Below are 72,089 nucleotides of genomic sequence, written 5' to 3'. Positions count from 1 at the left end.
ATCTTGGCAGAAGCCTGGCAGGCAGTGCCCGCCCCATATGCCCGTCTAAAGCCAGGCCTGGATTGGTCTAGACTGGTCTGCCTAGATGGGGAGGATTGGCCTGGCCTGGACAACACTGGTCCAGGTGGATGTGGGCCATTTCTCTCCTCCGTCCAATGGACAAAAGCCACTAGGGGATCCTTTATGCAATAATGATTCACTGGATGACATTGATATATGTGTAATTACTGGGAATGGCTCACAGAAAGAAGACACATCATATCGCGCATGGCAGCCGCTGGTAATTAGCTGTAATTAGGTGTTGGCTGGCATGCAGAGAAATGTACGCCATTGATTGTTGTTATTATGCTGCTCCAAATGAAAAGGAAACAAATCTATACTTCATTAATGCTACTTTGTTACTTGCTCACTGTATCTAGTGTCTGCCCTCAGTGTTCTACCTGTGTCACTACAACATGCTCCTCTACCAGACAGTCTTTGTCTATGAAAGAGAGGCCAAGATCAAGTCCAGACTTTACTGGTGCATGGGATTTTTATTACATTTATATACTGAATTGCTTTGCCAAATACAATTTGGAAGAACCATAAACACTGCCTGGAATACATTAAAGTTTTTTTTTCCAACCATGGAACTGTGTCACTATTTTATTGTTATTGTTGGAGCAAGCCAGAGTATCAGCGCTGGACTGTGAAGTGATTTTGGCATAGTGGAACTTAACCATATCAGTATGTGTATGGTATGTATGTGGGTCTGGAACCAGCAGGATGTCAAGAAGCTTTTATTGAAAAACTTTTTGAGCAAGGTGAACACAGGTGTAACTAATATCATTAAGGCTCAGTTCCAACACCTGTTGCGATGCAATGCAGCAATTAATAATGTTACACACTCTGTTTGACAAGTCAAAATGTTTGCTGTAAATAAAAGATTTATTTTTCAAACTTTTAAACTTTTAAACTTCATTTCACTTTTTTTTCCATGGTCATTCGGCCATGTAGATATATTTAGTATAAAAAATGTCCATAACAAATTTGCTAATGCAAATCAGTTGTATACGAACATAATTTCTTGGAGACAAAGTTGGGTATTGTCATGACAACTTTTAGTTGGTTATTTGTTTTGCCTGGCCTGGCTCGCTACCCCAGGCCATGTACCATAGAACTAGAATATGATTAGAATAGACATTCTTTTATCGTTGCCATTGTGACCATTGTAACGGGTTAACTTCCGTATAAACTAAGACAACTTACAGCATTTGCGAACACACTCAGGAGGTTTTGCAGTAAAGACTTAAACAAGCAGTGGAGTAGCAACAGTATAAAGCATAGAGAGCCCATTTTACAACTTAATGCTTCATCTACACATTGTTGTCACAGCGAAGGAAAGGGCACTGCTATTGCCAGATGAGTGACAACTGTGTTTGGCTCATTTTCTGTAACCAGTATAGCATGAAGCATGGTGGAATTAGCAAATTAGCAAATTAGCTAGCTAGCGGACAGCTGACTAGTTAGCTAGCTTGCTAATTCCGCCATGCTTCAATGCTAGGGTCAAAAGATGATGAAAAACTAGCAGGAGTGCACTAGATTTTATAATTATCCAACCGAAGTGTTGCCGACTCTTTTCCATTGAAAGTAGCTCCACAAGTCTCTAAATCTAGCAAAAAGTTGCAAGTCGGCGACACTGACAGCCCCTCCCTCAAACGCCACTCCCCCTCCCTCAAACGCCACTCCCTCATAAGACACTCCCCCAAATGATTTCAAATGAAACATAAACAACAAACATGGCTATTGTTAGTACTCACAGCTGTCAAGCTAGCAGCTGGTTTAAGACACCCGTGACGCGCAATGAGTGCATTGACAGAGTGTAGGTAGAACCTCGGCCAACTTTCCTTAAGTAGGAGCAGTGGGCTGCTGTGAAGGATGGAGCAGCTTGGGGGTCAGCGTCTTGCTCAAGGACACTTCGACATGGAGACAGTAGGAACCGAGGATTGAACCATCGACCTGAACTACAGCCACCCCCGGTAAAATGACTATTCCTTTCCTGTGGATTATACATGTACTATATGCTACGTCTGTTCAAAGGTAACATTACTATGTAAGTAACATTACATTGGTGTCACAGTCTTCACACACTCATTGTATATAGTCACAGTTACAACGAGGAACATCAACGTCCGACAGTCTGCCCCACGCCATCCTGGTTCTGGTTCCCACGTGCCTCCCTTCTCTCCAGCGGGCCCAGCAGTAAGGCTTGGGTCTCCAGCAGGAAGGTGTCAGTGTTGGCTCCCAGCGGAGACCAGCAGAGCAGCGAGTCGAAGCTCTGCTCCTGGCCGGAGGAGGAGCCGCTGCTGCCGAGCACTGAGGCCCTCCATCTCCCGCCCGGAGTTCTGACTGGTTGCTGAGGCCCTGCTGGAGTTCTGACTGGTTGCTGAGGCCCTGCAGGAGTCTGACCGGTTGCTGAGGCCCTGCTGGAGTTCTGACTGGTTGCTGAGGCCCTGCTGGAGTTCTGACTGGTGCTGAGGCCCTGCTAGAGTTCTGACTGGTTACTGAGCCCCTGCTGGAGTTCTGAGCTGAAGGAGTTCTGAGAATCTGCATGATTTCATCTGATTTTGTTATTATCTCTGTTTCATGCCGCCCTGAAGTTTGTTGAAGTAGATTATTTTTATCAAGCTTGTCTGACCTAGCAACAGTAACTAAGGGGCGGGATTTAGGATTGGTCAATTGGACAGCTTATTACTGTCCTGCGACAGCCACAGATAATGTTTTTTTCCCCTTTTTTTTGTAAGAGCATTTGATTTATTGATTACTGTCTGGATGTAATTAGAATTTCAACAAATATAACAAAAAATTGAACAGCACTACTAACCCTACCTTTAATGCTACACTGGGTCAAGGTTTTCTATAATCCGCACCTCTAACCTGACCCGTCATGAGAGCCAATCCGCACCGCTCGACCCACAAAAATATGCGTCAATCAGCCACCCAAACCCGACCCGCAAACCGCCAACCTTTATGCATTATGGTAGCACAATTGTCAGGACTGACAAACAGTTTGCAACCTATGACATTGTAAGAATTGATGAGACAGAGTTCCTTGATCTTTTGAACATTTCACACAGAGGTGTGATGTATCATTGAATATTTTTTTTTGTAATCTAGTGGGAGAGATGTGCATTGTATCAAAGTCTGCCTTGCATTTATTGAACTGTTATGAATATTTTCAGTACAGATTTTTCCACAATTCATCTGTAATTGCAATACCCAATTCTTCTGCTTTTGTAAAGCAGGTCATGAGCCCTCAAAAATGTTACAATTGTAGAAAACAGAAGAAATGCAAATTAGGTAGGTTAAATGTCTGCTGCAGTGTCTGGAAGAGGCCAGGTGGTCATTAATATAGAGATCTGCCAAGAATACCATGCCCCTTTCCTTCCAAGCTCTGAAGACGGAGTCTCTCAAACCTGATTTAATTGCTTGATTGGAGCATATGGGGTGTTTAGGTATATTTTACACCCGAGGAGTTTTGAATTATGGGGTTGTTCCCGTATATGTCTTTTTTAACCTTTGTTGTACTATTAAGGAGTGCTGGGAGACCTGAACTCCAGCAAGAAAGGTGCTCGATCTGTCATACAGGCAACTCCAGTTTACTGCCAGGAGGGCAGCCACAATAGAAAGTGAGAATATTTAAATGGACAGCCAGATAGTCTCTGGCTCACTCTGGCCTAGTGGGAACCGGCCTTCACTCTGGCCTGCTAGCAACCAGCCTTGACTCTGTTCTGCTAGGAACCAACCTTCACTCTGGCCTGCTAGGAGCCAACCTTTAATCTGGCCTGCTAGCAGCCGACCTTCACTCTGGCCTGTTAGGAACCAACCTTTAATCTGGCTTGCTAGGAACCAACCTTTAATCTGGCCTGCCAGGAACCAACCTTTAATCTGGCCTGCTAGCAGCCAACCTTCACTCTGGCCTGCTAGGAACCAACCTTTAATCTGGCCTGCTAGCAGCCAACCTTCACTCTGGCCTGCTAGCAGCCAACCTTCACTCTGGCCTGCTAGGAACCAACCTTTAATCTGGCCTGCTAGCAGCCAACCTTCACTCTGCCTGCTAAGAACCAACCTTTAATCTGGCCTGCTAGCAGCCAACCTTCACTCTGGCCTGTTAGGAACCAACCTTTAATCTGGCCTGCTAGGAACCAACCTTTAATCTGGCCTGCTAGCAACCAGCCATCAGTCTGGCCTGCTAGGAACCAACCTTAAATCCAGGTTGCTAGGAACCAACCTTTAATCTGGCCTGCTAGCAGCCAACCTTCACTCTGGCCTGCTAAGAAACCAACCTTTTAATCTGGCCTGCTAGCAGCCAACCTTCACTCTGGCCTGTTAGGAACCAACCTTTAATCTGGCCTGCTAGGAACCAACCTTAAATCCAGGTTGCTAGGAACCCTGCCTTCACTCTGGCCTGCTAGCAACCGGCCTTCACTCTGGCTTGCTAGGAACCAACTTAATCTGACCTGCTAGCAGTCAACCTTCACTTTGGCCTGCTAGGAGCCAACCTTTAATCTGGCCTGCTAGGAGCCAACCTTTAATCTGGCCTGCTAGCAGCCAACCTTCACTCTGGCCTGTTAGGAACCAACCTTTAATCTGGCCTGCTAGGAACCAACCTTTAATCTGGCCTGCTAGCAGCAACCTTCACTCTGGCCTGCTAGCAGCCAACCTTCACTCTGGCCTGCTAGGAACCAACCTTTAATCTGGCCTGCTAGCAGCCAACTTCACTCTGGCCTGTTAGGAACCAACCTTTAATCTGGCCTGCTAGGAACCAACCTTTAATCTGGCCTGCTAGCAACCAGCCATCACTCTGGCCTGCTAGGAACCAACCTTAAATCCAGCTTGCTAGGAACCTGCCTTCACTCTGGCCTGCTAGCAACCGGCCTTCACTCTGGCTTGCTAGGAACCAACCTTTAATCTGACCTGCTAGCAGTCAACCTTCACTTTGGCCTGTTAGGAACCAACCTTTAATCCAGCCTGCTAGCAGCTGACCTTCACTCTGGCCTGCTAGCAGCCAGCCAGCGCCACAGAGAATCAGCCACAAAATCCCAGTCGGCTGCTCCCACCAAGTATTTGCTTCAGGCTCCAGGACACCAAACTCGTCACATCTTTAAAATTCTTCTTTAAGGCTTTTCTAGAGGAAATATATTGTGTGTGTGTGTGTGTGTGTGTGTGCGCGTGTGTGTGTGTGTGTGTGAGAGTATGTTTCTACAGTGATAGGAACCAGAGGGAAAGGTGATGAAAGGTCACCCCCATCTGGGCTCTCCACTGTTGTATATGTGCCGATGTGTGCTTGAGAAAACAAAGGAGGCCAGGCAGCAAAGTGGACAGATAATCAATAGTGGACTTACTGCCTCATAACTGGCCTGGTTAGGAACTCTGTCTCCATCTCCTAGCACATGTCATCACCACTCCCTCATCAGAGAGAGAAATAGGCAGAAGATGGCTGGAGGGAGGGAGAGCCAGACTGATCGGTTATTCAGCAGGAAAAATGCACACAAGCATAAAAGTCACTTGGAAGTAAAGTAGTTGTAATGGCCTGTTTTTTGTGATGCACTTCTCTTAATCCCAAAGATAACTGCCCAAACGTGGACAACGTTATATCATACTTCAACCACCTCAATGATTCAACCATCTCGGCAGACCAGCTAAGAGATTACAAACTTTCACATAGTGTGAGTAAGTAACCGAGAATCAACTCGTCTTTCAGTGCGAGACGCAGGCTACACAATATTTAATGCAAGATTATCACAAATCAGACTAGATCTCTTACTTACTATGCTTTTTCATCATCAAAGAGAACACACAGCTGAAACTCATTACCATGGAATAATGGTGAAAAAGTGATGGGATAAGGAATGGGAGGCCCATAGTCGAAAGGATAACGAAGCAAGGGCGGCGCAGTTTGTGTAAAGATTTTACATTTCAAAACCCTTGTTATCGCTTCCAAATAAGTAACCTGGGGATTTATTTCTAACCTGTCCGTTTGTCTGACCACTTTTTTGCCCCATCAAACAACATCATTAATGATGTCACTGTGTTCCCAGATCTTCCAATTAGCTTGGCAAGTACAGTGCTGTTTATTACAGATAGGAACGATGGCCCAAACAATAAAAAATAAGATCCAAAGTTGTAATAAACCAGCACACACAACACTTGGTTAATGTCATGGAAAGATCACGGCTGGCAGCCGTAGTCCTGTGCGCAACGTGCGTACATTTTTCCTTTTTTTTCTGCTGTTGCATATTGTTGTTACTGCCAAACTGTTCTCATGATGATGCTGCTAAACAGGCCCGGTTCTATGAGGATGCAAAAGCATGCATTGCACCCTGAGTTTAATATTTTGCACCTTCAGTTGAAATTTGAATAATAAATGCCCAGCACAAAGTGGTAGGTCTGGACGCACTGAATTTGTGGGCTTCTCTACGGACCTTCTATATTGGTTCATGTATGTGCAGCAGCGCAATGTGGGTGGCTGGGTGAAGGCCGCCGCTGTCAAATTTTACCCTGCCTCCAGCTCTCAACAAAACAAAATAACGGGTGTCTTCATGAAAAACACTATTTTATAATGACTAGTTCACACTACACGACCTTAGCATTGATGTTCTGCTCCCCGACAAAAGCCCCAGATCTGAGGCAAATTGGCGTTAGCTCGCAGCTCGCACATCATCGCTCGAGCGTCTTGTGACCACAATGACTTAAAGACTCCTCATTACAAGACAGCAAGTTGCGTAGTGTGAACAGTACAGAGATCTGAAAACGTAGAAAGTCGTGTAGTGTGAACTTAGCTTAACAAGCGTTGCACTTTGTGGACTTCTGTCATTTGTAACTGAACTTACAGCATTATGCCATTGTGTTGGTGCTGTATCGTAATGTTATAGCTAGTGAAGCTCATCTTGCAAAACAGGAATGTGACCGTTGGGGAAAAAATAGTGTTGTGGGAGTGGCATAGGTTATTTTGGAGAATAACAGATCCTGTGCGAGAGAGAGAGAGGCAGCTAGCGTGTGAGAGAAGAGAGTTAGTTTAGCTTTGAAAACATCAAGTGAATGTTCAGTGGAAGTTGCAGTTGGTGCAGAAATAAATGGCGCAGCTCCTCCAGACCAACAGAGGTTTCCCGTGTCTTGTTCCCTGCTGCTGACTGAAGTGACGGGGGATAACTCTAGAGTGAGTAACGTTATCGACTACGACCGAGGAGACCAAAACTCCGGTGTCTCCCCTGTTCCTTCTGAACACGGTCGGGAGGCTGGAGCAGGAAATGTTAACACTAGGATCAACATCGGCCAGGCCTTCCATTCATGGAGGGACCTAGTATGGTGAGCTAACATTACTGCCGAGCATGTGAAATATATAGTGATATTGTGGTTTTAGCTACTAATGTTGCTAACGCTCATCAACATGATGCCTGTCAATCACATTCAGTCTCGTGTGTGTCGCCTCACTGTTTTGACCGATGCTCACTCGTGTCTACGTAGTGCGAGCATGAGTGCGAGCAACAGGATGCTGACTGTTGTTGACTTAATGGCCAAAGGAGTCACTGTTAAGCAATTTCTGATTCTTCCATAGAGTCCCTTTAAAGGAATTTGTTGGTCATTTTCCATTAAGATGCATGCATGTCAGAAGTTATTTTTCTCAGTGAGGTACTGCCAGGGTTTTGAGCACAGGATGTAGGACATGAGGGGAAATTCTCCCATAGGCCAACTGCTGTTTTCCCATTTATCCCCAGCTGGGAGCCTCCCACCTGCCCAACACACTCAGATCCATGTCCGGCCGAGTTATGCAACGTAATTGACTTAATTAATTAAGAGACAGACTTCGTGCGTCTGCTGGGTATTGAGATGTGTGATGGGAGTCTTTGGTTATACTTTTGTTTTCTTTCACTTCTGCATTATATTCTCTGTCCCTTTTCAGTTCGGTCTAAGAATTGGAAAAGCAGTAGACAAAATATTAATTTTCAAAAACTGAATTTTATATATTCAAACCTAAAGAGATTTGGATTCGTTGGCCTTAAAACATAAGAACAGAGTTTACGGTATTATAACCCTAGTTCTATAAGCACAGGCGGAGCCCTCTACTCGACTCTATGGGTAATGCTCTCCTCCAATCACACAGACGTGTTCGCCTACTGAGTTTTGCATAAACGTAGCCGGCAAATCAGGATGTGCCTACCGAATACGTGCATCCCCACAGTATATGGAGCGACCCCTGCGAGCTAGATCAGGCAGTCAACTCGAGCTGCACATACACATGTGACATGCCTCACTCTCTATACCATAAACCAAACTCACCCTCCCAAATGGGGGGTCTATTTAAGCTGCAAAATGTCCTGTCTCTCCCTCTGCCTCTTCAATGCTGCTGCTGCCCTGCACCAGTACTGCTGCTGCCTGCTCTTTCAGCCCCACCACCACCCCAGCATCCACCTGCAGGCTCCGACGGGGGGAAATATGTTTAATCATCACTCCCAATATCTCATGTAATCATATCTGCAGGGAGTGATGAGGGTGGAGTCTGGACCCCAAACTCTAACAATGTTCTGCTGTTGAAATAAACATTTCAAACGTGACTTGTCTGACTGAAATAAGGCGGTGTCCGGCGCTGCCTGGTATCCCAAGCCCACTTCAGCGAGTGGCACAGGAGTGGCAGGGCCCCCTTGATAGAGGGCTCCGCCTGTGACCGCAGACACCACAAGGCTGCATGTAGAGTGTGCGTGGAACACAGTGGAAGGGTCTCTTCCCGCCTGCCTATAGGCTTGGGAGATATACTCACAAAGCCAGCCCGCTAGGCGTTACTTGGAAAGGGCTTTTCCGGCCACACCATCCCAGAAGCACACAAACAGCTGTACAGTGTGCCTGAGGGGGGCCTTGTGTTAAACATAACATACCAACACATGAGCAGGGCATAGCAGATGAGACCTGGCCTCGCTGAAGTTCTTGGGAACAAAGAGGGGTTTGGTCTGAGAGTGGCCCTACTGCGGTCACCACGGAGCATCAAGCAACTGGGGTGTACTGTCAATTCACATACTCTCTTAGCTGAGGTCACTGCAAGCAGCAAAGCTGTCCTGAATGACAACACTGCTCTAGAGTCTCAAAGGGGTCTTTCACCAAAGCCTCGAGCCCCAATAGCAGTTCCCACTGCAGGGAGGAGGCATGTACCACTGGTCGTTGGCTCCTGACCCCCTGCAGAAACCGTTTCACGAGAAGGTGCCCAGTATGTCGCCAAAACCCTCATGGCAGGAAAAATAGCTGCTGCATACACTTTATTAGTAGCATGAGACAGGCCTCTAGCCATCAAACACTGTAAAAAGGAGACAATAGACCCGACTGCACAGGACAAGGGATCTAGCCATGGCTGTGGCTCAGAGGTAGAGCAGGTCATCTACCAATCGGAAGGTCGGCGATTCAATCCCCGGCTCCTCCAGTCCACATGTCCTTAGGCAAGATACTTAACCCCAAATTGCTCCCGAAGGCTGAGCCATCGGTGTGTGAATGAGTATTTAGATTAGATCCTGATGGGCAGGTTGGCACCTTGCATGGCAGCCTCTGACATCAGTGTATGAATGTGTGTGTGAATGGGTGAATGCTGACATGTAGTGTAAAGCGCTTTGAGTGGTCGGAAGACTAGAAATGCACAATATAAATCCATTTACCGTTTAGTCTCCTTTCCTCACACCAGCATTGGAACCCTAACCACTTTGCCTTGTGGTGGATCCCACTCTTGCCGCCTGGATAGTCTGCACAACCTGCACAGACAGTCCAGTCCTCCTCAGCCTGTCCCTCTCAGGAGCCAGGCCAAGAGAGGATGGCCCAGAGTGGACAGCACACTTATTTCACCCGCCTCCTAAGACAGAGGCCCCCAAAACTGGGGGATGGTCCAGGGCAAGGCCGCCAACATCTGAATCAGTTCTGCATACCATGGTGCCAAGCGACGACCTGGTGCTATCAGAATGACTGACAACTGCTCCTGCCTCACTCTCTCCAGTAAGTAGGGGAGGAAAGAGATGGAGTGGCAGAAAGGTGTAAAGTAGCTTTCTTGGTCATAGGACGTGTGCAAACGCGTCCAACCCCAGGGGTGGGTTGTCCTGCCGTGCCAGGGAAAATCACAGCAGGCAGTGTGGCTGGCTGTGTCGGCTGGCAAACAGATCCAAATCTGCTTAACAACTTCTGGTTGAAACCTCCTCTTGTCTGGTAGGGGTCCGCCTCCTCACATGAGGTCGGCACCCCTGTTCTCCAGTCCCGGAATGTGGAGAGCCTTCAGAGACAACAGGTGCTCTGAGGCCCACAACGATAGGTTCTCTGCTGTCCCCAACAGAGCAGCGGACTGAACTCTGCCCTGTCTGTTGATATAAGCGGTTATCGGTCCTCACCAACACATGCTACACCTTATCAGGGGCCTGAACTGTTGGATGACCAGGAACACTGCCTGTAGCTCGAGGAGGTTGATGTGTCGGTCCTCCGCCGAAGGCCACACCAACCGCTCTTCCTAGAAGTACCCATCCCATCATGGAAGCGTCCATGAATACCGTGACATAGGAGGTCAGTTGTCCCAGCAGTGTTCCTTTCAAAAAGTGTTGTGGGGACCTTTCAAAAGGTTTTGTGTGAGATCCACCCTGGCCAGGGTAAGACGGGCACTGGCGAGATTCTTGTAGCAGGGACTACATCCGTGGAGATGAGGCAGCCAGTGGGCAATCGTCGATGGTTGAAGAGAAATGGATATCAGTTTATACTGGTGGGACGGACATATTCGGTAGGCACTTCCTGATAGGCCAGCTATGTTTATGCAATTCTCAGTGGGCGAACGTGTGCGTGTGATTTGAAGAGAGTATTACCTATAGAGTCTAGTAGAAGGCAGAGCCTGTGTGAGCACCCATCCTAACTTGAATTGCCCTGCTGATGAATTACTTCATAGTGTGCAAGTATTGTGTGCAAACAGTTCAACATTCATCTTGAGCACAATATGCTGCACAATGCACTGCGTTTGTCAGTGCTAAATGTCTCGCAGCAACAAAACAGCCCTGTTATATCAGTAACAGCTGCTCTTACAAGGCAAAGCCTTGACATCCAAGATGGCTGCCGTAGCTTGGGGAAACAGGAAGTGGAAGGGTGGGGGTGGGGGCTTGCAGTGCAGAAGACAACAGCTGGCTGACAGTCACAAATGAGTAAACAAAGGCTGTGCGACTCAGCCATTTATTATGGCATAAGTAGGCATTGTTGTTATTGTTGTCGGCAGAGAAAAGAGCATGGAGGGGAGGTGTGTGTGTGTGTGTGTGTGTGTGTGTGTGTGTTTGTGTGTGTGGTGGTGGGCAAAGAGAATCACCTCAGCTAGCAGTAGACTTTGAAATCAATTATCGAGCATTCCCTGCTGTGACAATTGCCTCAAACACTGCAGTGTATGCATACACCCTGACACACATGATGCACATATGAAAGACACACACACACACACAGTGTCTCCCACACCTGACAGGCAGAGAGGGAGAGGAAGAGGAAATACATCACAGGAGTTGAGCCCGCCGCTGCTTTCTTCTCTGCTCTGTCTTGTTAAATGTGATGGCTGCAAGAGCTTGTATTTTATCTGGAAGTGGAGAGGCATTATGAGTTGAAAGCCAGGGCAACTCTCTGAGTGCTTACTGAGCAAACACTGCACTCAGCTGCTAGAAACAAAAGGGAGGAAAACGTACAGCAGGAGTGAGTACCTGAACACAGCTGTAGACTAATACTGACAGAACACATTCTTCTCTGTGTAGGGAAGCATGTATATGTGTGTGTATTGTGTGCATGTGCTTCTGTGCATGTAGGAGGGGTGGGGCACGGGTGGGGCACGGGGCGGGGGTGGGGGGTGCTACTTATGTGAACTTCTGTGTATGTAAAGCCTAATAACAGCCAGAGCAACAAAAACAGACTGCACAGCGTATTGTACACCAGCCCTGAGTGTGTTTGTATGCATTTGCATACATTAGTGCATGCTACTCCATTCTGTGACATGGGAATTTACATTTTCTTGGGTGTATGCATGTCTATACTTTATGTGTGTATGATGCAGCTTGCGTGTCATATTAAATAGGACTAGTGCAGTGCCTGTTCAGAATGGGCTGAATGCTTGGCCTGTAGGGCAGACTTTACCGTTAGGCAGGTAGTCAACTGTCTGGGCCCCCAACTACAAGGGCCCCAACTACAAGGGACCCAAACAGCTATAGATTTATTATGATGTATAAATATGAATTATATTACTATTCTAACTCATTGTACCCCAAAATAACTTACAAAAGGCTCCAAAACACCTAAAAATATGCAACTCAACTGTACACTACTTACTGTGTACTTCAGAGGAAACATTGTAGTACTACGTTTAACTGACGGAGAAATGTTACTGGTCACATTGCAGATTCAGATTTGACTCACATCCATCCATCTTCAACCGCTTATCCGGGATCGGGTCGCGGGGGCAACAGCTCCAGCAGGGGACCCCAAACTTCCCTTTCCCGGGCCACATTAACCAGCTCTGACTGGGGGATCCCGAGGCGTTCCCAGGCCAGAGTAGAGATATAATCTCTCCACCTAGTCCTGGGTCTTCCCCGTGGTCTCCTCCCAGCTGGTCGTGCCTGGAACACCTCCCAAGGGAGGCGCCCAGGAGGCATCCGTGCTAGATGCCCGAACAACCTCAACTGGCTCCTTTCGATGCAAAGGAGCAAGGACTCTACTCCGAGTCCCTCACGGATGACTGAGCTTCTTACCCTATCTCTAAGGGAGACGCCAGCCACCCTTCTGAGGAAACCCATTTGGCCGCTTGCACCCGCGACCTCGTTCTTTCGGTCATGACCCAACCCTCATGACCAAAGGTGAGAGTAGGAACGAAGATTGAACGGTAGATCGAGAGCTTTGCCTTCCGGCTCAGCTCTCTTTTCGTCACAACGGTGCGGTAAAGCGAATGCAATACCGCCCCTGCTGCTCCGATTCTCCAACCAATCTCACGTCCCATCATCCCCTCACTCGCGAACAAGACCCCGAGATACTTGAACTCCTTCACTTGGGGTAAGGACTCATTCCCTACCCGGAGTAGGCAATCCATCGGTTTCCTGCTGAGAACCATGGCCTCAGATTTAGAGGTGCTGATCCTCATCCCGACTGCGTCACACTCGGCTGCGAACCGATCCAGTGAGTGCTGGAGGTCGCAGACCGATGATGCCAACAGGACCACATCATCTGCAAAAAGCAGCGATGCGATCCTCAGCACACCGAACTGCAAACCCTCCTCCCCCCGACTACGCCTCGATATCCTGTCCGTGAATATCACGAACAGGATTGGTGACAAAGCGCAGCCCTGGCGGAGGCCAAACCCCCACCGGAAAAGAGTCCGACTTGTTGCCGAGGATCCGAACACAGCTCTCGCTTTGGGCGTACAGGGATTGGATGGCCCTGAGAAGTGCCCCCCCTCACCCCATACTCCCTCAGCACCCCCCACAGTATCTCCCGGGGGACCCGGTCATACGCCTTCTCCAAGTCCACAAAACACATGTAGACTGGATGGGCGTACTCCCAGGCCCCCTCCAGGATCCTTGTGAGAGTGAAGAGCTGGTCCGTTGTTCCACGGCCAGGACGGAATCCGCATTGTTCCTCTTCGATCTGAGGTTCGACTATCGGCCGAACCCCCCTTTCCAGCACCTTGGAGTAGACTTTACCAGGGAGGCTGAGTAGTGTGATACCCCTGTAATTGGCACACAATCTCTGGTCCCCCTTTTTGAAAAGGGGAACCACCACCCCGGTCTGCCACTCCTTAGGCACTGTCACCGACTTCCACGCGGTGTTGAAGAGACGTGTCATCCAAGACAGCCCCTCCCCACCCATTTGACTCACAAAATATAGCAATTAAAATATGATGCATTAATATTCATTAACTATCCAGCATGTTAATAGTTAATAGTTTTACTTCAGAAAAAAATGATTTGAGTAGCCTACTTATTCTACTACTGCCAATACCAACATTCCCAGTTAGAGAGGATGAAAAGTAAAGCTAGACAACGTTTGCTTGATGCCCCAAATCACTAAATCTACCCCTGAGAAACACATCCAGGTTGTGGCTAATCACGGTCAGAAACATCGGTGAAATATACTAAGCGGAGGAAATTTCCAAATAGGTGTATTAGTCGCTTGCTTGGACATAACCACTGCCGTTATAAAGTAGAGCATGGATTTAATTAGCAGAGGTATTTTGCTGGCGGTAGCGTTATTAGTGATATAAGTTAGTATCAAGCGAGGAAGTAAAGTATTACTCATGGGGGGGAAAAACACACCCAGGTTGCAGCCGTTCTTGAAGCCTGCGTGTTCTGGGAACATGCCTGTGTGGAACAGTCCGACAAATAAAACGGACATCATTTCTTTGCTTACTCTAGTTATTGTGTACTTATTATTAGTTATTGTGTACTTATTTGACACATCAAGATTACTTTTTTTTGTTAGCTTCAAAAAAAAAAATGTAATTGTTTAATTTTCTGTGGTAGGGTGTAGTAAAAAATCTAATTCCAGTCACTGCAATGGATAGTTAAAATAAAAAAAGCCTCCAATGAACATGTCATTGTAAAATATACCAGCGCATGGCTTTGTTCCAACCTGTTTACAAAGGGCCTACCGCTCTCATCATCATTATCAGCAGCAGCAGCAGCAGCAGCAGCATCAAAGTATCAGATTAAAGTTGCTCAAAAAAGGATTCATACATGTCATTGTCTCACTACAAACTCCATTTGAAATCAAACCAAATGATGCAACTGTTCCCACTATTTGATGTACTAACATGCTGACAAGAACATCACATTTCAGAGCTGACTATAATTCCTGATTATTTTTAGGAGGGGAAATGGTCTGGACACTGAAGATGGTAATGGTAATGATAATGTAATGGTAACTGTATTGTAACAGATTACTTTGAGTTATGTTATTAGCTTGAGACTTGTGTGTATGTGTGTGTGAGATCCCCAGCATATATCCACAGCAGATGTGGTCCAGCTAACAGTTTGCGTTTGGAGGTCAGAGGGCTGCAGAGCTGCACGCACTCATCCGGATAATAAGGGATTTTCCACTCCGCTGTGGAGGTAGATCCACCAGAGCCCCTATCCTCACACACTGCAACACACTCCTTTCATACAGAGACATACTGTAGATGTGCACACTCTAGCAAGGCAAACGTCTCTATTCCTCAAGTGAGTGTCAGGAAGTAGCAGCAGGTCAGGCTTCTTCGTAGGATGAGCAAGAGAAAGAAGCTCCAGTCCTGTAGGGCCAGGGCCATCTCTCTGCCTTAACTCTTCCTTCCCTCTCACTCTGTCATGCCACATATCAACTCATATCGACTGCTTTCCCCTCGCTCCATCAGTATCTCTCCCTCTTCGCCAAACACGCCTGACATGCACCTCACTATTCTCTCTTTTCTCCTCCTGGCTTCCAAACCCTCCCTCTGTCCCACGAAGTGAGTCATGTTCTGTGTACTTTGCTGTTCTGGGCTTCCAGGCGCACTTCCATTCAATAGCAATATTCCTCAGCTGCAATAAGACAGTGTTTTTAGGAGAGGACTCGGCTTCGAAAGAGAGCCATTTGGACTAATGAGCCTACACTCCTTTGCTGCCACTCCCACTCAGGGATCAGAGAAGCCTGTAATCTCGTCCTGGTGACATCAAGACAACATCCTTTGTGAGATGCCTCGGAAAATTGATTTAGGAAACGCGTAGCGGCGCTCCCAGAGGCACACCGTTGACAAATAGGTAGATTCTGCGCAGGACAGGTGGGAGAAATAAGAGAAGTGGAGATCAGCATACTGTAGCATTAATGAGAGGAGGAATGAAGAGACTATACAAAGATGGAAAAAAACAACACGAAGCACGATGCAAAGATTTTTCAAAAAGTAGATTTGGAGCAAGATTCTGGTCCACTAAGTAAAAGATGTCTGCACTGGAGGCGATGAGACTGCTGAGGTGCTGCTGCCTCAGGCAAAGACCTGGGGAGGCCCCAGCGCCGGCCAGGCGTTCAATCTGCTCCTCCTCAAAGCCATTCCATATGACATCGACTGCAGCAGCTCCTGCCCAGAGCCACAATCAATGGTGCCAGATTCCAGCTGCAGAGCTGCTCTGCTCTGTGTTGTTTATTTGGGGGACCTTCAAACAAACTCGTTGGTTTGCCCCGGAGGGGTCAAATGATGGAGATGAGCTCACCCCCGTAGCTGGGTTGGATTCAAATCTCTGGTTCAAGTGGTTCACTTTTACTACATGCAGAGCAGTTTGTTGGTCGAAGTGATGTTTGTTCACATTATAGTAAAAGGCTACAGTACAGGCTAACTTCCTCTACTGGCTACAGCTGCTTCTGTCTCGCTGGAGCTCCATCTGAAAATCTCCTCACCATCTAACCAGTCTCCACAGGCTGTCAGCACCCCGGTTAAAAATAGAAGAAATAAATAAAATAAAAAGCATTGGCTACAGGGTTTGTGAGGTGCAACTTAAAGTCTGCTGACGAGGATCTTCCAACCAAACCTGCCCTAAAAGTGCTGCTTGGTGTTTTTGGAGACAGAGGCACAAGAAGCAGCTTATTCAAATTCAAAGACTTGCTGTTGCCAGGGTTCAACAAAGTATCGCCTCCCAGCTAATTTTGGGCTCCAGAGCTATTTGTTCCACGCTGTCTCAGTTGGACTGTTTTAGCATTCTCCACATTAACATCATAAATCATGCGGTATAACAAATGGACTTATCCTCTGCAGATAGTGCTGCTCCTCCCGACGCCCAGAACAAGAAAAGCAAAGGTCAAATGATTAGCCTTGGTATGCCTGTGCACCTTTAATGATTGTGCCGAACCTTTGTGTTAGGCGCGTGCCTCCTCAGCACATGTAGCGCTTGTTAAATACAGAACAGAGAGATAAATTAATGAAGGCTTCCTCCTGCTGCTTCTTTGGCCTCTGCATAACCTAGTAGTGATGACTGAGCAGAAATGTGGCCTCGCTGTAGCTGTACTGTAACACTGTGTTCAGGTCCACACGGCTATGGCAAAGTCAGCAGCACGGCGTTTTTTAACAGTAAAACTATGTTGTAATCAAAATTAGAGGTCGAGCGATTAATCGATTTGGCTGATTAATCGGCGGCGATAAGGCGGTGATCGACCCCCCTGTTACTCGATGGCTGTGTTCTGTGAGCACCGGACAGGCCTACTATTCCTACTATTCCTTGTTGAAGCACGTTTAACATCCTTTCTCCACTCAACACATTTTGAGAAACCTTTCACTTCCATATGTCTCTTTTAAAAAAATAAATGATGGTTAGTTTGAATTTCAGTTCCATTTTTCTTTATTTAGCTATTTAATACTTTGACTAGATGTCAATTAGTTATATAGTTTGTAATAAAGATTGGTCATGTCTAACAGTGTAATTTTTTTTGCGGGGGGGTGGTGGGTATCGGCCGATTAATCAGCTATTGCTCCAAACTATCGTCTATCAGTCTTTAAAAACCCGCTACCGGTCACCCTCTCATCTAAATGCTATCTGTTAATAATTGACACACAGTAAAAATTGGATTTGACTCATATGAGTCATTGAAGCACAAAACACATTTGTTATATATTAAGTATACAGTTTATTATACATGTTTTTTATTCTCTTCCATTCCACATCAAATAAATTAGCTAAATATTTAATCCTATGATTTTAACATCTCCATTTTATAGATTTTGTTAATTGTGTCCTTGTAGCATCACCACCCCATATAAAGGGCAGATGAGGTGGTTTGGTACTGCAAAACTTTACAAAGGGATGTTGAAGAACCAGGTTGATAAAAGTGTCATTTATTAACACAAAAATTGCCTAAACCAAAAGCAAAAATGAAACTCTGGAAATTCAATGAAACTACATTTAAACTGAAGGAAAAGAACAACAAACCAAAGAAAGCTGTAGCCTCACAGCAAGAAAACAAATGACAGATGTAAATATCAGTCAAAATACATTCATGCGGTTTTAAAACATTGTTAATGAATGTGGCTTATTATATTTGTGATATGAATAGGGAGATGCCAATCTGTAATATATATTACCATTTATCAATATCCTCATACTCAAGAATATGGATTTCCAGAATGATGAGCTGAATAGTAATCCTCAGTGTAATAACTACAGCTTGTTTACATCTGATATTAAATGATAATTAAAATGACCTGTCATGGACCAATCAAGGTGCACACATATCAAACTGGAACTTGGACTGTTACAGATTGGACTGTTACAGATTGGACTGTTACAGGTTGGACTGTTACAGGTTGGACTGTTACAGATTGGACTGTTACAGATTGGACTGTTACAGAGGTGCACTTCTGATCAATATTTCCCAACATCCCAGTTTGCCATTCAGGTGAGTTGAGTGTGTAAGGGACTCCTTCTCACAGAATACTTCTCATCATACATGTATATTGGCTAATTAGCCAATATACATGTATGATGAGAAGTATTCTGAGAGCGTTTTTGTCACACCGACAAAAACGCTCTTATCATTAACACTAGTAAAACAGAAGAAATTATTTTTATACAAATACCTGATTCCACCCTATCATGGACCCCTCACACTGAATTTACCTGTAAGAAGATACAGCATTTACTTTATTCGCAGGCTCAGATATTTTGGAGCCAGTAGCCAGATTATTTCTCTATTTTTCAGTTCAGTGATTCAGAGTGTCCTGTTGCACTGCAGCACAGCCTGGCTCAGTAATCTCTCTGTAAAACTTCAAACTAAACTTTATAGCCAAATCAAAATCTGCGTGAAGATCATTGGCCAACCTGTGACAGCCTCCTTTCAAGCAGCTCACAACCAGAGTATGCTCAGACTGGCCAACAGCATCTCTTCTGATCCCTTACATGTTTTAAATGGGGAATATTAACTTCTGCCCTCCAAAAGGCCATTTAGAGTCCTGACATTTAACCGCATCAGGCTAAAGAACGCTTTTGTCCATCAGTCCACCTTGTTGCTAAATAATAATGAATGTGCTGCTAAGGAGATGTGAATCAGACAGATGGTCATGTTTTAATGGGTTATACGTATATGGTTAGTTGTGATGTGTTTTGGTTCTTGGGTCCTACTTGTCTGTTTGTTTATGGTAACAGTATGTCTATTGTATGTGTACTTTTTCTCAAACTGAGCTGCCTATGGATGAAAAATGAATTTCAGTGCAAACTGACAATAAAGTTGTATGGTATCGTATATTGCCATCACAAACAGCAGCTGGTTTCAGGAGTGTCAGCAGCTCAGGGGAGCACCGGGCTCAACGGGTCGACACCACGACACAGAGAGAGGCATTTCCTGTTGACCCTCCCACTGCCACTGCACCAGTCCAATAGAATAATGCAGGCAGAAGAGAAAAAAAGCGTTTTATGTGCTGCTTTAAACACTCACTGAGGACTTCATCCTCACCTACTTCATTCTCTGCACCGTGTCCCCAGGCCTCTATGCTCTACATCCCAGCCATTTACTCTGTTTCGATCCCCAGCTTATGGCCAATTATTAGCACGGCTATAGGATGCAGAGTGCAGAGTCAGCGAAAAATACAGTGCAAACACTCATTTAGCATGCCATCACAGGCATGGAGGGGGAGGAGGGAGGAGAGAGGAAAGGAACGAAGGAATGGAGCCTCCCCAGATAGGATTGAAATGATAGTGGTGGTGCGTACAGAGCATCTGTAACTCTCTATACAGATGCAGGCTGCAGAGAGAAGGAGATCATACTGAAAATGTGAAGCTAGCAAAATGCAAATCTCTATACTATGCAGGTAACCGATAGCCGAAAAAAAGAAGGGTGGGATTTTTTTTTTCTTTCCTTGGGTGGTTACATAAAGTAAGTAGGTTTTAAATTATGAAATGCATGGGTTGGAGGGGGTATGGGGGGGGTTTGAAAGGCAAAGTTTGGGAGCACTAGAGTTTGGGATTTCTTACACTACAGAACTAAACATTGAAATGGAAAGGCGACAGAAGATGAGATCTTCTTTCACTGTGTCCTTTGTAACCTTCATATGTTAATAATCCATATACAGTATGATATAAACTGTAGAAGTTAAGATGAAGTCAATACAACCAGATAAAGAAGCTTCTTTATCCAGCTGAACATTACAGAACTTCGTATAAATGGGAATCCAACTCAGTTACTTTAGCAGATGAAATCTATTGGAGCTGTTTACATTAACTGGAATATTAAAAGGCATGCACACATTAGTTTTTATGTACGTCGCACCTCCAATTGTCAAATCAGCATGGCTAATTAAAGGCAGTTTCATATCGATGTACTACTTAATTATGATTGTCTCCAGCTGTCCCAGATGTGGACTTTGTCTATTTAAAGTTCAACATTAAGTCATTATGATGCCAGTAAATGTAAAATCCTTTCAGATGTTGACCCCACTGAACAAGATCTATTTCAACATCAGATGAGAGACTTGACACAAGATGCGGTAAACAATTTCATTTGATCAATTTATTATTGACCGACTTAATATTAATATTAATATTTAACTTGTATTTAATATACAATGATAATGCAGCTGACCGCATTTCAAGGAAGATTACATATACTGTATAATAAATCTAGGTGGACATCTAGTATATGGCTGGACCATGTACAGTTTGGTCAGTGTGCTAAATTGTGGCCAAATTGTTGAATTCAGAAGTCTTAAGTGTTCAGATAGTAATATCCAAGACCAGCAGAATAATCTGTGCGATAGATTTGGAATGAGCGGCAGTCAATGTTTGGCACCGTTGTAAATGCCCCCTGAGGACATACTTGAGGACGTACTTGAGGACATACTTGGAACTCTGCGCCTCGCTGCAAAAGCCTCCTGAAGACATAATCGAAAGCTGTCCACGTTTTATAAATGTGAGCAGAAACGATGTGAAACTGGACTATTGCTAAGAGCAGAGAATAGTCGGATTGGATGCTAGAAAGCCGGCACTGACTGAACCAAACTGAGCTATTCTGTTCATTTCGTATGAAGAGACAGTGTATAAGATGCATAGAATTCTAGGTTAAATATTCTTGCTGAATTAGAACTGCAGCTATTTGCACAGCAAGAGCAGGAAAACCGATGTCTATTCAGAGAAAGTGATGATGGATTTGGCTACTGTAGGATGTAGAGTAGCTCTAGTGACTATATGAACGCCAAACATCGCCTACATTTCACATTTCCAAAGTACACAGATGGAAAAACAGATAAAGGAATGTAGATTCCATAGATGTGTGAGAATAAAGGCCCCTGATCAAACTGTAAATAAGAAACTGTTATTTTAATTCTATTCACAAAGTAAGAGATTGATAAGAGAAGACATGAAGAAGATACAGGAGCAGATGTACAGTGTGGTCTGACCGGAGCCACAGCAGCTATTTATGGCCGGTCTTTACCTCTCCATGTAGGAGGCAGTGTGTTCTGCTGCGCTGCCCTCATATTAATACCCCAGCCATTAAGCAGCACTCGGCCAAAACATTAGCAGCCGCCCAGGAATTAATTGAATATAAGCTTGTTCAGCCCATACTGTGATGTGGCACGATACACACCCACACACACCCACCCGCACACGCACACACGCACACACGCACACACACACACACACACACACACACACACACACACACACACACACACACACACACACAGATGTAGATATATGTGCTTGCAGGCTACGGAAAGCCAACACGGTCACAACTCTCTTCTCTTCCTTTGCAGTATTCCAGGATAATTCCGGTCTATTGCAACTTGAAACTTTTTGTCCAAAATTTCAATCAGTTGAAAACAACGCTGAACTCGAGAAAATAATTGCTGACCCCTAAAAACACCACAAAATCGTATGATGAAGTCAGAGCAAGAACCCAACAAGCATTCAGACATCAGACAGGTTGTAAAGAAGCCAACCCTTTATCCAGATTATCTTAACCTCTTTATTTAAGAGTTAAAGCTTCAGTAGTCAGTATATTTTTGGTATCATTGGGCAAAAATCCCATAATAACCTTTCAGCATATTATAATTCAAGTGTTCCGAGAGAAAACTAGACTTCTGTTCCTCCTCATGGCTCTGTTTTCAGGCTTTAGAACATGACAAACATGAGACTTTGACCAATTACAGGTCATTTCAGAGAGAGAGAGCGTTCCTATTGGCTGTGCTCCGGTCATGTGACCAGAACTTGGCATTCCTTCACCAGATTTCACAATGGCGGCGGCGTCACAAACTTTCTCATTTTACAGCTAAACATTACACTACAAGATGATTCTGAGAACATCTGAGGAGAGAAATAGATATTACAGTAATATTGATTCAGAATATTGATTCATATTTGATCAGCGCGGCCTAGTTTGACCGTTTGGTCAGAGTTCACGAGTGATTGACAGCTGCTCATAGACGGCAGCTGGACAGCAGACCTCAGATCAGCTCTTACTGCTTGTTTTCCTCCGGTCTGTGAAATCTTGCAGCACCGGAGGACACAGAGGCACATGATTTTTTTCAGGTTACCTGTCTCATGCACTACTGCCACGGTATAGCGCCCGTTTTATAAAAAACACTTTTTTAATTATATTTGCTCCAATCTCACCTACTACAGCTTTAAGTCAAACTTGAACATTTCTAATGTCTCAGTTCATTCAGTAAGTACAGCAGTTCAAAGTTGTAGCCGGAAGTAAACTGGTGGATGTTTACTACGGACAAGTTGGTAGATCATTTTTTTGTTGTTCTTTGTTTTCTCATTCAAACAAGTTTGGGAGTTTTTTTTCCAACCAGTCTGATCGTCTGGCTGCTCGTGTCCCTTCATCTGGTGAACTTGTTTGTAGTGAAGTTGCTGCATTCTCACATCTCAGCAATTAACTTAGTGACTACAATGATTGGAACAATGAAAATAAGATCCACATTTTATGTAACAAAATAATCTTGACTCAAAAGGACCACTTCTTAGGTTATCGGAGCTTTCAAATGCATCTCTTCATCAGCGACTGGAGCTGGCTCAGGTCTCAACACGTTATCCAGGTGTGGAGCTTCCATCATGACATATTGATCAAAACAACCAGATTCTAACAAACTTGAATCATCCATCAAGAGAAATGTCACGTTCTATCAATTAATGCAAGCAGGGAATTCAAATAAATAGTATGCATAAGACAACAGAATTATGAAAATGGTACATAGCTACAAACAAAGTTTAATGGTGCTAAATGAGCATTTCTGTGGCCTCAAGCGTAGCACCCACCCTCAGGTGGTCATAACGCCGTATCAGCTGTGCCATAAGCGCATTGAGACAATGAACATAGAAACTTATTTGCACATCAATATTCATTCATATGCACTTCTAATCACTTCTAATCCCACTAAGCTATGTGGGCCCTCAGTATTCATCATATTATGTGTCAAATATCAGAATTGGAAGTGAAAATAATCATACTTTTGGTCTAACTTTTAAAGTTGTGGACTCTACATATATAATTAGAACTGTGACGAATAGTTTGACACTTCATTCATAATGTTGAAATTAATATTAATATTATTAATAACTTACAGAAACATGGCGTGCAGTCCACCTTCTCTCTCTCTCACAGCAAGCAACACGGCGCTCCATCCTCTCTCTGTAACTGTCTCAGTCTTCAGTCCAAAAGTCACAATGTATTGAAAAAAGATGGATGAAACCATTTAAAAAATTCACAACATGTTTTTGTCTAATGAAATATTCTGCTTCAATCCATATTTGTTGGTATTTAGAATTCAAAATCAACAGTTTGTTCCGGTACTTTTGCTTCGCCATGACCTATTACTGCATTGGGTGGCAGTGTGAGAATAGGTTTTCTAAAAATAGATATCATATGAAAATAGCACATTTTACACTGCTAAGAGTATCCCAGTTTTATCGTTATCAATCGTCACAATGCGCTAAAGAGAAAGAGACTGATGGGGCGTTAATGGTCCATCAGCATGGACAAAAGGATACAGACCCTCTTTGGCATGGGATCTGGAGGAAACAGTACCCCTTAAGAGCCTGGTGGTCCTGGTGTTAATGGAGAACCTTTACAGCTGCATAGATCATTTTTTTGGCCACTAGGGGGAACGTAAGGTTTAAGAACTAATTTGAAGCATCTAAACAGGGCATTTTAATTTAATGGTAATGCTTTTTGAAGGTTAGTTGCAGAGATGAGTAATAATTGATCAGCTGTATGTACTTGAGTAAAACTTTAATGCAGCATACTCTTGCTTGAGTAGAGTTTTAGCGATAAATCTTTACTTTTACTCCGTTATATTTGGATACGTTCATCGAGTTACTGCAATTTCTATAATTTAATTTATTTTTTCATGCAGATTCTTTTAAGAGGCTGGTGGTCTGCTGATCCCAGGTCTGCTGCCTAGGGATGTCACGATATCAGAAATCTAGTAATCGATACCAATACCAGTGAATTTCCACGATTCTCAATAACAATTCGATACCACGGTAAAAAAAACAAAAACAACAACAACAATAAATCCCATGTACTGTAATTCAACACGTACTCTTTTATTAAAAACATTTGAACATTACAAAAAACAGAGGCATGTGGCCTTTAAGTAATAAATAAAAAGAATTGACCCATTTGGTTCATTTTGGCGTATCAGCGGCATGTTATCAATCGATAGTCAGACGACGGACACTACATACTGACCATGAACGCATCTGGTCCGTCAGCTCAGAGTAGCAGGAGTAGAAGCAGGAGGCAGAGGATTTATTGTCGAAGGGAAAAGCAAACGCACCTATTTGGCAATATTTCACGTTTAATCCCAATGCTATAAGGGAACCATAACGTTAATGAGGTAATCGCCGCGATGGAGCCGTCACAGCCAGTGTGCACGGAGCAGCGGCGCCAGGTAGACCCCCGCAGCGGAGCCCCACAGCAAAAGCTCTCCCGTAGAGGCCAGACACACCGCCACCCGACAGTAAAGATCAGAGTCAGCGCTCTGCACATGTTGACCGTCATCTTTCTTGTAAAATGTCCGGTGGAATCAGTGACAACGGTGTTGTCACAAGTTTATTAACCGGTGGGAACATTTTCCTCACTGTCACATCCCTACCAACGACCATTACAGGCATCGTACGGTACCTTCAGTACTGTAGAAAAAGAGTACTGTCACTTTTTTAAAATGTTGGCATCGACCTGATACCAAAGTTATCGTGACATCCCTACTGCTGCAGCTGTGTTCTTCTACCGCAGCCACACCCCTCATGACTCTGCTCATAGCAGGATAATAACTGAAGCTACAGCAGGAGATTCAGGTGGGACTAAACATTCCTGGCCTCTCGTCTTCCACTGTTACATGATACATGGTTTTCAAATAGCACTTTTGGAATCACACTTGTGAGATTCAGACTGGACTGGATTCACTAATCAGGAGATGAAGGCATGGCATGCCATCAGAAGCTAACCATGAATGAATGCAGGTGCATGTTCACGTCTTTACCTGAGGAAGGGCTTGAGAAGATGTCTTCTCCACATTAAAACAAACACAGTGGTGTGCTGGTATTGTGTGTGTGGTTTGTTGCTTCCCCTCTGCAGAAGGGTTCTTGAGCAAGATTCTCCATCCCACCAGATCTAGGGCTGCTCTAGACCATGACCTTTGACCTTCTTGTGGAGGGGTCAAGAGAAAAGACGGCAATCACCAGAATCACAATATTATATTCCATAACTGCATCATGTAAACACGTGCACACGATACATAATACATAAGTGCAGTTTCCCCCACATTCCGCCGCTCTGCTTATTATCATCTTGTTTGTTAGCTGCTGCCGTCGGAGTGAGCAGAGTTCCACCTGATTAACAATCAAGGCAGAGCTGCTTATTTCCACGCTTCTGTTTGATTCATGATCCCCAGGCTGTGAGTCAGTGCAGGGTCACAAAGTCTTCTCATGAGTTATGAGAGTATTTAGTGGGTACTAGAGAGCCATTAGCGCTGGCTAATCACCACAGGTGTGTGTAGGAGTCTGCCCTGTGGGGGAGGTTAATTGCAAATAGGAAAGCCTTGGATTCCAGTAGGGGTCCCAGTGAGTGGAGGGGAGGTGAGAGGAAGGAGTAGACAGGGGGTCAAAGGTCAGATACCTGCTCAGGGCAAACTTCTACTGTAACTCATTTTCAGAATCAGGGTCAGGGGAAGAGAGCGAACACACACATACACACACGCACACGCGCACACACACAAACACACGCACACACACACACACACACACACACACACACAAAGTATGGTATGTATAAAGCTCATCATTGTTTGTCAAAATCAATATAACAACGAAAACCATTTAAAATTAGATAAGATGGAACTTTATTTATCTGTAATGCTCATGATTATGTAGCATTATTGCATTGAACAGATCAATAATCAATCATTAATTAATATGTATCTATAATTAATAACTCAAAAATATGAATCATAAACCCAGGAATTGTTGTGAAATGTGAAGGAGTGATGAAACTCAGCTTCAGATATCACATAGTTATTTTTACTATCAGAATTCAACCTTCTTTTCAATTAAATTATTCAATTTAGGATGACACCCAATTGATAAAAACAGGAAAAATTCAAAATGTAATATTAATCAGTTGAGTCTCATAATCTCAGAGTTGCTACGAAGTTCTTGGGCATGGTGAACCGTGATTTGAGTGGTTTATATACACACACAAATCAAAGGACAGAGCCAGCTTTCCTGATGACTCTCCTCATCCTGCTGCACCAGCACACAGCAGCAAAGAGACTAGCCCTGACAACCTCAGCATGGTAGGACAATCTCAGCATGGTACTGCAGACATTGAATGACTCAAGCCTTTACAGGAAGTAGAGTTGGCTTTGGCCCATCTCCTCTGTGTTCTTAGCCCAGTGGCCCATGGTGTGGCCGACCAGTCAGTCCACAATCCAGGACACCAGGGGAGCATCTACCTGCATCCTCGTCAGCAGGGCAGAATGGTGTTGAACGCACCGGAGAAATGAAAGAACACGACTGTCGAGGTGCTACCAGGCCCATCCAGGTGAGCATAGGCACAGTAAAGCAGGAAGATGATGGTGTCTGCCACTTTGGATGCAAACAGAAGGGGGTCCATGATGATTCAACTGTAGGAGTGACAGGATCAGCCTTTCCATCATGTGGGAGGACAATGCCACCGGTCTGTAGTCGACTGAGGCGCTAGGGCACAGAAACCAGGCAGGATGTCTTCCAATCACAGTAACCCTCCCCAGACTCAGGCTCAGGTTAAAGATGTGCTGGGGGACTCCACGCAGCCTGTCCTCAGTCTGTCCACACAGCCTGTCCACACAGCCTGTCCTCACAGCCTGTCCCTGCAATTCCTGTCTGTCCCTATAGCATGGAAGCCGTCCACAGACACGTGTCTAGCAACTCATAATGTAATAATCAGCACATAATGTAATAAAAGCTTGAGTGCATAACATAATAACAGCTTTGTCCATAATGTAATACAGTAAGTTATTACATTATGAGAACATTATTACATTATAAACTTGACAAAAATAAAGGCTGATTACTGTAATAAATTCAGCGTATAGTGTAATAACTTAAAAAAAGAGTACTCTCCTTGTCTTCTTAAAACCAAGCTCTGGGAGTCTGGGACGCTTCTGAAATGCACCGTGCATCAGTTGGAATCACATCACAAGCACTGTGAGTGGCCACCTTCAGCTCGACGGCCACATCGCAGCCGGAACACGGCGCAACCGCACTCGCTGTCAAACTATCGTCATAAAAAGCCCGGTTTTCCAGTAGGTCATACCAGGCTCAAAATGAAACCCACCACTGGTTATGTGCGCAGCATTTCACTTGATGTTGCCCAGTAACGCCATGTTCACACTGGATGCGGAAGCGCTGTGCTGTCAATCGTCACGTGAGCCGAAGCCGGCTGTTCAAACCAGAAGCACATTTCTTCGCACCGGTCAACCAGCGATTCTGCTTCTCTTCTGTCTGTCTCCTTCTGTGTGTGTGTGTGTGTGTGTGTGTGTGTCTGTGTGTGTGCGCTCGTCTCTCGAGCTCTCTGTATAGACACAACTGACAAATATGTGGAATAAGTACGTAATTTAAAACACATGATCACAAACAGCATTGACACAAGGCTATTTCTAATAAATATGGTGGATGGATTTTGAGATTTGATTGGGGAGGGATGAGGGGAATTGAAACTCTGGGAGAACGTCAGGGAGAGAGGGGGGGAAGTGTGTGGGATGCATATTTTATCATTTATCAGAATCAGATCATTTATATCATATATCATTTATATGTTTTATAATGGATTATCATTGTGTTGTCTTGCCAGATTCGCACGCGGCACACAGAGACGGCCAAACTATCGCTGAAAGTCACAAGCAGGCCGCAGAGCTCCACAGCGCAGCGCGTCTTGTGTGAACAACCCATGAGTGCCGAAAGGGTGCGGAAGGTGCTTTTACGGAAATCGCGTCCAGTGTGAACCCAGCATAAGAATTTAGAATACCAACGTAAGACATTGGTGTCTAAAAATCGTATTGACAGTAAAATGGCATAGGATTTTCAGAGGGGCATCAAGGTAATATCCACATGTAAGTCAGACATTTTTTTGTTCTTCTAGCTTTCCTCTCATTCTTTTGCAGGTCACACATTTGTGTATCACTCTTGACACCAATCCCTTACTTCCTGTTATCCACAGTCCAGCTGTCCAAACTGCACCTTCAGTGAAGTGTCGACCTTGGTGGGCAACCTGTTCATGGTAGTCTTAGTCTTACCAGCATGGTTAGTTACAAGTCACACATCCAAAAGATGAGAGCCAAGGTCTCCACCAGGAACAGCCTTCTACGACAACTAACAAACTCAAAGTGGGGGGCTCACCCAAGTACATTGTGTACATCGGCACTAGCCTTGTGCTTCTCCACCGCCGAATATGCCTGCCCAGCATGGAGCAGAATGTGCCATGCACGTAAAATAGACCCTATCCTCAACGATACCTGCAGGATAGTAACTGGGTGCATCAAAACAACCCCCGTACACTGCCTTTATGCCCTCTCTGGCATCGCTCCCCCTGACATTCGCAGAGCAGTCATCACAAAAGCCGAGCACACAAAGCAGGCCAATGACAACCGGCACTCACTTCATGAGCACCCCGCTGCCCAGAAACGGCTCAGCTCCAGGAGCAGTTTCCTGGACACCACTGAAGTTCTGGAGAACACCCCAACTGATGCCAGGATTACTGAATGGCAGAACCAGTGGAGCAGCGTTGGCAGCCAGACAACCCAATGGATGGAGGGAAGCATCACCCCAGATGAATGCCTCGCTACCGGCCACGATCAACCTTGGGATGTCCATTTCTTCAAGGACGCTGCAAGGTGTCCATGAAGAAATGGAAAATAAAAACTTCAGATGCATGTGTGTGTGGCGAATCCCAAACCATGGAACACATCATGAGATGTAGCGAAGCTCCACAATGCACCAAAGATGACCTGGCCGAACATAACGCCGCTGCGCTCGCCTGCGCCAACCACTGGAAAGACGTGATATAGAAGATGGCTGGACACGAGGAAGAAGAAAGACCAGCAGGGTAGAGACATGATGGTTCTTGGGAAGAATGATTGGATGCTTTTCATCCCAGGACATGTCTGCCGACGATGTTCGGCCTCCGACTCTCGAAAACCATTGTCATCAATGATGGGGTCCAAGCTCTTGAGTGGACTGTGTCTTGAGACTTCTTCACCCTTTGAGAGGTTTTTCATTTCCTCTCTGAAGAGGTCTTGAAGGAGTTCATCGTTTCTCTGGTTACGGTCTGAAGTTCTGGAGAAGGCTCTGGAATTTTGGATGAGCCTGGCTGTTGCACGGGTAAGTGATTTCCAGCTGGAGAATCTTCCAAACTGTTGTGAGCCGAGAAGTCCACCTGTAGCTTTTGTAGCATAGGTTGAAACTTGAGGACGTACTTCTACATCAGTCTCTGGATGTAGGAGGTCAGATATCTCTGGCTTTCGAAACTCATCCATCTCAGGTCTTGTCAGAAAAGTTGGACCTGAAAACCAGTTGCTGTCTTTCAGAAGAGTGGCTGGGACAGACCTAGATCCATGATCTGCAGGATTATGATGCTGATGTAGTGCCACTGATTTGCGCGAGAAGACTTCCTGATTCTCGTCACTCTGTTTGCCACATAGACATAGAAGTTCCACTAAGTGGCTCCAATGCACACAAAAAATGTGGGGGCAGACGCTGTCTACCTAACAGCTCCTGCGTCCTCCAGTAGTTCTCAACTAGGGGTCTGCGGACCACCAGGGGCCTTTGAGGCAGTTCCATGGGGTCCCCATAAAAATGGGAAATAATTTTTTTTTTCACTATTTAATTTACTTTAGAAGTGAGCCTGATGTGAGAAAGAGTCATAAGAGTTACTATTCCTATCATAGGTTTCACTTTCTCCACAGTTATCTTCTCAACTGTAGCTGATAACTATAGAATTCTGGTCATAATCATATCTAACACCCTATATCTTTGCAGATGGATGTCCCTTAAATCTTATCAAATAGGGATCCGCGACCTAATGTGTATCAATTTAGGGGTCCTTGACATGAAAAAAGTTGAGAACCACCAACATGTTCTCATCCCAACTTGTCACATACTGGCGCTTTGTCAGACCACTCGGCTGCACTTTTCGGTTGCAGTAAACACGTGCTTAATATTGTGAATAAACTAAAAACACTTGCTTAGGTTTAGGCAACATAACCACATAGTTTGAAATCTCCTGCTTTATACTGCCAACATGTTCTGATCCCAACTTGTCACATACTACCGTTTTGTCATGTCCCTTGGCGTCACTTTAGGTTTAGGCAACAAAACCGCTTGGTTAGGTTTAGGAAAAAAGTACATGATTGGGCTTAAAACTACGTTTGTAAAGTGAAAATGTGACTTGGGGTTGTAAACACAAGACACAAACGAACAGCTGATTGTAAAGTGAAAGTAAAACGTAACGTACGGGACACAAACAGCAGTCTCCTGGATGAAAGCCTTGTGTTTGTTTAGCACAAGCGGAGCCCTCTACCAAGGGGGCCCTGCTGTTCTTCCGCCGCTCGCTGAAGAGGGCGTGGGATGGTTAACAGCTAGGGACGCTGCCTTATATACTCTGGGATCCGCAATATCCAGTATTTGGGTAGGCACGTCCTGATTGGCCGTCTACGTTTATGCAAATCTCAGTGGGCGATTGCATGCTCGTGATTGGAGGAGAGTATTATCCATAGAGTCCAGTAAAGTGCTCTGCTTGTGCGTTATTATTATTTAATTTCTGGTGTAGAAATTTGTGTCAAAGCATGCTATTTATTTGAACTAGCCAATATTTAAGTTGAAAGTCTTCAGCTAAGAGTTAACATTCACTACTTGCATTATGCTGTTGATTTTATGGTGGAAAAATCAATGTTAAAAATGCCACAAAACTAATCATTTTTTTGTGCATCAAATGTGGTTTGAAAATACTAGTTTGCATTGTGAGCAAGAAAGTTGGTAGGAAGACATTAACCAAAGTAATGACACTGAATGGCAGTGCATACACAACAAGTCCTTCCACAGTAAATTAGCCACTCTTAACGTCTCTGCCATGCAGATGACATAAGGGTACAATAATTTAAGTAAAAGTATATTTTGAGACTGAGTTAAACCAGTTGATAAGAGGGTTCTTTGTTGCAGGTGACCTGTCTTCTGCTTCCAAATGACTAAAAACTGTGCACTGACTTTGCCTTCTAAGCCATTTCAGCCGTTGCCTCCCCTCCCTGGTCCCTGCAGTCTCTTGTAGCGTGACTGACTGACTTGCTGACAGAAAAAGTGCTGATTACAGGTTACCATCTCCAGTGAGGGTGATTAGTGGAGGTGCAGAGCAGCCTAGGAGCTAGGCTTGTCAGGGACCCTCTGAGGAGGATCAAGGGGGGCTACAGAGCTCCACCACCAATCCCACGATCTCCATCTACCCCTCGGGCACAATGCGGATCAACCTCCCATCACCCCTCCATCTCCTCAAAAAGTTCCATGGAGAGAGGGTAGATGGGGCAGAGTGAGGAAGGTAGTTTTTAGTTGGTGTTGAATGAAACAATGGTTAGTGGCGTTTGTCAAGGCCACGGCAGAAATTTACCAAAATGCTGATAGCTCATTAATTTCAAGAAATATCAAGTCCCTTGTAGTTTCTTCACTGTGATCATCTCACGGAAACCAAAAGTATCCATTAGAACCTCACAGTAGATTATGGAAAAATATATTTGTATTCATTTATTTACCAGGGACCGTGAACATAAATCAACATTTTCAGTTTCTACCTTGATGTAAATTTGCCAGAGTTAGTTAGAGAGCTAATTTCCATCTGTAGTCCCTGGGCAGGTTAATACAAATAATTATCAACAATTATTATTTACACAATGCTTCAGCACGCACCACAGTGCAGCACAATACAACACAATACGATACGATACATTCAAATACATTACAAAAATAGCAGATACAGTACATAAAAACAATGAGAGGAGGTAACGGCAGTGCCAGAGATGCGGCAGTATGATTACTCATGACTGCAGGTCTGGTTTGCTTTAAGCTCTCTTAAGATGTTTAAAGGTTAGGTAATTAGTGCTCTCTCCCCATTCAATAGGAAGGCTGTTCCAGTAGTGGGTGGCTCTGACTGAGAAGACTGAGAAGCCCAAGCTTGCTACATCTGTATTGTACAACACAGTCCCCTCTGGTAGCTGCCCTTGTTGCCCTGCCGCTACTATCCTTCTTCATTATGAACTGACTCAGTGTGGAAGGTGCAAACCCATGCAAAACCTTAAAGATGAGGCAAGCATCTGCAAAATGTTTAAATCAGAATTAAATTAAGTGTACTGTTGTACTAAATGGCAATGACCATAACATTACGTTATGTGTTAGAAGATGTTGGCTGCCTCTGTTGTTAGGTATGATCTTATATGCCTCAACTTAGCCAAGTTGAATTGGACAGTACTGACCACCTACAAGATGTTTCTGAAAACATTTTACTTGCAGTAAGCTCACGTCTCATACAAAGTCTTGCTAATGTAGTATACATCTGGGAACACAAAATCCATACGCAGTTGGAACGCACTACATACTCAATATTATGTCCTACTGAGTATGAATAGTATGCAATATGCGATATCAAACAGCCTAGAAACTAGTGATGTTGATAATGATGATAATGATGATGATGATGATGTGATGATGGTAAGAGTTTTTATCCAATGAGGGAAAAGAAAGTGATCTGACAGATGATAAGAGACTGAAGATGGGAAACTGGCTATAAGAGAAACAAGGACAGACAGTTGAAATGAGAGGAGGGATTTTGCCATGCTGAGATTGACAGTGTCCTTTCAAACAACAGAGAGAGTCATAAAAGCAGCTTGCCTGCCTCTAAAAGCATGAGTGTCGTTAAATCAATAATTCATTTACTTTAATGAGATAAGTACTCGCAAAACTAATTGCACACTGCCCCATTTAGCCAAGCCAGTCAGGGCCTTAATGCAAAAGATCTCATTGCTATTGTAGCTGCAGGACAGAAGGAGAATGAAAAGGGAGACGGATGAATGGAGATGGAGGGGTTGAAGAAGTAACAAAAAAAGTGGAGAGAGGGGAAGAGAAATCAAGGAGTAGAAAAAAGAAAAACATGGCAGAGAAAGTGGTAAGAGAAAAGGAGAAGATGGTGGGAAAGAATGATATGCAAAAGGCAGCAGTAACAGCCCGTTCTCATCCCCAGGGCGTCAAACACCGAGGCTCTGATACCGACGCACAAGGCACCTGTTAGTATGAGTATGAGACACACCGGGCGTTCCATTAACAGTGTAAACCCGTCTGTGGGAACAGTAAATGCTCAGCAGTGTGGTGACGTAGTTTAAAGATGCAAGAAAAGAAACACAAAACAAAAATATTTTGTTCATTGTTAACCAAATAGTGTTATTTTTATTAACATATTGTTTTGGATATATATTTTTGAATACTTTGATGATGATATTTGTATGTTTATTAAAAATAAACTGATCTCTGACTGAAACATCATGTTTGCCTTGAATACATCCTCAAGCATTAGGCCTTCCTGTGTAGAACCAGTTATATTCGCAAACTGCCCCATGACAAATAATGTTCATTTCATAATGGTGGCACACGCTGGCCTACACTATCTGTTGCAATTCAATTTCTTTTCCAAGAGACAGTTCACAAAAGAAACTACTGGCCCATAGGAGAGAGAATAGTTGGATAGACTAAGGAATAGTTCGCTCAAAATCCATAATTATGTACTTGTCTCAGCCTATAATCTGTGGGCCAGTTTTGACCGCAAAATGTTCACCTCTTCTGTGGCTAGGTTTAATGATCCTCACACCCTAAAGTCAAGCAGCACAAATTAAGTAACAATGTGCAAATACTACTGGCCCATGTTTGGGTGAACTAATCACGCAAAAGTGGTCTAACAAGTCACTGTTTATAACGCAGGCCGTTTATCCTTTGCTCAACGGTATACCCACTTCTCCAGGCACCACTGCACCTCCAGTGTAGAGGAAGGGGCTGAGGACACGGCGTTGTGGGGCTCTGGTGTTGGTGATGATGGTTGGAGATGTTGCTGTGCCGACCCTTACAGCCTGTGGTCTGTTACTGAGGAAGTTGTGTGTCCAGTGGATGACAAGTGGGGGGATGTTGAGGTGCTGGAGTGTCTTTACCATCTGATAATGCTGCACAGTGTTGAATGCAGAACTGAAGTCAATAAAGAGGATTCTAACAACGTTTCCCGGTGAGGGGTCATAGCAGGGGAAGGAGGAGACATGCTACAGCATCCTTGTTTCCCCTCTCGGCCTTGTAGGCAAACTGGTGGTGGTCCAGCTGTAGACTGACAACTGGAGGGATGGTGTTCAGCACCAGCTTTTCAAGGCATTCAATGATCATTGAGATACAGGCAACTGGCCAATAGTGACCAGTGAGTTCTGAGGGGCGGGATTGCTTTGGCACCGGTATGATAGTGGATGTTTTCCAGAGGGTGGGAATTGTTGAGGTCCTGTAAGATTTGTAGAAGAGTGAGTGGAGAACGGGGCAGAGCTCCACGGCACAGACCTTCAGCATGAGGTATTAGAATGCCGGGGGTGCTCTTTACACTCAATAGCAGAGTTGAGGGTGTCGAAACGGGCATAGAAAGTGTTCTGGTCGTAAGGGTCAGTTATTGTGGGTGAGGGACCTGGATCACTCCCAGTGAGGGACTTTACTTTTTAAATTGCTTTTCTGGTGTTCATGTTGCTAAATTTCTATTCAAGTTCATCTATGTATCAGAGTTTTCAGACAATTTAGTATGAAAGGTCCCAGAGTTCATGTGTGTCAACTGAGGGCCACATCCACACGCTGAACAGCTACTCTGTCAGAAATACAACAGAAGAACAACTGATGGATGGAGTGTTATCTGTGAATTAAGAGAACATAGAAATTCCACACAGAAAAGCCTGAACCCAGGACACTGAGGCTGTGAGGCAGTGTTACCACTGCACCACCATGCCCCGTATATACTGTATATACAGTATATATATATATATATATATATTATATATACAAATCTTACTTTAATGTTCAGTAGAAATCTGTGGACTTACTCTCATCATCAATAAAATCCATATTTTCAAATTAAGAAGTTTAAGTAATTTAAAGTATTACACAGAAACCTAAACCAGAAGTTGAGACTTAATTGCACAATAATCAGTTCCATAAATTAGTGGTTATGTAATGGGTAGATGTCTGCAGGCTATGCATCACAACACCCCAACAGCCAGTCACCTTCAAATCTCACTATGCATACTACACATTATTAGTCCTCACCATAACTAATTACACAAACATTGCTTTGTTTGATGAAATCACAGGGAATTATCCCCTGTGGTGTCTTAGCAAGGTTTAAAAATCACCTTTCTATTTCTGATATTGAGCAGGGATTCACCAGTGATCAGTCTTCACAAAGATCCACATCTCATAGCTCATCCTATGTGTCAATGGGCCCGTAATGGATCGCGAGGCTCTGCAGCACTGCGCTGACAGGCAGAAATTTGACTATACAGAATATACACTTTCTGTGCTTTCACTGTTCAGTTTAAACACCAACGACCACAGATTATGTCCTGCATGTCTAGACTGTCTCAACCGTGTGAGACGATGATGGCAATCTATGAATTTCATGTGATCCTGCAGGTATTTCAGATACTTCTATTGGTTTGATTTTAGTATGTATGCACAACAAGTAGGCTCAGGGACTGATGTTGATCACATTAGACCCTAAACATTAGACATCCAGACATTATAAAACTGCTTTCACAACAAAAACACCTGTTAAATATGCATGACATGAATATGATAATATAGTTTGGTAACATACAAACATCTGTCTTCAAGATCCCCAACGCCACACTTTAAAACAAGACATATCACAATGATTCAACAAGGCAATGTAGGAATTAACGTAAGTGTAGATACTAGGTCCAAAAATCTCTGACTGTGCCTTCAAGCTACCTAGCACGGCAGCTGGATTCTGGCGATATCACGAGATCACGCAAGATCACACGGCTTCAAGTAACGCGTTTGTGTCCGAATCACAGCGGTTTTGACCAATCGGCGTCCTGTGAAGAGCTGTCGGCAGCTACAGGCATGGTTTAGGTGTGTGTGACAACATGGAGAGGAGACTGTTCTAAACAACAATGGCGGCTCCTGAAGAGGTTAGCATATATGTTGCAATAGCATCAGTTCATCAAAGCTGGAGAGGATTTCTTCATTGAAAGAAGAGCAAAGAATGACGCTGAAGGCTTTTCTCGATGGAAAAGATGTTTTCGCTCTTCTCCCGACTGGTGTCGGCAAGAGTTTGATTGACATATGATTGATCCAATCACCTGTCAGTATTTTTGCCAAACAGTTCCCAATGACGGCTTCTCGGATGGTTCAGTGTAACAAACCATCTGGCGGACACAAAACTGTGAGAATTAGTGATGTTGCTTAAATGATAAATGTGACCCGCTCTATCAAAATGAGTCGGAAGTCGCGGCAGCGCATTCTTGTAAAAACACGTTTTTTTATGAAAAAGTGTGTTTTGGATTGTTTTGTTTTTTTATGCGTTTCTGAATAAATAAAGTCTCAGCTTTAATACAAAGTAAGAATCAATGTAAAATTCAAATGATAAGTCTAGTTTTGAAGCTCTTAAACATAACGTTGTCGTAAAGTTTTTACCGGAAGTCTGCTGTATTGACTCGGCTCAATAGAGCTGGTTGACAGAGGAGATAACGGGCTTGACAAGATGAATTCACGTGAGGAAAACATCGCTCGACTTTTAAATTAAATTCCTGTTAGAGGTGCTACATCTGACGACAACTGGACCGACTTAAATTCAGATTATTTCACCGCACCGGGTGATGAGGACAGCGGGTGCGCCGAGTCGGGTCGGACGCCCGGCTAACGCTAGAGGCTAAGCTAGCTCTCAATCCGCTGATCAGGACGGAGAAAGAGAGTTGGAGGAAGGCGAGGAGGAAGATATTCCACTCATGGCTGAGCCGATGATGGCACGAAATGTCTCTGATTATAGTTATTAAATCAGGACAGTGTTATAGAGACTGAGATCACCCGGCCGGGAGTTCCAGTGTAGCTGCAAACTGTAAAACAGCGCCGCTCTCTACACCGGAGGAGATGGAGAGAAGACGCGACCAGATGAAAGAAATGACTGATGGTAAGTTCTTATAGTTAAACTACACTATCCTTATTTTATCTGTTTGTTTTAAAGACTTTTAAATCACTATAGAGCAGGCTAAGAAGCATTAATAGCAGCTAATAATGTGTGTGTCAGTGTGTGTAGTCTATAGGTGTCTGTCTGTCTCATGTGTGTCTCTGAGGTGTCTGTCTGTCTCAGGTGTGTCTCTCAGGTGCCTGTGTGTCTCATGTGTGTCTCTCAGGTGTCTGTCTGTCTGTCTGTCTGTCTGTCTGTCTCATGTGTGTCTCTCAGGTGTCTGTGTGTCTCATGTGTGTCTCTGAGGTGTCTGTCTGTCTCAGGTGTTTCTCTCAGGTGCCTGTGTGTCTCATGAGTGTCTCTGAGGTGTCTGTCTGTCTCATGTGTGTCTCTCAGGTGTCTGTGTGTCTCATGAGTGTCTCTGAGGTGTCTGTCTGTCTCATGTGTGTCTCTAAGGTGTCTGTCTCTCTCATGTGTGTCTCTCAGGTGTCTGTGTGTCTCATGTGTGTCTCTCAGGTGTCTGTCTGTCTCATGTGTGTCTCTCAGGTGTCTGTGTGTCTCATGTGTGTCTCTGAGGTGTCTGTGTGTCTCATGTGTGTCTGTCTGTCTCATGTGTGTCTCTCAGGTGTCTGTGTATCTCAGGTGTGTCTCTGAGGTGTAGTATGTACAGTATATTTTTTTATATTTTATAAATTTTATTCCATACATTTTGGATTCTTTTCTACATGGACTTCTAGCCCTATCTACTGTACTGCTTGTGGTCATACGCGTGCACGTGGCCACGTGCACATCATGTGCTCGTGACTATGTGCACATGTATGCATGAAGGTATGTGTAGGCTACATTATGAAATGTTGGGTGTCACTTTTGACCAAAACATATTGTGTTCATTTAGACTTGAGTCTTAATAAATGTGTTTTAATCAATGCAAAAAATGGCTGAAAATGAATTCTTATCTTTAATGCCCTTTTTCTCAAAAGTAATGTTTCATGACAGTCGAACTTTGAAAGAGCATATCTCATTGAATATTTGGCGTAGAAAGATAATCTTGGTATTGCCATAAAGCTGAGACTTTCCTCTTTACAGTCAGATAGATAACTCAAAATGTGTTTCGGGGTCAATGTGACTCATAATGATGGAGCAGGTCACAAATGTCCATGTGGACAACACTGGTGAGGTTTCAGAGTGCCCAACACGGATACATGCTCTGTGATCTTCAAGTGCTTCTTGTTGAGGTCCAGTGGCCCCTCCCTGTCTGGCATGTACCGTATGTCAATAGAAACTGCATTTCTTCTGGAGGTTTCGACAGCCAAACCATGACGCTGATCAATGGGACCACAAGCTTGGGCATGCAGCTGAGCAAATCAGAACCTCATGTGTCTGCTTAGGGATCCGGCTGTCCACCAAAGCATCCTCCATCACAGCAGATGGAGGGATGGCCTGTCACCATGGAGGACGAGTGATACATGATGCCCACAGACGGGGCCAGAGATACTGAGTGAGGGATGATAGGGATGGATTGATAAAAGAGAGGGGTGTTGTCTCCATCGTGGAGTGAGTGATGACTCTGTGTGTGTGTGTGTGTGTGTACAGCTATGTCACTGTCTGTCCCCACGTGTCTAATATGTGTGTTTGTTTGCATGTTGTTGTTTCAAGATCTGCTCAGCTGATTGATGAATACGGATGATGACTGATGAAGAGCTTTAAAATGATGAAATCTGTGATAATGACTGTAGCCTTCCACAGAGGTGTCAAGCAGCAGCTGCAGCCATGCCACATGTTCCCTATGCTGGTGATTCACTGTCTCTCAGGGTGTGTTTGTTGTGTGTTGAGCTGGTGGGAAAGAGGGCAGGTCATGGATGATTTAAAGGTGCAGAGGTTGGAGAGTTCAACCCAAGGCCAGACTGACTGGCATGACTATCAATCAAAAGAGAGAGATGGAGAGAGAGACGGTGAAATGGGACGTAGATAGAGAAAGTTAGAATCGGAGACAGACGAACAGAGAGGAAGGGACGGTGGGAATGAGATGTGAATAATTATGCTGCTGAGATAAAAACAGATTACACTCAGATGATTTGGTGGCTGGATATTTGTGAGGTCAAGTTTTAAATGCTCATACTTTAGAAGATATAAATATACAAAAAGGTACGAAAAGCATACACAATAGTAGAAATGCAAAAGGGATTTAAAGGGTAGGTTCACTTTTTTGTGTCTTAATACAAGATTCCCATGCCATATGTACTGTACATTGACGGCATTTTCTGGCTGTGAAGAAATTCCTTCTCAAAGAAATTTCAATGTGATTGATGGAGGACAAAAGACACAGTCTTTGTTCTGTTTAAATATACACTGAATTCATTTTTACACAGAAAATCCCTGGCATTGAAATGGCAGGCTCTGTCACTGGCCAGTATGGATGGGAGGAATGATTACAGGGACCAAAAAACCCTTTGAATAGACATATCGGCAAACAGACATGGATTGATGACGTGGATGCTTTACCTAAGCAGAGAAAGAGAAAGCTGGACTGGGGGTCTTTTTCACTTCCCTGACTCTGTGTGTTGGTACATAAATTAGTGGGGTGCAGGTGACATAAACTTACTAGAAAACAATGGGCCTCATGCAGCCAAATTCTCTTAATTTTCTCTTATATTTTTCTCTTAATTTTCTGTGAAGAGATAAAATAAGAGAAGTCAATTCCAAATGCACCAAACGTTCTTAACCATCCAAATCTGATCTCACCCAGGTGTGCTGAATGATGAACCCCACTTGATCAGAAATTGGAGGTGTGACAGCCAATTGTTTATTGTTAGCATAGGTAACACTCCCTAAACACTACATAAGGACAGGTATTAGCATAGGTAACACCACCTAAATACTATAAGGACAGGTGTTAGCATAGGTAACACCCCCTAAACACTACATAAGGACAGGTATTAGCATAGGTAACACCACCTTAATACTATAAGGACAGGTGTGAGCATAGGTAACACCACATAAATACTATATAAGGACAGGTGTTAGCATAGGTAACACCACCTAAATACTAAAAGGACAGGTGTTAGCATAGGTAACACCACATAAATAATATATAAGGACAGGTGTTAGCATAGGTAACACCACCTAAATACTATAAGGACAGGTATTAGCATAGGTAACACCACCTAAATACTAAAAGGACAGGTGTTAGCATAGGCAACACCCCCTAAACACTGTAAGGGCAGGTATTAGCATAAGTAGTACCCCCTAAATACTATATAAGGGCAGGTGTTAGCATAGGCAACACCCCCTAAATACTGTGTAAGGGCAGGTGTTAGCATAGGTAACACACCCTAAACACTATATAAGAACAGGTATTAGCATAGGTAACATCCCTAAACAATATATAAGAGCGGGTGTTAGCATAGGTAACTCCCCTTAAACACTATATAAGGAGAGGTGTTAGCATTGGTAACATCCCCTAAATGATATATAGGGGCAGGTGTTAGCATAGGTAAAATCCCCTAAACACTATTCATTCAACCTATATTTACAGTATATTTACTAGTGACTTTTCCTTGTGTGAAAAGGAGCTGTGAATGCTTATGAGTTGTAACATCCTTAAAATGTTCAAACTGATGCCAAGAATGCACTGAGTAACAACCTGTTTGTCAGTGCAAACACGTCATCAGACTTGCTGGCCAAGATGGCACTATGTTGTTAATCCCAGGAGACACAGCTCCCTGTGACACTATGGTGGTCATCTGAATCTGGCCACCACAGACAGCCACAAACAGCTTTTTGGTGCATATCCAAACTGAATTGAACATCCAGTTCTAATGTTTGTGTTTGCTGCTTCAGGAGGGAAGAGGAACATTTCTTTCTGTGTCTTATATTTATTCACTTTCTGACTCTGGTTCAGTGTCTGTCTGTATTTGTGCAGTTGGCATGAAACGGCCATGACTCACAGTTGAAGACCCAAGATGTGAAGTCCTGAGATACCCTTTGTGGTAGCTGTCAAACTTGAATCTTTTTCTCTCACTCATACACACACTTTCACACCATCAGGGACTTCTTGCTGTGGGGTAGTGGAGTGTAGACTTGTAAAATATTCAACAGGTTTTGATACCTCCCCTCCCTCCCTCCCTCCATCCATCCCTCCCTCCATCCCTGTGTCTGGAAAAAAGACATCTCTCACACTATGAGAGATTTGATGGAGTTCTCTCTGTCTTCACTGGGAAAACAGTGTTGCATGTAGTGGGCCTGACACACACACACACACACATACACACACGCACACACACACACACACACGCACGCGCACACGCACGCGCACACGCACGCACGCACACACACACACACACACACACACACATACACTCCTGTGGAATGAATAAGAGAGCCTGGACAGACATGAAGTACTGCTGTTGAAGCTTTTACCATTCAGTATTATAGATGTGCATCTCACGCTGTGCGTTGTGATCTCCATTTGCATGGTTGAGGTGTTATCTGATGGTCACGGTATCTATAGAATGTGTACTACCAAACTGCTCCTGAAGGCTGAGCCATCGGTGTGTGAATGAGTATTTAGATCAGATCCTGATGGGCAGGTTGGCTCCTTGCATGGCAGCCTCTGCCATCAGTGGATGAATGTGTGTGTGAATGGTTGAATGCTGACATGTAGTGTAAAGAGCTTTGAGTGGTCAGAAGACTAGAAAGGAGCTATATAAATACGAGTCCATTTACCATTTGGTGTGTGTGTGTGTGTGTGTGTGTGTGTGTGTGTGTGTGTGTGTGCATATTGCATCTTCTTAAATACCCCCGATAGGACTGTGTCATTGATTTTACGTATGAAACCATCACTGCTGATGAAAAGCCATTTAGTGTGACAACAATGGGTGAGGGCGAGAGAGAGAGAGAGAGATAACATGACAGACATGCTAAAGAAGAGCTCCTGATTTACCACAGAACATTTGGATTGTTAAGAGAGAGAAAAACATCTTGAACAAGAGAAATACAAGTATAAAGAAGACTTTTATTTTTTCTATCTCTTTTTTTCATGTTGGAAGCCTCAGTGTAGGGTTAGGGTCAGTGTAGGGTTAGGGTCAGTGTAGGGTTATTTATTACAAATTGAACTTGCAAAGTAGGCTAGGCTAACGGAGGCTACTAGCTAGCTAGCTAGCTAGCCACAGAAAACACTGACTTGAAACTCCTCGAAAAGAAGAATACAGTTTTTATTCACTTTACTTTTTTTCTTCTTCTACCAGAGCAGGTAGGGCATTTCAGTGAGCTTTACAGCTACAATAAATTAACTTATTAGAATGTTAACTACTTGCTAAATTAAGAGTAAGCATTAGCTTTTTTTTGGCGGGATTGTCAACATGGCTACTGACAGAGCAGCAGCAGTAGCAGCAGCAACAGGCAACTTCCTCTGCTTTTTTGAATACCCAGCAGAAATAAAATCAGAAAATGGAAAAATACAGTTTAGACACAGAGTGCAGAGAGAAAATGCAGAGACTTGCTGATCGCTTGAATAGCACTGGTACTATTACCAACTTGCTATTTTACACTGAGCACTCCACTGCATGGCACACAGCCATATTAAAGCACTACAGCTTCACCACAAGGAGAGGGATCTGCAAGGGGAGGCAAATCCAGATATTTGAGGATGAAGACAAAGACCAAGAGGGAAAACTAATGACTGTGAACCTTTACCAGAATGGTACAGTAATGGTGCAGGGTAATGAAACCACCCTGGGCTCATTTACACAGGACTTCCCCACTCTGACAAAAATGGCAGAATTAAAAAAGAATAAGAGCAGCACTCCGAGCTCCCCCATTACCACAGGCACCCCAACAGCAGAAACCCAGGCCCACAACATCATTCTACCTGCCTGGCTTTGACAACCAGAACCCAGACCACCACACTGTCAACCAGCTGAGAGAGAGACTGGCTCTGTTTGAAGTGGAGCTCACCGAGCTGAGAGAACAGGTGTGCTCCTATACCAGCACCACATCACACCTTGACCTCCGAGAACAGCTCTGCCAGGAGAAGCACCAGCTGGAGACTGCTACCCAGGAGCTGAGGGAACAGGTAGCTGGCCTGTAGAGGAACAAACAGGTCCTCACCACTGAACTCAGGGAAACACAAAACATTATGAGGAAAGAAATAGCACAGATGAAAGAAGAGATGGCAAGGGAACTGTCGGCCATCGTGGTGGAGCTACAACACAGAAAACAGATTGTAGAGACACCTACAGAACAACTACATCAGCCCCACGTACAAATGACCCACAACGTCAGCCCACCACCCTAAAAAAAGACAGAGAGGTCGTTATTCTCATCGACTCAAATGGAAAATTCATTCAAGAACAAAAACTATTCCCTAACATAAAACTGTCCAAGACATGGTGCCCAAAAACAGAAGACGCGCTCCACATCCTTTCTCAGGCTGAGTTTGGCACACCAGGCCATATTCTGATCCACACCGGCACCAACAACCTGCGAGAGGAGCAAGAAAATGTTGGCAGTCTGGTCTGCAGAGTAGCAGAGAAAGCATCCGAGTCCTTCCCCAACTCACGCATCATCATCTCTACCCTGCTACCCCGTAAAGACTTTCACCCCAAAACCAACAGCAAGGTGAACATTGACATCACCAGAGGGTGTGCCCTGATTCCTAACGTGCATGTTGCCCATCATCCAACCATAACTCCTGAGCACCTACACGACAACTCCCACTTAAAGAAGCAGGTAGTGTGGATATTCACCAAAACACTGAAGGATGTGGCACTTGGCCGCCAAACCCTCCATTCCACACCAGCCAGGGGACCGCCCAGAGACCCGTACTACCCTGACCCCACCAGGAGCCCAAGACCTCCTAGACATCCACCCAGATTCAACACTCCCCACAGGCCTCCACCACCACCGGAGCATCACCACCACCACCTCCAGCAGCACGGGCAGAGAGGCCCTGGCCCAGCCTACTATCCCCCACCACACCGCCAACTCTACCAAAACAAAGAGACCGGCCCTCAGCCCCAGTCCAGACCAAGCCCACATCCCCAGAGTCCAGGACCACACCAGGCCCCACGCAGCTACGCAGAGGCCCTCAGAGGACGAGTGGACTCTGAAGGAATGAGTGAGATCAAACAGCTCCTTCAGTACATCTGCACTAAGCTGAACGTAAGTTATGTCCATAACTATGGATCTATGAGACCGAAGGATGACCATCACCACGGTCTTCACCTTGAATGAAGCCATTCTTCTTCCTATCTACGAGACCATTATATCAACAAAGTCATGTGACTGACCTTAAGAGGCTGGCCGTAGGTTATAAAGCAACCGGAAAACCATGCCTCTTCCTCCTGCCTGGAACGCCTCAGCCCGTTCTGAGCGACAAGAGATGGTGACGGTCATCCTTCGGTCTCATAGATCCATAGTTATGGACATAACTTACGATCTATTTCGACCTCACTCTGACCATCACCACGGTCTTCACCTTGGATGACTAATATCAACATTCCGAAGATTCCACCGCCTCACCAACATGCTCGGCAGCCGACATAAGAACTGTGGAGCCAATTGCCGTAGACGTCACATTGACTCTATAAAACCTTGCAAACATGCATGGAGTACTCCATGATGCTGCTGCACAAATGTCCCCAACAACAACTTTCTTTATAGCTGCCCATGAAGTGGCCACACTGCGTGTGGAGTGGGCCACCAGACCTTCTGGGACTGGGAAATCTTGGTTAGAGTAAGCCTGAGAAATTGTCTCCACCAACCAGTGGGACAGACGCTGCTTAGACAGGGGGTGACCAAACTTCTTGCCCCCATAACAAATGAACAGCTGAGTGTGTGCCTGCCTCAGCGTCCGAGTACGATCAACATAGGCCTTCAGTGCCCTTACTGGACACAATGTATGAAGAGCCGCTCCCTCTTGGCAAGATGGATCAGGTTGGAATGTTTCCATTTCAATAGCCTGATTCACTGTCTGAGGGCTTACCACTTTAGGGAGGAAGAACGGGTTCGGCCACAGGGACACCCCTGCATATTCTGCTCTCCACCTCAAGCACTCGCTGCTCACAGACAGTGCGTGTAGCTCGCTCACCCTCTTGGCAGAGCAAATGGCCAAAAGGAATGCAGTCTTATGTGACAGAAACTTAAAATCTGACTGTTCCAGTGGTTCGTATGGGGCTGTAGCCAAGGACCTCAACACCAAAGGTAGGTCCCATGATGGAGCCCGTAAACTCCTGCCTGGGCGCAGACGGTTAGCACCTTTCAGAAACTGGGACACTATGGGGTGCTTCCCTACCGAAAGACCCCCCATTGTGTCATGGAAAGTAGAAATAGCCGCAGTGTAGCCCCTCAGGGTGCTAGCTGCCCTACCTGCATCCAGCAGCGACTGGAGGAAGTCAAGTACCAAAGCCACCGGGCAGGTGACGGGATCTGCCCCTTTATGGTGGCACCACGATGAGAACAACTTCCACCTTTGCTTGTAATTGTAGCGTGTGGAGGGTGCTCTAGCATTATCTATGGTCTCCCGAACAGCGTCACTCAGGTCATGAGAGACGGACTGAGAAGGGGCCAAGCCCACAGCTGGCTTGGTATACCAAATTTTTCCTCCCGCCTGGGACAGAAGGTCCACCCTGAGTGGCAAGGGCCCAGGTCGGCCGTGAACCAGGCGAAGGAGGGCTGGAAACCAATGTCTCCCCGGCCACCGTGGGGCTACCAACAGAACCTTGTAGTGCCCCCGGTTGATTCTGTCCAACACATGAGGAATCAATGGTAGTGGGGGAAAAGCGTACAGTAACCCCTTCGGCCACTCATGAGACAGAGCATCCAGGCCCAGAGGACCGCCTGGAGGCCTCAGGGAAAACCACAGCTGGCAATGGGCTGTCTCCTTGGATGCGAACAGATCTACCTGAGCTATACCAAAATGAGTCCACAAACTCGCCACCACCTCTGGGTGTAGTCTCCATTCCCCCGGGAGAGGCCCCGATCTGGAGAGGAGGTCTGCTGCCCGATTCAGCACCCCTGGTACATAGACAGCCTTTAGCGAGGCCAGACGTGGAAAAGCCCAAGGCAGAAGCCTCTGTGCAACCTTGAGGCAACGCAGAGACTTCGTGCCTCCTTGATGATTGACATGGTAAACTGCGACAGAGCTGTCCGACTTCACCAGGACATGCCTGCCGCGTATGAATGGGAGAAAGGCCCTGAGAGCCAGATGCACAGCCCTCAGCTCGAGCACATTGATGTGTTCGGTGTCCCATGGAGGTTTCCAAACACCTCTCGCCATTCTGCCCTCCCAGACTGCTCCCCAGCCTGTCCTGGAGGCATCTGTGGACACCAAAGTCCTCCTTGAAGGCAGATTGCCCAAGGGTACACCTTGTGTGAGCAACTTGTGGTCCCTCCATGGGCTCAGAGCTCTCTGACATGACTGAGTCACTCTGAGCTTCACATGCCTGTCCCTCCGTCGATGGAGGTTGAACGCATTCAGCCACCGCTGCAGGGGCCGAGCCTTGAGCAGGCCCAGCGGAATCACCAACACTGCTGCTGATATCAACCCCAGCAGTCTCTGAAAGTGAACCAACTGTAGGCGTTTGCCCAGTCGGAAGATACGCAAGACCGTTAGGATTCTCGCAACCCTCTGAGGGGTAAGGGACGCCTTCATCACAAGTGAGTTCAGGCAAAGCCCCAAGAATACTGTTTCCTGCCTCGGTTCGAGGTTGCTTTTCTTTAAGTTCACCCTGAAACCAAGGGATTGGACATGAGCTAAGACCCTCCCGGTATGCTGCATGACCTGTTCGCGAGATGAAGCGCAGACCAGCCAGTCGTCCAGGTATGGCAGGATCTTTAAGCCTGCCCTCTGGAGTGGTGACAAAGCGGCTGCTACCACTCGGGTGAAAACTCTCGGAGAAAGGGAGAGACCAAACGGAAGGACCTTGAACTCATAAGCTTGCCCTTGAAATGCGAACCGTAGAAACTGCCAATGTGCCTGACAAATGGGGACGTGGAAGTACGCGTCTTTTAGATCGATAGTGTTGAACCAATCCCCTTGCTCTATCGACTCTAGAATGGGCCGTGTGTGCAGCATTCTGAAGTATTTAGGCGCCGGAGGTCCAGGATGGGACGTATCCCACCATCCTTTTTGGGAACAAGGAAATATGTTGAATAAAAGCCAGCTTGCTGTTTGCTGGGCCTTACCTTCACAATTACTTTCTTCTGCAGGAGGATTGCAATCTCCTCGGACAGAACTTTTGCCTGGACTGGGTCCTTGACCAACGTCATCTGGACCCAGGAAAAAGGTGGGGGCCGCCGCCGAAATTGAATTCTGTAACCCCTTGCAACAGTAGCCACTACCCAGGGGTCTGAGACTTCCTTCTCCCAGCTGTCCAGGCGTAGCTGGGAGTGAACCTTGGCGGCTGCCCCACCACTCCTATGCAGAGGCCCCCTGGGTCCCTGGACCCTTGGGGGGGCGTCTCCTTTGAGGAGCCCCTCTTGCTGTAGGCTGGGGCTGAAACCCTTGATGCTGCAGTCACAGTCTTCCTGCAGCATCACCCGAATTTTGTGCACCTGAGCCCTGGCGCCTGACACGCCTCCAGGGCTCTGGATGACCCCAGGCAGCCTGGAATTGGTGCTGCTGGCCCGTTGGTCTCTGCCTCGTCGCTGCAGGCCGACTGAATGTGCGCTGCACGCTCTCTCGAGTACGCAGAGACTGTTCAGCTTTCTCCAAGACACTCTGGGAGTCAGAGTGAAAGACTCTACCCGGTACCACCGGCATGTTGGTAAGCTCCTTACTGATGTTCTCGGGGAGGGTTGTCTGAGCTAGCCAGATCTGTCTGCGGGCCATCATGGCTGACGACATAGCGGAACCGAGCCTAGCCTCCTGCACCCCGAATTAAACTGAGGGGCGCTACCAGGATTATTCCATGACCTCCTTAACGTCTGACAATAATCCTCGGCTGCAGGAATAGTCACTGAGGGGCGAGACTGTGAGATGCCAGCCCAGACTCCCTCTGATGAGCTAGGGGTTTCAATTGGAATTGAAAGGCCCATAATCTTAGCCGCACTCAAAACCTTTGAAAACACATCACTGGGAACAGAATCGCCAGTACCATCGTCTACGGACGCAGACTCACCTGTGTGAGATAGGCTAAGGCAATGTGACTCTTCAGCAATCTCTGGGTGACCCTCGTCCTCCAAGGTGGAGAACCCTGTGCATAGAGTGATATAGCATCAGGGTGATCTGCCTGATGTTCTTCATATGCCGGCAAGTCCCTGGGGGAGATCCCCTCCGAACAAGCCGCAGTCAGTGGAGCTGCTCTCTGAGCCTCCATTCTACTCACCCTGTCTGCCAGACCACGAATGGCGGCCAGGATTTGAGACTGAGTATCTTCCTGCCCCCCTGCCCCATCTACAGGTGGGGCTGGACTCTGCAGTGGCGGAGAGTTAGTCTCTGTGGCACGTTTTTTTCCATGCCCCTGGGACTGCCCCTGTTTACGCTTGCGGGAGCGGTTTTCTGTGCGACGCTCTCGTTCCCTACTAGAGGGAGCAGCTGCCGCAGTGTGTTGGGAATGCCCCTCAAGCCTAGCCCTTCGGGCCCTTTCCTCCAGAGGCAGATCAATGGCTGCTGGACATGGGCAATCAACGTCATCCATTAAATGCGCCATGCCCAAACAAGACGGACTCTCACGGTGACCGTCGCGGATGTCCATGGCTGCCCCACAGAACCGACAAGTCTGGGGAGCCATAATAGTACCAGGCAGCTGTCAGTGGTAAACTCAGCTGTACTAGAAGTATCTCAAATTAACCCCTCCTGCTGCGAACAGTAGTCAATGGTATGAGTATGCACTCACTGGCTCAAAGGTATAAACAAAAATACTGCTCATAAGATCTAAAATCACCCCTTTCCTGTACGCGGACATAGAAGGGGAACAAATAACCAATCCCACCTACTGCGCACAGAGGTTTAAGGGAAAAATGAAAACGCCCTTTTAAACACAAAGGGAATGCAAGGCAAAATCCTTGGCTAAATAAAATATGCCTAAATGTGGATTCGAACCCCAGCCTACCACGGTAAGAGCGCCTGCTCTACCGGCTGAGCTATAACACTCGGTGGACCTTTTCTCGGCGCGCCACTATTTAAATGAAGAACACCACTTGTGTATGCACGTGTACGAAGGGTGAAACAGAAAACTTAACTTGCGAAAACAGCTGAAAGAAGTAACTCTGCAACTGCGTCCAAGAGGAGAATAATACTGCAAAGCTGCTCACCCAAACGCCAACTTACGCAAAATGCCAACAGGCTATGGGGTAATCAGCCGCAGGTGATATCACTTATCTTACCTGCAACAAACAGAGAGTTACATACAGAACTCACGGGAAAAACCACAGAAATCCTCAGGGACACAAGGCCCCTGCACAATAAAGTGACGGATTATTGGCTTCCCGACATACTTAACGGTCTCCGATGAGGCGAGAAAGGCAAAGAGGAAGAGGCATGGTTTTCCGGTTGCTTTATAACCTACGGCCAGCCTCTTAAGGTCAGTCACATGACTTTGTTGATATTATGGTCTCGCAGATAGGAAGAAGAATGGCTTCATTCAAGGTGAAGACCGTGGTGACGGTCAGAGTGAGGTCGAAATAGATCTAGTATTAGAACAAAACAAATCCAAGCACACACAGACACACACACACACACACACACACACACACACACACTACAGTCTTTGTTCTAACGTTGAAAAGAATGTTACATATTTTTCATTGTTTACAATATATTGTTCTTTCAACCCCATCAGTTTCACCATTACAGATGTACACACACGCACACACACACACACACAGATACATACATGCATACATACATGCACACACACATTTATAAATACATAAACACATCACTCAAACAAATGCCTTTAATGATGTTTTATATTGTTTAATGTTTGCATCTCTTTTAACAATACAAAAGTTACTATCTTAACTGTACTCTTTCTCTTCTTTGTAATGAAATCTCTGTCTATACGCATTTGGAACATCCAGGGCCTAAACTCTTCAGCCTTCGGGCTGAAGAGTTTAACTCCTGAATTCAATACAAACCTTAAAGATGTCGACATCATCATCCTGCAGGAGACATGGTGTAAAGCAGACACTGTCACCCACTGTCCAAAAAATTATAGAGAAATAATAGTTCCATCTCAAAAACATAGCTACACTAACAAAGGTAGAGGATCTGGAGGATTAATCATCTGGTACAAATCTGACCTACAAAATGTAATCGAGCCCCTCAAAATTGACAAATACCACATTTGGTTAAAACTAAAGAAGGAGCTCCTATCAATTGATAAGAATGTGTTTCTTTGTGCGATATGTATCCCCCCTCCGAATCCTCCTATTTCTCAGATGACACCTTCTCCATCCTTGAGAAAGAGACGAGCCATTTCCAGGCCCAGGGAAATGTGCTCATCGCTGGGGACACAAACGCACGCACAGGAACACTAGCTGACCTCACCGACCCAAAAGGGGACAATTTCATCCTAAATCAGAACACATTAGACACTCTCACTCTCCCCCACAGGAACAACAGCGACCACGTCGTCAATAAGAGCGGAGGGACCTTCTACAGCTCTGTCGAAGCTTCAGTCTGTACTTCGTCAACGGTAGGGTAAGGGGGGACAGCCTGGGTAGATTCACCTGTTGCTCACCTCTTGGCCACAGCACCGTAGATTATACGACGACAGACATCGACCCTTCCTCTCTCAGCTCATTCACAGTCAAACCACTAACCCCTCTGTCTGATCACAGTCAAATAACTCTGTTTATCAAAAGATCAGACATACAGATAATTCACACGCAAGCCAGTAAGCTGTACAACATTAGAAATTCATACAGATGGGACCAAAACAGTGCAGAACAATACCAGAAAGCAATCAATAACTCCAAAATCCAAACACTTTTAGGCAACTTTCTGAACTCCACATACTCTACAATAAAGAAGGCCTCAATCTAGCAGTGAAAAACATTAACAATATAATCAGGCATACTGCAAAAACAGCTCAACTGAAAGTAACAATGAATAAACCAAAAACAACTGGTTTGATACAGACTGTAGAACTATTAGGAAAAAGCTTCAGATGTTATCAAACCAAAAACACAGAGACCCCAATAATGCTGATCTACGCCTTCATTATTGTGAGACCCTAAAACTCTACAAACGTACACTCAGACTCAAAAAAGAGCAATTCAACAAACATCAACTGACAGTAATTGAGGAGGTCATCAACACAAACAACAAACAGCAACTGACAGTAATTGAGGAGGTCATCAACACAAACAACTTCTGGCAAAATTGGAAAAAACTGAATAAATCCCAACATGAGGAATTGGCTATACAAAACGGTGACATATGGACAACTCATTTTAAAACACTATACCATACCGTTCAAATTAATGCAAACAGAACATTCACAAATTCATGAGAAGTTGACTGAATTGGAACTAGCTATAAAGGACAACCAAAATCCATTAGACTCCTCAATTACTGAGCAAGAGCTCCTTGAGAAACTACAGGCCCTCAAACCTAAAAAAGCAGGTGGGCCTGATGGCATCTTGAACCAAATGCTCAAACCCATAAACAAGAAATTTCAATTGGCTATATTAAAACTATTTAATTTGGTTCTGAGTGTAGGTTATTTTCCTGACATCTGGAATCAAGGACTCATAACCCCAATCTATAAAAACGGAGACAAATTTGACCCTAACAATTACCAAGGCATCTGTGTGAACAGTAATCTGGGGAAGGTTTTCCGTAGTATCATGAATGCCAGACTTTTGCATTTCCTTACCAAACACAATGTCTTGAGTAAAAGCCAAATTGGATTTATACCAAAACATCGCACAACTGATCATATTTACACCCTACACACCCTGATTGATAAACATATAAACCAAAATAAAACCAAAATTGATGCCTGTTTTATTGACTTTCAAAAAGCTTTTGATTCTATTTGGCATACAGGACTGTTCTACAAAGTTATTGAAAGTGGTGTAGGGGGTAAAGCATATGATATTATTAAATCAATGTATACTGGCAACATGTGCAGCATAAAAGATGGTAAAAAAAGAACAGAATTCTTTAACCAAGGGCGGGGTGTTCATCAGGGCTGTAATCTCAGCCCTGCCCTCTTCAATATTTACATCAATGAATTGGCTACTCTAATAGAAAAATCCCCGATCCCTGGTGTAAGTCTTCACAATCAGGAAGTGAAATGCCTGCTCTTTGCAGATGACCTGGTCCTGTTGTCCCCCACAGCAGACGGCCTACAGCAGAGCCTGGACCTGCTAGAGCAGTACTGTCAGACCTGGGCCTGCTAGAGCAGTACTGTCAGACCTGGACCTGCTAGAGCAGTACTGTCAGACCTGGCCCTGCTAGAGCAGTACTGTCAGACCTGGGCCCTGACAGTAAACCCCAAAAAGACCAAAATAATGATTTTCCAAAAAAGATCCAGATCTCAGGATGTTCTACCAAAGTTCTCAATTGGTACAAAACATGTAGAGTACTGCACACACTACAATTACCTCGGTTTAAAAATGAGTTCAACTGGACATTTTAAAGAGGCAGTTCATGAGCTGAGAGAGAAAGCACGCAGGGCTTTCTATGCCATTCAAAAAAATATCCAAACCGAAATACCGATTAGAATTTGGCTTAAACTTATCGAGTGTGTTATTGAACCAATTGCACTCTATGGCAGCGAGGTGTGGGGTCCACTTACAAACCAAAACTTCACGCAATGGGATCAACACCCCACTGAGACTCTGCATGCAGAGTTCTGTAAGATTCTCCTACATGTCCAGAGGAAAACTACAAATAATGCATGCAGGGCAGAATTAGGCCAGTATCCACTAATAATAAAAATACACACATCTAAAACATAGTGACCCCCTCTCATATCATTACCAAGCCCTGCAGTGCCAAGAGATGAGCAGAAAGGGGAACCCCCTTACCCAGCTGGTCCTGAGGCTGAGTTCACCAACCCTCTCCACTAACACACCAAGGCCTCAGGACCAGAACAGACCACCAATTAAACTCAACCAGATTACAACACAGTTCAAACTAAACTACATCACCTATTGGCAAACACAGACAAAGGCACAGAGCAGAATGCAGCGCTATCTGGCTCTAAATTGACAGTACACCATAGCAGACTATTTGAGCATGGTTACTGATCTACATTTAAGAAAAACCTTGACAAAGTCCAGACTGAGTGAGCACAGCCTTGCCATAGAACAGGGGCAACACAGGAAGACCTGGCTCCCTGTAGAGCAACGGCTGTGCTCTCACTGCAGCCTGAGTGAGCTTGAAACAGAGCTACACTTCCTCACCAGATATGAGAAATATCAAGAAATCAGGGATATATATTTAAAAGAAATTAATTTCAGAACTAAAGATTTTCTACAGCTCACAGGTGAAGACAAGTTATCTGTCCTACTGGGGGAGGACACTAGGACCTGTGAGCTGGTAGCAGTCTATGTTGCTGCCTGCCATCAACTGAGGGACATGGACATCAACTGAGGGACAGGGACAGGGACAGCTGTCTGCACCTTGTTGTTGTTTGTTTGTTTGTAAATTTGTATCATTCCTGTTTATATCATTGTTCAAATTAATTGATTGAAATTATTTTGTATTTTATTTTATTTAATCAATGTTTATGAATGTAATTATTGTAAAAAAATTCATCATTTCAATATGCTTTGGCAACATGTGCAGTGTTACGTCATGCCAATAAAGCCATTTGAATTGAATTGAATTGAGAGAGAGAGAGAGAGAGAGAGAGCAAGGGGAGGAGAGAGACCTTAAGTGTTCAAATGATCCCTCGGGATAAGATTATAATGAGTCACCTGTCAGTCACCAGAGGCCGGTATTTCAAAATGATCAGGATTATAGTGGTTGGATTCGATTAAATCCTGATCTGATCAGAAAACTGTGTATTTCAAAGCAAATCTAAAGATTTCTGATCCTGAAGATTTGGATCCAGATTCTGTGATCCAATCCATCTCTGTCTGGATGCATCTGCATCAAATTCAAGGCAGCAATCTGGATCAATTTGATCCCAAAATTCAGGATCATTTGGATCCCACCTCAGAGGTAGATTTGACTTAGATTGACAAATAGCCTAGGCTTCACTTCTGCCAAATATTGTTACCCAAGATGTTTATTACATCTATTATCTATCAGTTGACCGGCATTTCAAATGTGAAACTGTTTTAGTTCTAACAGAATGAAGTAATTGAATAAATAGATTATATAAAAAAAACCCATCCAGGACTTTTGGAGTAATCGTCCAAACCAACAAACTAACAAACAAACCAACGCCAGTGAAAACAGAACCTCCTTCCTAGGCCTTCGGCCTTGGCGGAGGTAAAAATTGGTTTCCACATAGGATCAGCAGAAACCTTTATTAAAACAATCAATTGCTTACAGATTGTAATAAGTACAATTCAACAAGTGTTTCCAATCACACCAAATAAACCCTAACAATTAAGAAAGCCATATGCAACAGAGGGAAAGGCCAAGGCGGGTGGGAGAGATGGACAGCCCTAATAAATGGTGCTGGAGCTACTTGATAGCTTCATACGTGATACATTCACAGTGGGCATGAAGATGGTCAGAGAGTATTGATAAAACTGCTGTCACCAAAATGCTATTTTCCGGCCCCATGTGCAATGGCGACACTATGGCTGAATGTAGCGTCCTCCTAACCCCTTAAAATTACATATAATTATAACATGATAAACGCAGTAAATTAATAATCAAAAGCAAGAAATATATCTGGCGGTGAATGAACCTATGATCTGGATCAACAATGAAGAATTTTGACAGAAGAAAACAAAAGAAACAGAAAAGAAACAAATACTACAAAGAAAGAGATTGTGTTTAATGGAAAGGGAGTATACTCTGACGGTGACTTCCCTACCAAAGTGAAACAAATGAGAGGCCTGTACAGGCTTATCAGGGACCAACTCAGGAAGGAAAATATCAGATCATATATCATCGCAAGGATGGGACTACGGCGATCTCCAACAGTCCAGAGATGGTATGCACGGCCCTGGAAGGAAAGGGAATGATAAGTGCAAGCAGCAAAGGAGATGGCTGTCCTGGCTCCACGGCTGAGTGGGACACTGTGCGACAGAGGCAGAGCATGAGGAGAAACGAAGCTAGATATACAGAAACTAACAACTGTCCACGGGAGGTGGACCGCAGACTGGACAATCTGAACTAGAGACAAGTGACATTCCCCAGAAATGACATTATTTCCAAGTTTTTATTTGTAGGCTACAAGCATGTGATATGTAGCTGGTAACAAGAAGAGCGGTTGGTGCGCTCTCTCTTTCTCTTTCTCTCTTTCCCTCTCTCTCGTGCGAGTGTACGTGAGTGTTTACGTGAGTAAGTGTAGGGTATGAGCGTGTGTGTGTGTGTGTGTGGGAGTGTGTATAGGCTACGTGTTGGTGAATGCCAAAAGTCACCATTTCTTCCATAGACAGGGTTGCTTTGCTGGTTTATTAGGGCCCGAGCACGAAAGTGCCAGGACCCAACGGCGTCCTGGCACGAATTTTCGTGCGAGGAAACCTATTGTTTTTCTAAGTATTATTAGGGCCCGAGCACGAAAGTGCCAGGACCCCAACGGTGTCCTGGCACGAAAGTGCAAGGAAACCTATTGTTTTTCTAAGTATTATTATTCTTTTTCTGCCGGGAGATCGCGTTTTTGGGACCTTTTCCATCCCCAAAAACTCACCAAAAGTGGAATATGCATCAGAAGTGGCGCGAAATTCAAAGTTCTGTAGTGATTCGGATCGGGTGTCGCCAGCGGGCGAGATAGCGCCCCCTAATGTAGGCAGTTTTTCAGGGAAAGTTTCTTCGATCTTCAGGAAATTCAAGTATGTCATAACTCACGCCCTCATACCTGGATTAAATATTTTTGAGATTTTTTCGGCCAACAGGAAGTCAGCCATGTTGGACTTCCTGCGTTTTTTTTTAAATGTACGAACGCATATTTGAAGACTTTAGGATGCACAAAAAATTATGAAACTTTACACGCACATCCAAACTAGTAATTACTTTATTTTAGTGGTGAAATTTTGCATGGGCGTGGCACGTTGGCTCTCTAGCGCCCCCTTATGTCTTGTTTCTTGTGAACATACCTTGAGGTACTCGGAAACGCATGAAACTTGGCAATATGATGGACACCTGTGAACGTTATGTAAATATACAGCCATTAGGTTCAGTGTGTTAAGCCGGCTCTCTAGCGCCCCCTAACGCGTGGAAGGCCGTAGTTTGGTCAAAGTTGATCCGATATTCATGAAATTTGGTAGGCATATCCCACTCATTATTTCGGACATATTCTTCATCGGGTTTCATTAGCTCCGCCCACCCGGAAGTCGGCCATATTAGAATATCTGCGTTTTTCATGTATTTTATGCATACTTTTACGAACTCCTCCTAGAGAGTTTATCGGATCCGCGTCAAATTTGGCTAGTATAACCCTCCCACTACTGTGATGGTAAATTGCGAAGGGATTTTTGATCGCTCGCACGGTGATGTCATACGTCATGTGCGAAGATGCCAATTTGTCACTTTTTAGGTATGGAACTTTGCGATACTCCTCCTAGAGAATTCAAGCAATCTATCTCAAAGTCTGCCAGCAGAATCTCAACACCTTCACGAAGCTAAATTGCGAAGCTTTTGTGTTTTCGTGAAACGGCGTTCTTGTAGCGGCGCGGCGAATTTTGATGTTTCGCCATGACACAGGATGCTGTTGTAACTTGACTTTACATAGTCCAATCTGCTCCAAACTTCACAAGCTGGATAAGAGTCCAGGCCTGAAGACATATATGTGCCATTATGAGTGAAAGTCATAGCGTCCCCTACAGGAAACAGGAAGTTGTTGTAAATTGTCTATACATTGTCCAATCTTCCCCAAATTTGACATGTTTTATAAGAGTCTTGCCCTGAAGACATGTACGTGCCCCAACGTGTGCGTTCCCCCGACGTGCGCGCGTGGGCGAGGGCCCGATCATCGCTGCTTGCAGCTTTAATTAGGGCCCGAGCACGAAAGTGCCAGGACCCCAACGGTGTCCTGGCACGAAGTGCGAGGAAACCTATTGTTTTTCTACAGATTATTATTATTATTAGGGCCCGAGCACGAAAGTGCCAGGACCCCAACGGTGTCCTGGCACGAAGTGCGAGGAAACCTATTGTTTTTCTAAGTATTATTAGGGCCCGAGCACGAAAGTGCCAGGACCCCAACGGTGTCCTGGCACGAAGTGCGAGGAAACCTATTGTTTTTCTACAGATTATTATTATTATTATTATTATTATTTTTCTGCTGCAAAAACGCGTTTTTGAGACCTTTCCCATTCCCAAAAACTCACCAAAATTGGAACGTGCGTCGGGAGGTGCGAAAATTGCAATGTTCTGTAGTGTTTCGGAACGGGCGTCGCCAGCGGACTCCATAGCGCCCCCTAATGCGTTGAAACCTTAACTTTGTTAAAGTTCATCCGATATTCATGAAATTTGGTATGCATATCCCACTAATTATTTGAAACATATTACTAATTGTTTTTTTTTTAGCTCCGCCCAACCGGAAGTCGGCCATATTGAATTTTGTGTTTTTCATGTCATTTACATACTTTTACGAACTCCTCCTAGAGACTTCATCGGATTCGCGTCAAAATTGGGTGGTACAACCCTCAAACTACTGTGATGATAAATTGCGAAGGGATTTTTGATCGCTCGCACGGTGATGTCATACGTCATGTGCGAAGACGCCATTTTGTCACTTTTTAGGTATGGAACTTTGCGATACTCCTCCTAGAGGATTCAAGCGATCCATCTCAAAGTTGGGCAGCAGAATCTCAACACCTTCACGATGCTAAATTGCGAAGCTTTTGTGTTTTCGTGAAACGGCGTTCTTGTGGCGGCGCGGCGAATTCTGATGTTTCGCCATGACACAGGAGGCTGTTGTAACTTGACTTTACATAGTCCGATCTGCCCCAAATTTCACAAGCTGGATAATAGTCCAGGCCTGAAGACATATATGTGCCATTATGAGTGAAAGTCATAGCGCCCCCTACAGGAAACAGGAAATTGTTGTAAATTGACTATACATTGTCCAATCTTCCCCAAACTTGACATGTTTTATAAGGGTCCCAGCCTGAAGACATATACGTGGTATTATGCGTGATAGTCATAGCGCCCTCTACAGGAAAGAGGAAGTTGTTGTAAATTGACTATACATTGTCCAATCTTCCCCAAATTTGACATGTTTTATTAGAGTCAGACTTTCACCGGAATGCACGACAGCGGGTATCCCGACGTGTGCGTTCCCCAGACGTGCCCGCGGGGGCGAGGGCCCGTTCATCGCTGCTTGCAGCTTTAATTAGGGCCCGAGCACGAAAGTGCCAGGACCCCAACGGTGTCCTGGCACGAAAGTGCGAGGAAACCTATTGTTTTTCTAAGGATTATTATTATTATTTTTCCGCTGGGAAATCGCGTTTTTGAGGCCTTTCCCATCCCCAAAAACTCACCATAAGTGGACTATGCATCGGATCTGGTGGGAAATTCAATGTTCTGGAGTGACCCGGCTCGGGTGTGTCCAGGGGGCGAGATAGCGCCCCCTAATGTAGGCAGTTTTTCAGAGAAAGCTTCTTCGATCTTCACGAAATTCAAGTATGTCATAACTCACGCCCTCACACCTGGATTAAATATTTTTGAGATTTTTTCGGCCAACAGGAAGTCAGCCATGTTGGACTTCCTGCGTTTTTTTAAAATATACGAACGCATATTTGAAGACTTTAGGATGCACAAAAAATTATGAAACTTTACACGCACATTCAAACTAGTAATTATTTTATTTTAGTGGTGAAATTTTGCTTTGGCGTGGCATGTTAGCTCTCTAGCGCCCCCTTATGTCTTTTAGATATGGAACATACCTTTAGGTACTCGGAATCGCATGAAACTTGGCAATATGATGGACACCTGTGAACTTTATGTAAATATACAGCCATTAGGTTCAGTGGGTTTAGCCGGCTCTCTAGCGCCCCCTAACGCGTGGAAGGTCATAGTTTGGTCAAAGTTGATCCGATATTCATAAACCTTGGTGTGCATATCCCACTCATTATTTGAAACATATTCCTAATTGGGTTTCATTAGCTCCGCCTAACCGGAAGTCGGCCATATTGAATTTTGTGTTTTTCATGTCATTTTTGTATTTTATGCATACTTTTACGAACTCCTCCTAGAGAGTTCATCGGTATCGTGTGAAATTTGGGTGGTACAACCCTCAAACTGCTGTGATTCTAAATTGCGAAGGAAATTTTGATCGCTCAAACGATGATGTCGTACGGGAATTTTGATTGTTCGCCATGACACAAAAGGCTGTTGTTACTTGACTTTACCTAGTCCCATCTGCCCCAAACTTCACAAGCTGGATAATAGTCGAGGCCTGAAGACATATGTGTGACATTAAAAGTGAAAATCATAGCGCCCCCTACAGGAAACAGGAAATTGTTGTAAAATGATTATACATTGTCCAATATTCCCCAAATTACGTATGCACATCCTGCTCATTATTCCAGACATATTCCTATTTGGGTTTCATTAGCTCCGCCATTCACGAAGTCGGCCATATTGAAATTTGTCTTTTTTCATGTCATTTATGTATTTTATGCATACTTTTACGAACTCCTCCTAGAGACTTCATCGGATTCGCTTGAAATTTGGGTTGTATAACCCTGGATCTACTGTGATGCTAAATTGCGAAGGAAATTTTGATCGCTCGAACGGTGATGTCGTACGTGAATTTTGATTGTTCGCCTTGACACAGGAGGCTGTTGTTACTTGACTTTATCTTATCCCATCTGCCCCAAACTACTCAAGCTGGATAAGATACCAGGCCTGAAGACATATATGTGACATTATAAGTGAAATTCATAGCGCCCCCTACAGGACACAGGAAATTGTTGTAAATTGATTATGCATTGTCCAATCTTTCCCAAATTTGGTATGCATATCCCACTCATTATTTGAAACATATTCCTAATTGGGTTTTATTAGCTCCGCCCTTCAGGAAGTCGGCCATATTGAATTTTGTGTTTTTCATGTCATTTATGCATACTTTTACGAACTCCTCCTAGATAGTATATCAGATTCGCGTGAAATTTGGGTGGTATAACCCTCAAACTACTGTGATTCTAAATTGCGAAGGAAATTTTGATCGCTCGAGCGGTGATGTCATACGTGAATTTTGAAAGTTCACCATGACACAGTAGGCTGTTGTTACTTGCCTTTACCTAGTCCCAGCTGCCCCAAACTTCTCAAGCTTGATAATAGTCCTTGCCTGAAGACATATACATGCCACGACAGCGGGTACCCCGACGTGCGCGTTCCCCAGACGTGCCCGCGGGGGCGAGGGCCCGTTCATCGCTGCTTGCAGCTTTAATTATTATTATTATTATTATTATTATTAGGGCCCGAGCACGAAAGTGCCAGGACCCCAACGGTGTCCTGGTACGAAGTGCGAGGAAACCTATTGTTTTTCTACAGATTATTATTATTAGGGCCCGAGCACGAAAGTGCCAGGACCCAACGGTGGCCTGGCACGAAGTGCGAGGAAACCTATTGTTTTTCTACAGATTATTATTATTATTATTCTTTTTCTGCCGGGAGATCGCGTTTTTGGGACCTTTCCCATCCCCAAAAACTCACCAAAAGTGGAATATGCGTCAGAAGTGGCGCGAAATTCAATGTTCTGTAGTGACCCGGCTCGGGTGTCTCCAGGGGGCGAGATAGCGCCCCCTAATGTAGGCAGTTTTTCAGAGAAAGTTTCTTCGATCTTCACGAAATTCAAGTATGTCATAACTCACGCCCTCATACCTGGATTAAATATTTTGTAGATTTTTTCGGCCAACAGGAAGTCAGCCATGTTGGACTTCCTGCGTGATTTTAAAATATACGAACACATGTTTGAAGACTTTAGGATGCACAAAAAATTATGAAACTTTACACGCACATCCAAACTCGTAATTACTTTATTTTAGTGGTGAAATTTTGCTTGGGCGTGGCATGTTGTCTCTCTAGCGCCCCCTTATGTCTTTTAGATATGGAACATACCTTGAGGTACTCGGAAACGCATGAAACTTGGCAATATGATGGACACCTCTGAACTTTATGTAAATATACAGCCATTAGGTTCAGTGGGTTTAGCCGGCTCTCTAGCGCCCCCTAATGCGTGGAAGGCCGTAGTTTGGTCAAAGTTGATCCGATATTCATGAAATTTGGTAGGCATATCCCCCTCATTATTTCGGACATATTCTTCATCGGGTTTCATTAGCTCCGCCCACCCGGAAGTCGGCCATATTGGAATATGTGCGTTTTTCATGTATTTTATGCATACTTTTACGAACTCCTCCTAGAGCGTTTATCGGATCTGCGTCAAATTTGGGTGGTATAATCCACCCACTACTGTGATGATAAATTGCGAAGGGATTTTTGATCGCTCGCACGGTGATGTCATACGTCATGTGCGAAGACGCCATTTTGTCACTTTTTAGGTATGGAACTTTGCGATACTCCTCCTAGAGGATTCAAGCGATCCATCTCAAAGTTGGGCAGCAGAATCTCAACACCTTCACGATGCTAAATTGCGAAGCTTTTGTGTTTTCGTGAAACGGCGTTCTTGTGGCAGCGCGGCGCATTTTGATGTTTCGCCATGACACAGGAGGCTGTTGTAACTTGACTTTACATAGTCCGATCTGCCCCAAATTTCACAAGCTGGATAATAGTCCAGGCCTGAAGACATATATGTAACATTATGAGTGAAAGTCATAGCGCCCCCTACAGGAAACAGCAAGTTGTTGTAAATTGACTATACATTGTCCAATCTTCCCCAAATTTGATATATTTTATAAGAGACCCGTCCTGAAGACATATATATGCAATTATGAGTGAAAGTCATAGCGCCCCCTACAGGAAACAGGAAATTGTTGTAAATTGACTATACATTGTCCAATCTTCCCCAAATTTGACATGTTTTATAAGAGTCTTGGCCTGAAGACATATACGTGGTATTATGAGTGAAAGTCATAGCGCCACCTACTGACAACAGGAAATGGTCGTATACTGCCAGCCACCCTCATAGAAGTGCTTTAAAGGACGCCCCACATGTTCTCACAGTTCATTTCCAGCGCCACATGCTCCAAGTAGAAAATTCACTCTAACTGTTGCGTGCAGTTTCCGACTTTCACGGGAATGAACGACAGAGGGTACCCCGACGTGCGCGTTCCCCAGACGTGCCCGAGGGGGCGAGGGCCAGTTCATCGCTGCTTGAAGCTTTAATTATTATTATTATTATTTTTCTGCTGCAAAAACGCGTTTTTGAGGCCTTACCCATCCCCAAAAACTCACCAAAATTGGAACGTGCGTCGGGAGGTGCGAAAATTGCAATATTCTGTAGTGTTTCGGAACGGGCGTCGCCAGCGGACTCCATAGCGCCCCCTAACGCGTTGAAACCTTAACTTTGTTAAAGTTGATCCGATATTCATGAAATTTGGTATGCATGTCCCACTAATTATTTGAAACGTATTACTAATTGTTTTTTTTTAGCTCCGCCCAACCGGAAGTCGACCATATTGAATTTTGTGTTTTTCATGTCATTTATGTATTTTATGCATACTTTTACGAACTCCTCCTAAAGCGTTTATCGGATCCGCGTCAAATTTGGGTGGTATAATCCACCCACTACTGTGATGCTAAATTGCGAAGGGATTTTTGATCGCTCGCATGGTGATGTCATACGTCATGTGCGAAGACGCCATTTTGTCACTTTTTAGGTATGGAACTTTGCGATACTCCTCCTAGAGGATTCAAGCGATCCATCTCAAAGTTGGGCAGCAGAATCTCAACACCTTCACGATGCTAAATTGCGAAGCTTTTGTGTTTTCGTGAAACGGCGTTCTTGTGGCGGCGCGGCGAATTCTGATGTTTCGCCATGACACAGGAGGCTGTTGTAACTTGACTTTACATAGTCCGATCTGCCCCAAATTTCACAAGCTGGATAATAGTCCAGGCCTGAAGAATGTGCCATTATGAGTGAAAGTCATAGCGCCCCCTACAGGAAACAGGAAATTGTTGTAAATTTTCTATACATTGTCCAATCTTCCCCAAACTTGACATGTTTTATAAGGGTCCCAGCCTGAAGACATATACGTGGTATTATGCGTGATAGTCATAGCGCCCTCTACAGGAAAGAGGAAGTTGTTGTAAATTGACTATACATTGTCCAATCTTCCCCAAATTTGACATGTTTTAAAAGAATCTTGGCCTGAAGACATGTACGTGCCCCGACGTGCGCGTTCCCCAAACGTGCCCGCAAGGGCGAGGGCCCGTTCATCGCTGCTTGCAGCTTTAATTAGGGCCCGAGCACGAAAGTGCCAGGACCCAACGGTGTCCTGGCACGAAGTGCAAGGAAACCTATTGTTTTTCTAAGTATTATTATTATTCTTTTTCCGCCGGGAGATCGCGTTTTTGGGACCTTTCCCATACCCAAAAACTCACCATAAGTGGAATATGCATCAGAAGTGGCGCGAAATTCAATGTTCTGTAGTGACCCGGCTTGGGTGTCTCCAGGGGGCGAGATAGCGCCCCCTAATGTAGGCAGTTTTTCAGAGAAAGTTTCTTCGATCTTCACGAAATTCAAGTATGTCATTGCTCACATCCTCATACCTGGATTAAATATTTTTGAGATTTTTTCGGCCAACAGGAAGTCAGCCATGTTGGACTTCCTGCTTTTTTTTAAAATATACGAACGCATAATTGAAGACTTTAGGATTCTCAAAAAATGATGAAACTTTACACGCACATCCAAACTATTAATTACTTTATTTTAGTGGTAAAATTTTGCATGGGCGTGGCACGTTGGCTCTCTAGCGCCCCCTTATGTCTTTTAGATATGGAACATACCTTTAGGTACTCGGAAACGCATGAAACTTGGTAATATGATGGACACCTGTGAACTTTATGTAAATATACAGCCATTAGGTTCAGTGTGTTTAGCCGGCTCTCTAGCGCCCCCTAATGCGTGGAAGGCCGTAGTTTGGTCAAAGTTGATCCGATATTCATGAAATTTGGTAGGCTTATCCCACCCATTATTTCAGACATATTCCTCATCGGGTTTCATTAGCTCCGCCCACCGGGAAGTCGGCCATATTGAATTTTGTGCGTTTTTCATGTATTTTATGCATACTTTTACGAACTCCTCCTAGAGCGTTTATCGGATCCGCGTCAAATTTGGGTGGTATAATCCACCCACTACTGTGATGCTAAGTTGCGAAGGGATTTTTGATCGCTCGCACGGTGATGTCATACGTCATGTGCGAAGACGCCATTTTGTCACTTTTTAGGTATGGAACTTTGCGATACTCCTCCTAGAGGATTCAAGCGATCCATCTCAAAGTTGGGCAGCAGAATCTCAACACCTTCACGATGCTAAATTGCGAAGCTTTTGTGTTTTCGTGAAACGGCGTTCTTGTGGCGGCGCGGCGAATTCTGATGTTTCGCCATGACACAGGAGGCTGTTGTAACTTGACTTTACATAGTCCGATCTGCCCCAAATTTCACAAGCTGGATAGTAGTCCAGGCCTGAAGACATATATGTGCCATTATGAGTGAAAGTCATAGCGCCCCCTACAGGAAACAGGAAGTTGTTGTAAATTGACTATACATTGTCCAATCTTCCCCAAACTTGACATGTTTCATAAGAGTCCCAGCCTGAAGACATATACGTGGTATTATGCGTGATAGTCATAGCGCCCTCTACAGGAAAGAGGAAGTTGTTGTAAATTGACTATACATTGTCCAATCTTCCCCAAATATGACATGTTTTATAAGAGTCTTGGCCTGAAGACATATACGTGGTATTATGAGTGAAAGTCATAGCGCCACCTACTGACAACAGGAAATGGTCGTATACTGCCAGCCACCCTCATAGAAGTGCTTTAAAGGACGCCCCACATGTTCTCACAGTTCATTTCCAGCGCCACATGCTCCAAGTAGAAAATTCACTCTAACTGTTGCGTGCAGTTTCCGACTTTCACGGGAATGCACGACAGCGGGTACCCCGACGTGCACGTTCCCCAGACGTGCCCGCGGGGGCGAGGGCCCGTTCATCGCTGCTTGCAGCTTTAATTATTATTATTATTTTTCTGCTGCAAAAACGCGTTTTTGAGGCCTTTCCCATCCCCAAAAACTCACCAAAATTGGAACGTGCGTCGGGAGGTGCGAAAATTGCAATGTTCTGTAGTGTTTCGGAACGGGCGTCGCCAGCGGACTCCATAGCGCCCCCTAATGCGTTGAAACCTTAACTTTGTTAAAGTTCATCCGATATTCATGAAATTTGGTATGCATATCCCACTAATTATTTGAAACATATTACTAATTGTTTTTTTTTAGCTCCGCCCAACCGGAAGTCGGCCATATTGAATTTTGTGTTTTTCATGTCATTTACATACTTTTACGAACTCCTCCTAGAGACTTCATCGGATTCGCTTGAAATTTGGGTTGTATAACCCTGGATGTACTGTGATTATAAATTGCGAAGGAAATTTTGATCGCTCGAGCGGTGATGTCATACGTGAATTTTGAATGTTCGCCATGACACAGTAGGCTGTTGTTACTTGCCTTTACCTAGTTCCAGCTGCCCCAAACTTCTCAAGCTTGATAATAGTCCTTGCCTGAAGACATATACATGCCACGACAGCGGGTACCCCGACGTGCGCGTTCCCCAGACGTGCCCGCGGGGGCGAGGGCCCGTTCATCGCTGCTTGCAGCTTTAATTAGGGCCCGAGCACGAAAGTGCCAGGACCCCAACGGTGTCCTGGCACGAAGTGCGAGGAAACCTATTGTTTTTCTACAGATTATTAGGGCCCGAGCACGAAAGTGCCAGGACCCCAACGGTGTCCTGGCACGAAAGTGCGAGGAAACCTATTGTTTTTCTACAGATTATTATTATTATTCTTTTTCTCACCGGAGATTGCGTTTTTTGGACCTTTCCCATCCCCAAAAACTCACCATAAGTGGAATATGCGTCAGACGTGGCGCGAAATTCAATGTTCTGTAGTGACCCGGCTCGGGTGTCTCTAGGGGGCGAGATAGCGCCCCCTAATGTAGGCAGTTTTTCAGAGAAAGTTTCTTCGATCTTCACGAAATTCAAGTATGTCATTGCTCACATCCTCATACCTGGATTAAATATTTTTGAGATTTTTTCAGCGAACAGGAAGTCAGCCATGTTGGACTTCCTGCGTGATTTTTTAATTTACGAACACATGTTTGAAGACTTTAGGATGCACAAAAAATTATGAAACTTTCCATGCACATCCAAACTAGTAATTACTTTATTTTAGTGGTAAAATTTTGCATGGGCGTGGCACGTTGGCTCTCTAGCGCCCCCTTATGTCTTTTAGATATGGAACATACCTTTAGGTACTCGGAAATGCATAAAACTTGGCAATATGATGGACACCTGTGAACTTTATGTAAATATACAGCCATTAGGTTCAGTGGGTTTAGCCGGCTCTCTAGCGCCCCCTAATGCGTGGAAGGCCGTAGTTTGGTCAAAGTTGATCCGATATTCATGAAATTTGGTAGGCATATCCCACTCATTATTTGAAACATATTCTTAATTGGGTTTCATTAGCTCCGCCCAACCGGAAGTCGGCCATATTGAATTTTGTGTTTTTCATGTCATTTATGTATTTTATGCATACTTTAACGAACTCCTCCTAGAGAGTTCATCGGATTGGCATGAAACTTGGGTAGTATAACCCTCAAACTACTGTGATGATAAATTGCGAAGGAAATTTTGATCGCTCGCACGGTGATGTCATAGGTGAATTTCGAAAGTTCGCCATGACAGGGTGGTACGTCCAGGCTTTCATGTAATTTATGTATTTTATGCATACTTTTACAAACTACTCCTAGAGACTTCATCGGATTCGCGTGAAATTTGGGTGGTATAACCCTCAAACTACTGTGATGATAAATTGTGAAGGAATTTTTGATAGGTCGAACGGTGATGTCATACGTAAATTTTGAAGGTACGAAGGTACGTTGTGACACAGGAGGCTGTTGTAACTTGACTTTACCTAGTCCCATCTGCCCCAAACTTCACAAGCTGGATAATAGTCCAGGCCTGAAGACATATATTTGACATTAAAAGTGAAAGTCATAGCGCCCCCTACAGGAAACAGGATTTTTTTTAAATTGACTATACATTGTCCAATCTTCCCCAAATTTGGTATCCATATCCCACTCATCATTTGAAACATATTCCTAATTGGGTTTCTTTAGCTCCGCCCACCCGGAAGTCGGCCATATTTGATTTTGTGCTTTTCATGTAATTTATGTATTTCATGCATACTTTTACAAACTACTCCTAGAGACTTCATCGGATTCGCGTGCAATTTGGGTGGTATAACCCTCAAACTATAGTGATGCTAAATTGTGAAGGATTTTTTGATCGCTCGAACGGTGATGTCATATGTGAATTTCGAATGTTCGCCTTAACACGGGAGGCTTTTGTTACTTGCCTTTACCTAGTCCCAGCTGCCCCAAACTTCTCAAGCTTGATAATAGTCCTGGCCTGAAGACATATATGTGCCACGTCAGCGTGTTCCCCGACGTGCGCGTTCCCCAGACGTGCCCGCGGGGGCGAGGGCCCATTCATCGCTGCTTGCAGCTTTAATTATTAGGGCCCGAGCACGAAAGTGCCAGGACCCCAACGGTGTCCTGGCACGAAGTGCGAGGAAACCTATTGTTTTTCTAAGGATTATTAGGGCCCGAGCACGAAAGTGCCAGGACCCCAACGGTGTCCTGGCACGAAGTGCGAGGAAACCTATTGTTTTTCTACAGATTATTATTATTATTAGGGCCCGAGCACGAAAGTGCCAGGACCCCAACGGTGTCCTGGCACGAAGTGCGAGGAAACCTATTGTTTTTCTAAGTATTATTATTATTATTATTAGGGCCCGAGCACGAAAGTGCCAGGACCCAACGGTGTCCTGGCACGAAGTGCGAGGAAACCTATTGTTTTTCTAAGTATTATTATTATTAGGGCCCGAGCACGAAAGTGCCAGGACCCAACGGTGTCCTGGCACGAAGTGCGAGGAAACCTATTGTTTTTCTACAGATTATTATTAGGGCCCGAGCACGAAAGTGCCAGGACCCCAACGGTGTCCTGGCACGAAGTGCGAGGAAACCTATTGTTTTTCTACAGATTATTATTATTATTATTATTATTATTATTTTTCCGCTGGGAGATTGCGTTTTTGGGACCTTTCCCATCCCCAAAAACTCACCATAAGTGGAATATGCGTCAGAAGTGGCGCGAAATTCAAAGTTCTGTAGTGACCCGGCTCGGGTGTCTCCAGGGGGCGAGATAGCGCCCCCTAATGTAGGCAGTTTTTCAGAGAAGTTTCTTCGATCTTCACAAAATTCAAGTATGTCATTGGTCACATCCTCATACCTGGATTAAATATTTTTGAGATTTTTTCGGCCAACGGGAAGTCAGCCATGTTGGACTTCCTGCGTGATTTTTTAATTTACGAACACATGTTTGAAGACTTTAGGATGCACAAAAAATTATGAAACTTTACACGCACATCCAAACAAGTAATTACTTTATTTTAGTGGTGAAATTTTACTTGGGCGTGGCACGTTGGCTCTCTAGCGCCCCCTTATGTCTTTTAGATATGGAACATACCTTGAGGTACTCGGAATCGCATGAAACTTGGCAATATGATGGACACCTGTGAACTTTATGTAAATGTACAGCCATTAGGTTCAGTGTGTTTAGCGGGCTCTCTAGCGCCCCCTAACGCGTGGAAGGCCATAGTTTGGTCAAAGTTGATCCGATATTCATGAAATTTGGTATGCATATCCCACTCACTATTTGAAACATATTCCTAATTGGGATTCATTAGCTCCGCCCACCCGGAAGTCGGCCATATTGGAATATGTGCGTTTTTCATGTATTTTATGCATACTTTTACGAACTCCTCCTAGAGCGTTTATCGGATCTGCGTCAAATTTGGGTGGTATAATCCACCCACTACTGTGATGCTAAATTGCGAAGGGATTTTTGATCGCTCGCACGGTGATGTCATACGTCATGTGCGAAGACGCCATTTTGTCACTTTTTAGGTATGGAACTTTGCGATACTCCTCCTAGAGGATTCAAGCGATCCATCTCAAAGTTGGGCAGCAGAATCTGAACACTTTCACGATGCTAAATTGCGAAGCTTTTGTGTTTTCGTGAAACGGCGTTCTTGTGGCAGCGCGGCGCATTTTGATGTTTCGCCATGACACAGGAGGCTGTTGTAACTTGACTTTACATAGTCCGATCTGCCCCAAATTTCACAAGCTGGATAATAGTCCAGGCCTGAAGACATATATATGCAATTATGAGTGAAAGTCATAGCACCCCCTACAGGAAACAGGAAGTTGTTGTAAATTGACTATTTATTGTCCAATCTTCCCCAAATTTGACATATTTTTTAAGAGACCCGTCCTGAAGACATATACATGGTATTATGCGTGATAGTCATAGCGCCCCCTACTGGCAACAGGAAGTTGTAGTAAATTGACCATGTATTGTCCAATCTTCCCCAAATTTGACATGTTTTAAAAGAATCTTGGCCTGAAGACATGTACGTGCCCCGACGTGCCCGTTCCCCAAACGTGCCCGCAAGGGCGAGGGCCCGTTCATCGCTGCTTGCAGCTTTAATTATTAGGGCCCGAGCACGAAAGTGCCAGGACCCCAACGGTGTCCTGGCACGAAGTGCGAGGAAACCTATTGTTTTTCTACAGATTATTATTATTATTATTATTATTATTTTTCTGCTGCAAAAACGCGTTTTTGAGACCTTTCCCATTCCCAAAAACTCACCAAAATTGGAACGTGCGTCGGGAGGTGCGAAAATTGCAATGTTCTGTAGTGTTTCGGAACGGGCGTCGCCAGCGGACTCCATAGCGCCCCCTAATGCGTTGAAACCTTAACTTTGTTAAAGTTCATCCGATATTCATGAAATTTGGTATGCATATCCCACTAATTATTTGAAACATATTACTAATTGTTTTTTTTTAGCTCCGCCCAACCGGAAGTCGGCCATATTGAATTTTGTGTTTTTCATGTCATTTACATACTTTTACGAACTCCTCCTAGAGACTTCATCGGATTCGCGTCAAAATTGGGTGGTACAACCCTCAAACTACTGTGATGATAAATTGCGAAGGGATTTTTGATCGCTCGCACGGTGATGTCATACGTCATGTGCGAAGACGCCATTTTGTCACTTTTTAGGTATGGAACTTTGCGATACTCCTCCTAGAGGATTCAAGCGATCCATCTCAAAGTTGGGCAGCAGAATCTCAACACCTTCACGATGCTAAATTGCGAAGCTTTTGTGTTTTCGTGAAACGGCGTTCTTGTGGCGGCGCGGCGAATTCTGATGTTTCGCCATGACACAGGAGGCTGTTGTAACTTGACTTTACATAGTCCGATCTGCCCCAAATTTCACAAGCTGGATAATAGTCCAGGCCTGAAGACATATATGTGCCATTATGAGTGAAAGTCATAGCGCCCCCTACAGGAAACAGGAAATTGTTGTAAATTGACTATACATTGTCCAATCTTCCCCAAACTTGACATGTTTTATAAGGGTCCCAGCCTGAAGACATATACGTGGTATTATGCGTGATAGTCATAGCGCCCTCTACAGGAAAGAGGAAGTTGTTGTAAATTGACTATACATTGTCCAATCTTCCCCAAATTTGACATGTTTTATTAGAGTCAGACTTTCACCGGAATGCACGACAGCGGGTATCCCGACGTGTGCGTTCCCCAGACGTGCCCGCGGGGGCGAGGGCCCGTTCATCGCTGCTTGCAGCTTTAATTATTATTATTATTAGGGCCCGAGCACCGACAAAGTCGGTCCGAGGACCTATTGTATTTCAAAGGATTATTATTATTCTTATTATTATTATTCTATTATGTCTTTGAGCGTGAAAACGAGGTGCTTGGGATAATGAACTTTTTTTGAAATTTTGCACACGTGTCAGACGTGCGTGAAATGAATATCTGATATGGGTTTCGTGCTCGGGTGTGGCAAATTGGCTCGCTAGCGCCCCCTATTGAGTAGCCCCGACGACACGTTTCTCCTAAATTTACGAAATTTGGTAGGTATATGTACCATGATGAGACGTAAATAAAACCCTCTTGGAGGTATACCGTAAACCCAACCGGAAGTCGGCCATATTGGATTTTATGGCGTTT

The 72,089-nt window shown here is 44.6% G+C and overlaps 1 protein-coding gene across 1 annotated transcript; it reads right to left on the bottom strand.

The window, feature by feature from the left end:
* Positions 1 to 45,220: 45,220 nt before the first annotated feature.
* LOC119479818 lies at positions 45,221 to 49,460 on the bottom strand. Its single transcript, XM_037755786.1, is given in 4 exon segments — positions 45,221 to 47,811; positions 47,814 to 48,315; positions 48,482 to 48,595; positions 48,849 to 49,460. Coding segments are annotated over 4 exon segments (3,819 nt in total).
* Positions 49,461 to 72,089: the final 22,629 nt, after the last annotated feature.

This window comes from Sebastes umbrosus, chromosome 20, assembly GCF_015220745.1.
Source record: "Sebastes umbrosus isolate fSebUmb1 chromosome 20, fSebUmb1.pri, whole genome shotgun sequence".
In the NCBI taxonomy this organism is placed as follows: domain Eukaryota; kingdom Metazoa; phylum Chordata; class Actinopteri; order Perciformes; family Sebastidae; genus Sebastes; species Sebastes umbrosus.
This window is presented reverse-complemented; position numbering and strand designations above follow the sequence as displayed.